General features: G+C 36.1%; 1 protein-coding gene and 1 long non-coding RNA gene across 3 annotated transcripts; one reads left to right on the top strand and one right to left on the bottom strand.

The window, feature by feature from the left end:
• Positions 1 to 24,595: 24,595 nt before the first annotated feature.
• LOC150038472 (uncharacterized) lies at positions 24,596 to 26,678 on the bottom strand. The gene is made up of 5 exons (XR_016527386.1): positions 25,990 to 26,678; positions 25,808 to 25,877; positions 25,653 to 25,715; positions 25,455 to 25,523; positions 24,596 to 24,835 (listed from the first exon to the last, which is right to left on the bottom strand). It is a non-coding gene; the product is annotated as an uncharacterized LOC150038472 (long non-coding RNA).
• Positions 26,679 to 28,057: 1,379 nt separating this feature from the next.
• Positions 28,058 to 61,080, top strand: LOC120081240 (uncharacterized). Of its 2 annotated transcripts, XM_039035957.2 has the most exons (8): positions 28,058 to 29,311; positions 42,266 to 42,556; positions 46,572 to 46,700; positions 47,018 to 47,098; positions 55,390 to 55,444; positions 55,529 to 55,603; positions 55,687 to 55,807; positions 60,598 to 61,080. In XM_039035957.2, exons 1-5 carry the CDS (start codon positions 28,405 to 28,407, stop codon positions 55,416 to 55,418), a joined length of 1,437 nt encoding a protein of 478 aa, XP_038891885.1. In that variant the 5' UTR covers positions 28,058 to 28,404; the 3' UTR covers positions 55,419 to 55,444; positions 55,529 to 55,603; positions 55,687 to 55,807; positions 60,598 to 61,080. The 2 variants fall into 2 exon arrangements, with proteins under 2 accessions (XP_038891885.1, XP_090163802.1); XM_090307676.1 differs by lacking the exon at positions 42,266 to 42,556 and having other exon boundaries at positions 28,252 to 29,311.
• The last annotated feature ends 11,009 nt before the right edge of the window (positions 61,081 to 72,089 follow it).

The raw sequence follows: 72,089 nt of genomic DNA, 5'->3' as shown, positions 1-72,089 counted from the left end.
TACCTAATGCAACGTAAGTCTGAAGCCCCTGATAAGTTCAAGGAGTATAAGACTAAAGTTGAAAACTTGTTAGGTAAGAAGATAAAAACACTACGATCTGATCGTGGAGAGTATATGGACCTCCAATTCCAGAACTATATGATAGAACAAGGGATTGCATCCCAATTCTCAGCCCTAAATACACCACAGCAGAATGGTGTATTAGAAAGGAGAAAAAGAACCCTGTTGGACATGGTTCAGTCTATGATGAGTTATGCTCATCTTTCAGACTCATTTGGGGTTTTGCAGTGGAGACTGCATGCTACATCCTGAACAACGTTCCTTCAAAAAGTGTTTCTGAAATATCTTTGAGTTGTGGAGAGGTCGTAAAGGTAGTTTACGCCACTTTTGGATTTGGGGCGGTCTTGCACATGTGCTAGTGACTAACCAAAAGAAGTTGGAACCACGTTTAAATGTTTGCCTCTTTGTAGATTACCTCAAGGAAACGAGAGGTAGATACTTCTTTGATCCGAGTGAGAACAAAGTGTTTGTTTTTACAAATGCTATCTTCTTAGAAGAAAACCATATTCGGGATCATAAGTCACGAAGTAAGCTCGTTTTACGTAAGATTTCCAGTGAGACTAAGACTACTGAGGGTTCAACAAGAGTTATTGAATAGACTGATAGATAAAAAAGAGTTGTTGTGGTCGGTGCATCTAGTCAACCATCTTAAGAGTTGAGACTACCTCGACGTAGTGAGAGGGTTATGAACCCTGAATCACTACATGGGTTTAACTGAATCCCAGAACATCATTTCTAGTGACGGGGTTGAGGATCCATTGTCTTTTAAGAAAGCCATGGAGGATGTTGACATGGATGAATGGGTTAAAGCCATGAACCAGGAAATGGAGTCTATGTACTTCAATAACGTCTGGGAGCTTGTTGATCTGCCTGATGAGGTAAGATCTATTGGGTATAAGTGGATCTACAAGCAAAAGAGAGGTGTAGATGGAAAGGTGCAAACCTTTAAGGCTCGACTCGTGGCAAAGGGTTATACCCAGGTCGAGGGAGTTGACCATGAGGAAACTTTCTCACCTGTTGTCATGCTCAAGTCTATAAGGATACTCCTGTCTATAGTCACATTTTATGATTATGAAATATGGCAAATGGATGTCAAGACTACCTTTCTTAACAGTAATCTTGAGAAGACCAACTATGTGACTCAACCAGAGGGGTTCATAGTTCCAGATCAAGAGCAAAAAGTTTGCAAGCTTAATAGGTCCATTTATGGGCTGAAACAAGCATCAAGATCGTGGAACATTCGATTTGACACTGCGGTCAAGTCATTCGGCTCTGATCAGAACGTCGATGAGCCTTGTATTTACAAGAAGATCATCAATAACTCAGTAGTTTTTCCTGGTATTGTATGTGGATGATATCCTAATCATTGGGAATGATGTAGGGTATCTGAATGATATTAAGAAATGGCTAGCTGTCTAGTTGCAAATGAAAGATTTGGGTGAGGCACAGTATGTTCTAGGGATTCAGATCATTCGAGATCGTAAGAACAAAAGATTAGCCTTGTCTCAGGCATCGTACATTGATAAAATGTTGGTTAGGTACAAAATGCAGGATTCCAAGAGAGGCTTGTTACTCTTCAGGCATGGAATCGTTTTGTCTAAGGATCAATGTCCTAAGACACCACAAGAATTTTAGAAGATGAGACAGATTCCCTATGCTTCAGCTGTAAGAAGCTTAATGCATGTATTGTTGTGTACCAGACCAAAATTTTCTATGTAGTAGGGATTGTCAGTCTGTATCAGTCCAATCAAGGATTTGATCACGGGATGGCGGTTAAGACGATCTTCAAGTATCTTCGAAGAACGAGAGAATTCATGCTCGTGTATGGATATAAGGATCGGATCCTTACAGGATACACAGACTCTGACTTTCAGATCGATAGAGATTCTCTCAAATCGACATCGGAGTTAGTGTTCACTCTGAATGGAGGGCTGTAGTGTGGCGAAGAATCAAGCAAGGATGCATCGCGGATTCCACTATCGAAGTCGAATATGTAGACGCTTGTAAAGCAGCTAAGAAGGCTGTTTGGTTGAGGAAATTCCTTTCAGATTTGGTAGTTGTTCTAGATAGGGATTTGTCTGTCACTCTTTATTGTGATAACAACGGGGGTGTGGCAAATTCGAAGGAGCCTCGGAGTCATCGTCGGGGTAAGCATATAGAGCGAAAATACCACTTGATCAGGGAGATGGTGCATCACAATGATGTGATAGTCACGAAGATCGCATCGGAGCACAACCTTGTTGATCCCTTTACAAAGGCTCTCACGGCTAAAGTGTTCGAGGGTCACCTGGAGAGTCTGGGTCTGCGAGACATGCGGCATCTTGTCTAAGGCAAGTGGGAGATGATACTGAGGTATTCCCTAGTTTATTGTATATTATATTGTATCTTTTTTTGTATTGTACATTAGTCTCCCGAGGCATTAGGACAAGTGGAAGATTGTTGGGATTGGTGTCCTAATTCTCCCGAAGTCTTGTTATTTGTAATTATACACATTGTTTATGAATAAAATAATTGTTAATTCATTTTGGTATTTACTCATATTCAATAAACAAAGCTCCATGGTTATCTTATGTAAACTTAAGCGTGTATATGTGATATACAAGTGGATCATGCCTTAAGTGATAACCTAAATAAGTCTATAGGATAAGGATTAAGGTGGAATACCTTATCCCGATGCACTATAGCTGCGGCCGGCTTTGTATAGGTTTACAAGTGTTGTAAACTACTACAAATGGTAGATCCTCACCATTCACATGGAGACATGCGAGCGGAGGTGTCCTATACAAAGAGTTTGTGTAAGACTAAACCATGAGATGACTAAACTCTATATGTAACGTCGTTGATACTAGAGACTTACATCTCACCTAAACGATCATAGATCATATGACCTCAATCCTAAGTGTTTTGGGAACTTCCGTCTTTGAGGGCGGTCCTTTGATTAATATGGGTGAAAGTGGCCAGATTTTCGACTCAACATGCCTATCTTTTTTGGGACTTGTCAGATTTGGGAGCTGGGAACTAAATTACACAAGATGAAATTCACTCATTCCCTAAGCAGAGGTAAGTAGGTAGATTGCTCCCTGAAGGACTGATTCTGGGGCTTGAACATAGTAGCCACAACTTCTCTTTGGAAGAGAGGACTCAGTCATAGTAGGCCTATGACTTATATTCATTAGAATGATCAGTGGTACTTAAGAGGTTGGATGTAACTACAGGGGCATAACGGTTATTGGCCGAGTTGTACTTACTAAAGATCTGTGAAGAGTTATCGCACTGTTGATTGGTTAAGACAGACATCTAATATATTTGTAGTAAAGAGAGTTCAGTTGTCGGTCAATAGTGGAGTGTCTGGCAGTTAACAGATGGTGGATCCCGTGGCTAAAGAGTTTAGTAAGTTATTCACGTACCATTGGAGCTTCGAGCTATAGGTCCATAAGTTCCCTTTGGTAGCTCAATGGATTCAAGTTGAGGATCAGTTCTTGGTGTTGTATTGAAATGTTCAAATTGACAAGAGGTAATTCGATTATATATGATATGATCAGTATGGTGTATGAGAAACATCAAGTGGAGGGTTAATGTAAATGAGATTTACATTAAGTGTCATGGAATAGAAAAGGAGCAATGGTTTATATATTTCATGAGATTAAATATTAAAACTATAGGTTATAAATATAGTATGATAAGTTGGTTATCATTTATATTTATAATAATATTAATTATTGGATAATTATCTCTTTTTCTCTAATAATTAATTGAGTGAGAGGTTATTAGTGGTTTCATGGTAACCGTGAGATAAAAGAAAAAATGTTTTCCTAATTTTTTTAAGTTTTGCAAAATTGTGAATTTGAGATTTTCCACTCTAAAAAATTACTCACTGATAGGTTTCAAGTAAATCAGATTTACTAAACAATAGCTTGAAGTTATCTAAAAGATCGTGGAGTGTTCTTACATGATAAGCACTCAGCTAGACGATGAGCTAAACGATCGCTTAACTTTTGCTAGACGATTAGGCATCAGCCTATACGATAGGTTGTTTCATCTCCCACTTATTCAATCATTCACAGGATCATTCTTTCTCCGGTTTTCTGCCTCAATCCAAGTCCACACAAAGCCCACACTCTGGATTCTCACACGAGAATACTGAGGTAACCTTATTGGTGGTGTCACACTCAACTCGACACAGTCAAGGTTCTATGGAGGTCGTTCGTAGTGTTTGGGGTAATCGTGACCTTGGCGATCGCTTAATTTGAGTGCACTGTGATCGTGTAGTGTAACGGTCGTGTTTGAACGAACACTCGTGTGTTGTTGTGTTGTTGTGATCAAGCGTTCATGATCAAGGAACTTGAAGAGAGTCTTCAAAGGTTTATTCATTCCTTCCCTTGATCAAGTAGTAAAGCATGTTGTAATTTCTACTTAATGCATAACCATATGTTTCCGTTTCTTATTGTAATTTAAAGTTCATATATGATTGAAATTTGGAAAGATCCTTCCGCTGTTCATGGAAATCCTCGTGTTCGATTTCCATCATACACAATGTTAAGTTTACTCAGAGAGAACGTACAAATACAATAAACTAGGGCATTTTAATACCCATAATTCTCCCACTTGCCCTAGTGATGAATATCTCGTAGACCTAGTCCTACTAAGTGAGCCTCAATTACTTTAGCCAAGAGGGCCTTTCTAAATGGATCAGGTAAGTTATCTTGTGAAGCTATCTGCGTAACAATTATGTCTCCTCTATGTACAATCTCCCTGATGAGATGGTACTTCCACTCGATATGCTTTCCTCTTTTATAACTTCGAGGTTCCTTTGAATTTGCAACTGCTCCATTCTTGTCACAATAGAGAGTGATAGGCAGGTGCATATTAAGAACTACTTCCAAGTCAGTCAGGAACTTTCTGAGCCATACTGCTTCTTATGCTGCTTCACTTGCAGCTACATACTCAGCTTCCATTTTTGAGTCAACAATAGAACTCTGCTTGATACTTCTCCACACAACTATTCGTCCATTCAGAGTGAATACTGACCATGAAGTTGATTTTTTAGAATCACTATCGGTTTGGAACTCTGAACCAGTGTATCTAGTAAGGATCAGATCATTGTCACCATATACAAGCATATAATCTCTCGTTCTCCGAAGATACTTAAGAATGTTCTGAACACTAGTCCAATGATCATATCCAGGATTGGACTGGAATCTACTGACTATTCCTGCAACATAGCATATATCGGGACGAGTACACGATATTGCATACAATAAACACTCTACTGCTGATGCATATGGAATTCATTTCATGTCTTCTCTTGAGGTGTCTTAAGATTTTGTTCCTTAGACAGGTGAATTCCATGTTTGAAAGGTAACATTTCTTTCTTGGAATTTTTTATTTTATACCTAGACAACATCTTGTCTATATAAGATGCTTGAGATAATGCTCATATTCTATTCTTGCGGTTCTAAACTATTTCGATCCCAAGAACATATTGTGCTTCTCCCAAATCTTTAATTTGGAATTGCAAAGCTAACCATCTCTTAACCTCAACTAGAAATTCTACTTCATTCCCTATGAGTAGAATATCATGAACATACAACACCAGGAAAGCAACAATTTTGTTAACGGATTTCTTATATACACAGGGCTCGTGAAAATTTTGTTCAAAGCCATAAGATTTGATTGTAGTGTCAAATCTCATCTTCTAGGATTTAGATGCTTTTTTCAACGCATAAATGGATCGATTAAGTTTGCAAACCTTTTGCTCTTAATCCTATTCAATAAACCCTTCTAGTTGAGACATATAGATACTCTATTCAAGATAGCCATTCAAAAAAGTTATCTTGACATCCATTTGCCATATTTCAAAATCATAAAATGTAGCTATGAACAAGAGTATCCTAATTGACTTTATCATTGCAAAAGGAGCGAAAGTTTCTTCATAGTCCACCCCCTCTCTTTGGGTAAACCCTTTTGCCACAAGTCTTACTTTGTAGGTCTGTAGCTTATGAGCTTGGTCTCGTTTTCTCTTGTAGATCCATTTGCAACTGATGGGTTTTACCCCTTGAGGTTGATCTACAAGATCCCAGACAGAATTGAAATACATAGATTCCATTTCAAGGTTCATGGCTTTAATCCATTAGTCTTTATCCACATCATTCATTGCTTGTTTGAAAGACAATGGATCCTCTAAGCCATCATCTGGTATGATGACTTGATCTTCAATCAAACCCATGTACCGGTCAGGCTGTTACACAACCCTCGCATTGCGATGAGGCATTCTCAACTCTTGAGACGGACGTGAAGTACCAAATTCATCAACAATTCTTGTTGATGGATCTATTTTATCAATAACTCTTGTTGATGCATTTTTCGTTTCTCTGGACATTTCCTCTATTACTAACTTAGTGCGAGGTTGATGATTCTTCATGTGGTCTTCCTCTAAGAAAGTTGTATTTGGCGATAAAAATTCCTTGTCTTCCTAAGGATCGTAAAATAAACCACCTTTCGTTTTTTTTTTTTTTGGGTAGTCTACAAATAAGCATACTTTTGAACAACGTTCCAACTTTTTAGGATTTTTCACCAACACATGAAGTGGGCAACCCCAAATTCTGAAGTGAAGTAAATTTCCTTTACGTCCTGTCAAAAGCTCATCAGGTGTTTCAGAAACACTTTTTGTGGGAACTATGTTCAAAATATACACCGTAGTTTCAAGTCTATGGCCCTAGAAAGAATTTGGTAACTGAGCATAACTCATCAGGGAACGAACCATGTCCAATAAAGTTTTGTTTCTTCTTTCTGCCACACCGTTTTGCTGAGGTGTGCCAGAGGCTGTGAGTTGAGACTAAATTCCATGTTCTATCAAATAGTTCTAGAATTCTAAGTCTCTATACTCACCACCTCTACCTGATTCAAGTGTTTTAATATTTTTACCTAATTGGTTTTCAACCTCAGCCTTATACTCTTTGAACTTTTCAAAAGATCCAGACTTTTGGCACATTAGGTAAATATGCCCATACCTAGAATAGTCATCAACAAACCTGATGAAATATTCATATCCTCCTCTAGCTTTAACATTTAAAGGACCACAAAGGTCCGAGTGTATGAGTTCGAAGGATTCTTTGGCTCTAAGACCTTTTTCAAAAAAAGATCTTTTTGTCATTTTACTCTCAAGACAGGATTCACAAGGTGGTAATGAACTGTCCTCTAACTTATTTAGATGACATGCTTAACCTGTCTCTCAATCCCGTTGAGATTTATGTGACCCAGTCTCAAGTGCCAAAGATAGACATTTGAAGAAATTTTCCTTTTCTTATGAGTCTCAGTAGTTTTAAACATCTATATATTCAATATGGCTTTAACCTCAATCGGTTTTAACATATACAAGTTCTTTTCTAGTTTTGTAGAACAAAGTTGTTTACTTCTTGTATTGTTGAACACTTCATCATTTTCGAAATAAACTTTAGAAATTTGTATAAGCAAATAAGAGATAGATATTAGATTCCTTTTCATAGAAGGAATGTTATAAACATTTTCCAAATAAATGTACTTATCTCCGATAAAAAACATCATAACTCTCACTGCTTTAGCTGAAATAACCTCCCTGGTCCCTACCTTAAAGATTGTTTTTCTTTCTATCAACTGTCTCCAGGAACTTGTTTCTTGTGAGAAAGTACAAACATGATTAGCAGCACATGAATCAATTATCCAGGTTTTATCGTTTTTCACTAAACATGCTTCAATAACAAGTAAATCATATTTATCTTGTTGTTCGAATTTTGCATTCTCATTTATGTTATTCAAAATTTTAGATGAGTCGAGAGATAGAGGACAATCCTCTGTTAAAACTCTTTTGGTGTTATCAACCGTTAGCAATTTGTTTGTTGATTTGATTTTACCGTTATCTAATTCGGAAGTGAGTATTCTAGAAGAATTCGACATGCTGAAAATTTTAAACAAATTCTAATTAGCAAATTGCAACTAAACCCATAATCAAGTTTTAGCAGAATAAGTAATAATGTACCCATAACCATTATTTTTTTTTGCAACGATACTACAACAAGACATTCTTGTCTAAATACTGTCTTCAGACATATTTCGATAGTAATTTAGCTACCGCTTTTGGTCAGAAATTAATAACACTCTTAATAATTCTGAAAGTGTAACCCTCCGTTTTTAGACGTTAAAGGTTGGCCCCAATTACGCTACCAAAATGGAGAGTTAAGGTTGGGAATGGATCTAAGAAATCTTATCCCTTTCTGGAGTTTGAGTTGTTCTGAATCCTATGTTACAACCCTCCATGGGGATAGCCATCGTTAAACGACTAGCAAGGGCCGCTTAAAGCAAACCAGCAGGCGCAACATAGGAATCTCACGGTCCAAACTAACGATAGAGACCGCAGGATATGTTGGCACATATCCTTCACCCACTTACTATAAAAAACTTCCCCCGTTTACCTTGTTATTGACTCATACAAACACTTTCCGTATGGAGGTCACTCCTAGGGTGACATGAAGCATGATATGAATATCACGGTGTAAGCTATGTGGAGACGTGGCAGTAGAAATCATATCATATGATTGATTTATGTTTAAACAACTTCCACTTATTCACCAAAATCTAGATTTATGCTAAGAATACTTTCCATATGGAGGTCACTCCCAGGGTGACATGAAGTACCACTTAAATCTGGATTGTGAACTCTTAGGGACGTGAGTGCTAAAAATAACATATCGTATATGTTATTAATCTCCCACTGAAGTGTTCAAATAACTTTATGATATAGAAGTTATTATACTCCCATTGAAGTGTTCTATTAATTAGGTAAATTATACTTAGGTTCATTTCGGCTAAACAAACTCCTCTAAGTCTATGTGGTTTATCCAAGTATAACACTTATAAATGGATTTAAACCTATGATGTCTAGGTGATAAACCGTTTTATTACCTCACATCACTCGCGTATGCTCATGAAACCGGTTAACAACGCTTAATAATTCAACCATAGTCCCTAGGTAGAAGGTGTTCCGTAGACCATCAACTTAAGTATCCCCAGCCTTAGACATGATTGTATACTGGTTGAGTTTGTAACTCGATTTTACAAGTTTTAACGATCTATTTTAACTATTAAAACGAGTGGTTAACCTATGTGAGTATGCAACTGTTCTTTGTTATGGATTTTAAACGTCTAAACTAATTTTAGAACAGCTTACAAAACTTTAGACATGCTAAACATCCACAACATACAACAAAGGCATTCAATATTTAATATAACAATTATATTAAATAAAAGAAACTCTAACATGCATACTATACATTATAACATTTTATAACATACTTTCAATGCATGTAACATGCTTCCTACGGTGGAGTTTTAAATCTACATGGCATATTGTATGTATATACAAGATTTATTTAATTATTACATACATCACATGCATAAACAATTAAACACAAACTGATATGATTTTAGTTTTGGCATAAACAAGCAAACAAAAGCCTAATTATTACAAAACAGCTTCTGAATCACTCGGACTACTCCAAACCGAACCCAAACAACTTGAAATGGACCAGAAAAGTCTGAACCGGACCAGTCAAAAACCTTTTGAGGCTGAATCAGACAGGACCTCAAGAAAACCGGTCCAATCGACTACTCTCGCTCCATGCTCGAAATGTCGCTAAGACTCATTGTGTAGCACTGATGTCTATCGTCTAGCATTTGCCTGATCGTGCAGCACCATCACATTTCGTCTTCCAACTATTGTACATCGCCATCATCCAGCGCTGGTCAAAGCTACATGATCGCCTAGCATCTTGGAACTATCGTGTATTGCCATCGTTTAGCGCCGGACAAAGCTACACGATCGCCTAGCGTCTTTGAACTATCGTGTATCGCCATCGTCCAGTACCAGACAAAGATACATGATTGCCTAGCATCTTAGAACTATCGTTTATCGCCATCGTCTATCACTGGACAAGGCTACACGATCATGTAGTGCTATCGTATAGCGCTGCTTCACATCATTGAGCACCCACACGAAGCTATACGATCATTGCTATCGTATAGCTCTTCTACACATCGTTCAGTGCACGCACAAAGTTACATGATCGCGTAATGCTATCGTATAGTGCCTGTAGCTACATGATCGTCTAGCGTTTATAACTCGACGACGATATTTGAGTAGAGGCTAAAAAACTGGAATTTGCAGCTTGACCTTCTTCACTTGTCTCTTCAATTACATCTTAATTTCAACTCTAATGACTCCAAAGAAATTACAGACTCTTGAGAACACATATAAGCTCATTAAACAAGATCCAATTACAAATTTAATCAAGAAATAAAAGAGAATCAGTGCATCATGTTCATATAACTCATGAAAAACACACACCATACCAAAATTAAACCGAATTGAATACTTAAATGATGCTCTGATACCAATTGTTGGAATATATCAGTAAGTAGCAGAAGCAACAAGGATCAATAAGCACTCTAATTCATTAATTTTAGTAGTAACCAAAGAATGCTTAACCTATAGCAAGAGGTAGGGGTGTACATAGTCCGAGTTGGGCCGGGTTGGAAGATTTTTATGGACCAACCCAAAAATTCGGATTTGCTAATAATGAACCCTAATAGTTCTTTTTTAAAGGGTCAACCCAACCCAAAATTTCTGGGTTGGTTCTGGTTGGTTTACCGGTTCTATTTTTTTTTTTTAATTTGACTGTTTTTTTTAAACTTTTATATATATATATATTCGGGTCGGGTTGACCCAACCCTGAAATGGGGTAACCCGAGACCCAAACCAAATTTAATATTTTTTAACATTTTTAACCCAACCCAACCAAAAGTAAAATCTAACCCGACCCAACCCTTTCAGTTTGGGTTGGGTAGTCCGGATTGGTCGGGTTACGGGGATTTTTGAACACCCTTTGCAAGAGAGTTTCAAGCCATACTTTTGTATAACTTCTTGAAATCTTGATTCTTAGCTGCAAACTTCTCCAAATTTTGTTGTAGACCACCTCGATATCTTCTCCATTATTCTCTTAGAGCTTTAGATTGAGTTGTGGGACTGAAAATAAGCTTGAATGAAATATACTTGGAGAAGAACTCACAGTAACAACCCACTTGAAGAACACCCTCTTCGACACGAATTTTTCAGCAAAAAATCTATAGATGCATGCCTCAATTCCACTATAATCTTCTCAATATATTACAGATTATCATGGTAAGAAGATGGTTGCATGAGATGCACCTCATGCTTGGAGTTATTGAAGCCAAAGTTGGTGGGTTTTATGTGAGCAAGTTTGAATATGTAATGGAAAAACCAAAATTCCATTTGTGTTTTTTATCCTTTTAAATTTTTACCAAAATGATTTCAAAAATCAATTTGATTTCGATAACTAAAAATATTATTGATTTTTTTAAATTTATTTCTTAAATTAATTTTCTTAATAAAATTATTAAATAATTATTTAAATAATTTAAATAATTTTTAATTAATTTAATATAAAATATTAAATTAATTTTACACAGATCTACCTTCATATATTTAAATCATATTTAAATATTCTTTCTTCTATTCCATTTAATTCTTAAAATTAAACGTGTAATTTTATCTCATATAATTACTAATTCATTTATTTCTAATTTGAACGTTTTAAATTAACTTATCACGTTACTCTAAAGCTAATCCATTTACGAACTAGTAGGGAGACCTCGTGGTCCTACAGATCATGGGCTCCAACGATCCGAGATTAATTGGCTAAACTCATTACACCGAATTAACCCCCATTCGTTAACTAATGGGTCACTCCACTAAAGCCTATATTTGAACTCCCCTCACTGTAGATATATTATGTCCACACGATTTAAACATAATTAGTAAGTTGATCATTCACAGGTTATTCGTATAAAGGCTGGGTCAAATGTCTATTTTACCACTGAGATTACGGCTTGATCCTTAAGTTCCTATTGATCCTCTAATGAACAACTGGTTTGTGATCCAGTCACTAAACCAAAACTCTCTTAGCCTAGTGAGAGGATAGGGTCCTTTGTTCAAGGCCTGGATTTAGTACTTGAGAGAAGAACCTTTCTCCTATCCCTAAACTGGGTAGGCGTGAATTCCGTCTTCCACCCTATGTCCCCATTTATCTATTCGATCTTACCCCTGAAATGGGAGACTTATTGAGCTGGTGTTGTTAAGCCAACCATCACTTATGCAAATCTAAGAATAATCTGAATAAACAGGAGTTTATAGTTAGCTCAGGATTAACATCGAGTCGCTTAGGTCATCTAAGTGAAATAGCCAGTCTTATACAGTAAACAGCGTTCTAAAGTAAGAGTGACTTATTTCTTGGTCTGATCTTATGCAAACTCATTATATAAGACGCCCCCACTCCTCATGTCATAACATGTACGAATTAGGATAATTTCGTTTGTAGTACTTTACGACTCTTTGTAACAACTACAGAGTAGACCGCATCCAATAATGTTGCCAGAATAAGGTACCCAACCTTAATCATGTACTATAGATCGTTTTTGCTATTTACTCGAACTTGATCCATTTTTATGTCTTTATATAAAGTTCAAATATTCATATAATAGTCATGGATCTTAGTTTATGGGATTTAGACTTTTTTGTATGCAATCAATAATAAGTTTATTGACTATAGAAAATGTTTATCTTTCTACAAACTGCGAGTTTTAGGACATAAAACCCAAAGGACAATGGGTTAGTGAATTCCCTAAACTTTTTGGTGGAGTTCGATTGGAAGTTTGAGAATGGGACTTTCCGGCTGGGATATCTACAACACTTGGAGTGAATAATAGAGGAGAAATTTCCCGGGTGTGGCCTAAACCAGAATACTATTGAATGCAAGATTATAAATATGAAGAAACAATACTCGGTAGTAACGGAGATGTTAAATCAATCAGGATTCGGATGGAACGAGGAGTTCAAGTGCGTTTAGGTGGACGTGGAGATCTTCGACGTCTGGGTTCGAGTAAGTTTTTTAAAATATTAAATAATATATACCGAACCGGCTTTTGTATAATTTCTAATATTACTTCCATATACGAATACAGAGTCATCCAAATACGAAGGGATTGTGAAGCAAGCCATTCCTCCATTACAATGAACTATCAAGTGTGTTTGGGAAGCATAGGGAAACTGGGCACTATTGTGAGCCACCAGTGGTGATGGCATCAAATTTGTTTCGAGAAATGGAAAACGAGATTCGGCTAGGGTCATAAGAATACTTTACCCTGATAATGAATATATTCAACTGCCTGAGGATGCAATGGAAGAAGATCAAGGAGATATGTCCACCGGGAGAGCAGGTGTACCAAATAATTCCACCGGCAAAGCGAGCGTACGAGCGGATCCATCTAGAGGGAGTAAGTGGAAATGACTCACATTCCAGAATGAAATGATCGATATCATGCGATCAACCGTTGATATCCAGTTAGCGTACATGGGTAGACTCTTTATATGGCAAGCTGAGAAATATGAAATGGATTTAGATGTCGGAATGACATATTCAGGTCATGTTTGGTATTGAAGGGCTCATTGAGGATGATAGATGTGACCTAATTGATATAATTGGCATGAACATACAGAAAACTGACATCTTCCTAGCTATACCAGAAGAGAAACAGTTATGGTACTGTACATGCCTACTTGCTCGAACCCACTAGACTGACCACCTAATATTTCAACCCAAAAAAACATATATTTTGTAAATTTTTTTTGAAATGGCCACTGTTCGATCGATTGATATTATTTTTGTGATCTTCAGAACAATGTTACTGTATTACACTATCACATTCTCACTATCATTATCAAATGGAAGGTAATTAACCTATGTACAATTTTAGTTCCAAATATACGATCCATATTATATAAACTTAACCAGTTAAGTTATTCAGTTATTCAACATTCATATGTACGCTATGTGAAATAATAATGTTAAATTAGCAAGATTCAATATATATTCATACAATATACCAATTCATTAGTAATTGAGCAATAATATGAAATGTATTTGGGGGGTATGTTTTATAGATTGAAGAGAATTAGAATTATTACAGTTTTTGAAAAGAATACATGGAAAATAATCTATTATGTTCTACAAATTGAGATAAAAAAAATGAAAATTGTCTAGTTTATGTCATAAAAAAATTGAGAAAATAGGTGTATAGTTGAAATTAATCAACATTAGCAAAACATAAAACTAAAATCTAAAAAATGAAATAAAAAAACAAACAAAGAAAATAGAACCAATCTAATTTACAAAAAACTGCATCAGATACTTCAACTGAACTCAACTCGGCACTCAAACACAGACTTCCAAACTCAACTTAACTCAACTCTGCACAACAAACATAAACAATTTTAACTCCCTAGATAATTTAACTCTCCAGATAATAATCACCAACTCAACTCTTTGCTTTTATCACGCACCAAACTCCCCCTAACATATTATTTTATCTTTTTCTCTTTCTCTCTAGAGCCTTCTAGATATTTCTTACTTTCTTAATTATTTTATTTATTATCTATTTATTTGGTTCTCAAACTTACTAGATTTTTCTACTTGAAAATCTTTCTATGTCATCATTATTTCTTAGATGGTTACTTACTTAAACATTTATTTAATTAGTAATTTTTTTTGCCAAATTTTTAAATGCCAATAAGAACTATAGCCAATTTTAACATTTGTTGTCTTAAATTTAGAAAATTGTCTAGACTTAGAACAATTAATTTTGAACCTTATATTTAACATGTAATTTCCTGAATACATACTTTCGTACAAATTTGGGATATTACAAGTTTGATCCTATTAAACTAATTAAGAGATTAAACATATATCTAATCTTATTAGAAATATTGTGATCATAGGTCTAATGTGAATCAGATTTTAAACTATTTAAAAAATGATTTGAAACCTATGTTAGCAAGCAACTCTTTATTATAAATTTTAATTTCTAATTTCATTTAACTGATAACTATTATGAAGAAAAATGAAACAAATTAAAACCTAAGATTGCATCTAATGACATACTTTGGTAAAATTATAATATTTATAATTTACCTAAGGTGGTGTCATGCATCATGCAATTTCATTTTTCATTATAAATCATACATAACAATTATATACTATAGTAATGAAAAACAATAACATACATTCATACATTCTAACTATATATTATAACATTTATAATATAATTTATGCATGATAGTGTTATTAATGCATGTATATATTATAATTTTTATATTATATGATGCATGGGCATGCTCTTAAAAAATTCTTGCAACTATACTATAACATTTATAATAAACATGATGCATGAATAAATGCAAATCTCACTATGTGGCATACATTATGACATATATTAAATAAAATAAACCATACATCCAATGCATAGTTTAAACAGTAATATTTTGGATCAAGATTGACCTCCTATCCCTTAATTAAATTAATATAAATGTTATATTAATTTAATTAATATAAAATATAATTATTACAACTAATAATTAAAAAAAAAAAAAGGAAAAGTTGTTGCTAAATTGCTGGAGGAGTCGAACTGCTTGGACCGCGAATCGCAAACCACTTGTCGAACCACCCGCGTCAATATGCCTCGGAGCGTTGCGACACTTCCGGAACTTTTCCCGCTCACATTGGGTTAGAGTGTCGCGGTTCTAGGGTACAGTGTAACGACACTGGAATACAGAACGCTTCTGTACCGTGCATTTCTATTCTGATTTCCTCCAATTTTGGCCTTGAAACCTCCAAATCTTCATTGGAAAAAAACCATAAACAACCCGGACTAATAAAATTACAGACTTGATAGCAATTATGCTGAAAACGTAATGGGTCCTTACTTACCAAATTGTAAATTAACAGCCGAAAACTACACGGACCAATCTCGAAACATCCAGAATTTGCGAAACCCACATTCATCAACCATAAATGCAGTACAGAAACAATACCCACCATAAACCTAAATTTAATTTCGAAAATAATATAAATTGGGACTCAAAACAACCGCTCTGAAACCAATTGAAGGATGTATGGACACCTAAGTGGAAGTGGATCATATTCCAATTTTTAATTTTATAGAAGTGATAAATTCAGGGGACAGAAACAATTGATATATATTCTAAATCACAATATGCTTTTTCACTTCAAAATATAAGGTATTAAAAATATTAGAAATTACTAAACCTTGAAGTCACAAATTCTTCTCGTAACTCCTCTTTTAGTCACAAACGCAAGAATCTCCCACGATTTCGAAAAAGCCAATTAGTCAGACACCACTACAGTGTAACCTCGGTATTCTCTTTAGGGTGAGAAATCACGAGAGTGTATGGACTTCGTATAATCTTGGTAGAAGGAGATGGAAAAATTATTTTGAGAGGAAAAGCTTTTCAATGAAAATGATTGAAGATCGATCTCTTCTCTTCTGCGTTTGTAGCAAGGGGGAAGAAGAAAACAGAACTTATCTCAACCAACCCCACTTGCACGTCTTTTGAATGAGAGAATTGGGGGAGGGGGTATTTCCATAATTCTAAAATTAAAATTAAAAAAACAATTTTTAGTTTAAATAATATATAATAGTAATAATAATAATAATAATAATAATAATAATAATAATAATAATAATATATGTTATATCAAATATAACATGTAACCTATACTTTATATCATATCTTATAATATAATCTGTAGTTTGATATTCTTTCATTAAATTTATAGTATTTATTATGCATCAAATTCACATTAAATTTAACCTATAGTATTCATATGAATCATATTCATATAATTATTATTTGAACCAAATTCAAATGTCTATTTATTTCCTGCTAAATAAAACTTTATTTTATAATGTATCAAATATATTATATTAATTATGTCAACCTATAATAAATTTATATTAATTATATCCTATATAATTAATTTTCTCAAGTAATCTGAATAATTCGAATTAACCCAAAATTAATTCGACTCTCAGTAATCCCAGTTGAGCTACGAGGGGACCTTATGAACCTATAGATTAAAGCTCCAATGGTACTTGATTAATTAATTAAACTCTTTAATTAAATTAACCAACTTCCATTAACTGTCGTTTACTTCACTAAAGACTGACAATTGCACCCTTCATACAACAGATAATATTTATTTGTCATATAACTAATCAACGGTGTATTGACCCTTCATAAATTATACGTAAGTATGGTTGGACCAAATTCATCATTTTGTCCCTATAATTACATCTAACTCCTTAAATACCATTGATCCCCCTAATGAACAATAAGTCATAGTCCAACTATGACCAAACCCCTCTTGGACCAGGAGAGGGTGTGGCTCAACATTGTTCAAACCTCGGAATCAACCCTTAAAGAAGCAACTTATCTATTTACCCTAACAATAGGGAATGAGTGAATTCTTCTTGTGAAGTTGTGTTCCTAGCTCCCCAATCAGATGAATCCCCAAAATTGAAGGCATATTGAGTCGTCGATACTGGCCACTCTCACCCATGTAGATCAAAGGGTCGCCTTTATAGGCAAGAGTTCATAACTCACTTAGGATTCAAGTCAGGTTACCTATGGTCATCTTAGTGAAATGTAAGTCTGTTCTATCAACGGTGTTATATAGTGAGATTATTTATTTTGTGATCCGGTCTTATACAAATTCTTTGGATAAACACCTCCGCTCACATATCTCTAAATGAATGATTAGGATCAGATCATTTTAGTACTTTACAACAGTTGTAACAACTACAAAACAAGTCGTGTTTGTAGTGTCACTAGAATAAGGTACCATACCTTATCCATCTACTACAGACCGTTTAGGTTATCTCTTAAATATGATCCACCTATATGTCTCCACATATATGTTTAAGTTACAGAAGATAACCTTTGATCTTAGTTTATTGATTTTGTGGATTAATGCTACTAAATACCAAATAAAATACCTCTTTATTTTATTAGATAAATAAATTGTTTGTACAATCCAATTTCAAACTACCGGACCCACAAGATTTAGGACATCAACCCCAACAGTATCAGAGAGGAGAAATAGAACCCTTTTAGACATGGTTCGATCGATGATGAGTATGCTTTTTTACCTAACTCATTATGGGGTAATGCAATGAAGACTGCAACTTATCTTTTGAACCAAGTTCCATAAAAAATGGTGTTTCTAAAACACCTTTTGAATTATGGAGAGATCGTAAAGGTAGTTTACGACATGTCAGGATTTGGAGGTGTCCAACTCACGTGTTAGTAGCAAACCCAGAGAAATTGGAATCATGTTCGAAGTTATAGTTATTTGTAGGCTACTCCAAAGAAACGAGAGGTGGTCTTTTTTATGATCCAGAAGACGATAAAGTATTTGTATCAACATATATGCTACTTTTTTGAAAGATGACCACATTAGGGAGCATAAACCAAGAAGTAAAACCATATTGAATGAGCTTTCCAACGAAACTACTGAAACTTCAACAAGAGTTGTTGAAGTGAGTCATTGAAGAAGCTAGCACTTAACAAAAGTTGTTGATATTGTTTCATCTAGTTAAGCCCATCCTTCTCAGGAATTGAGGAAGTCTCAATGTAATGGAAAAGTTATAACCCAACCTACTCAGTATTTGGGTTTAATAAAAAACTCAAGTCATCATACCAGATGATGAGGTTGAGGATCCATTGACCTACAAGCAAACAATGTTTGATGCAGATAAAGATGAATGGGTTAAAGCCATGAATCTGGAAATGGAGTCTATGTACTGCAATTCTATCTGGGATCTTGTAGATCAACCTAATGGGATAAAACCTATAGGTTGCAAATGGATCCACAAGAGAAAAAGAGGTGTAAATATTAAGGTGTAAACCTTTAAGGCTAGATTAGTGGTAAAGGGTAATACCCAGGTTGAGAGAATGGATTATGAAGAAACTTTCTCACCTATTGTTATGCTTACGTCTATCCAGATTCTCTTGCCTATTGCCACATATTATGACCATGAAATATGATAAATGGATGTCAAGACTATCTTTTTGAATGGTAATCTTAATAAGACTATCTAAATGAATCAGCTAGAGGAATTCATTGAACAAGGTCAAGAGTTAAAAGTTTGCAAGCTTAATAGGTCTATTTATGGATTGAAACAGGATTCTCGATCTTGAAATATAAGATTTGATACTGCGATCAAGTCCTATAGATTTGACCAAAATGCTGATGAATCTTGTGTCTATAAGAAGATCATGTTTTCTTAGTATTATATGTGGATGATATCCTACTCATTTGTGATGATATGGGTTTACTAACTGATATAAAAAAATAGCTAGTTACTCAATTCCAAATGAAATATTTGGATGAAGCATAGTTTGTTCTACATATCCAAATTATTAGAGATCGTAATAACAAAATACTAGTCTTGTCTCAAGCACGTATATCGACAAAATACTTGCTAAGTATTTGATGTAGAATTCTAAGAAATGATTTACCTTTCAGGCATGGAATTATCTTGTCTAAGGAACAATGTTCTAAGACACCTTAAGAGATTGAGAAAATGAAATGGATTTCCTATGCATTTGCAGTGGGGAGCCTAATGTTTGCCATGTTGTGACATTTTCTATGCAGTAGGAATAGTCAATAGATATCAATCTCATCAAGGAATGATCATTGAACTACGATTAAGGTCATTCTCAAGTATCTTAGGAGAACGAGAAACTATATGCTCGTATATGGTGCTAAGGATTTGATCCTTACAGGATATACTGACTCTGATTTTCAAATTGATAAGAATTTTAGGAAATCCATAATAAGATTAGTATTCACTCTTAACGTATGACGTAGCATTAAGCAAGACTGTATTGTTGACTCTACCATAGAGCCAAAGTATGTTGCTGCTTGTGAATCTACTTGTGAAGCTGCTAAAGAAGCTGTCTGGCTCAGGAAGTTTTTGACAGACTTGGAAGTAATTCCAAATATGTCAGTGCTCATCACCCTTTATTGTGATAATGATGGTGTTCTGGAAAACTCTAAGAAGCCTTGATGTCACAAATAAGGAAAGCACATCGAGTGCAAATATTATCTCATTCGAGAAACTTTGCAATGGGAAGATGTGATCGTTAAGAAGATTGTTTCAGTGCACAATGTTGTTGATCTATTTACGAAGGCTCTCACAGCTAAAGTATTTAAGGGTCACCTAGAGAGTCTAGGTCTACGGATATGCATCATCTTGTCTAGGGTAAATGAGAGTATTATGGGGTATATAGTATGCTCTAGTTTATTGTATTGTGTATTTTACTGCATATTGTATCTTGTACTGTACACCCCACTCGCTTTAGAACAAGTGAAAGATCGTTGGATTTAGTGTCCTAAATCTCGTGGATCTCATAGTTTGTAATTTGTAAATAAAAATTATTTATTTAATAAAATAAGAAGTATTTTATTCGACATATAGATTGCATTAACTCAATCAAATAAACTAAGATCCAAGGTTATTTAATGTAGCTTGAATAGTATGTGGTGGACATACGAGTGGATTGGATTGTGTTCAAGTAATAGCCTAAAAGGTCTGCAATATATAGATAAGATTGGACGCCTTATCCTGGTGACACTGCAAATGCTTCAAGAACATAGTTCGTCTGATCGTGTTGTTTTAATTCAAGATCAGGAGAAGTTTTAAAGAAGAGTTTCTTTGTTACTCTTCTCCCTTAACAATCCTATAAAAGCATGCTTAACTTCATAATGATTATCTATTCTATAAAATTTTCCTATAACAAAATCGGACGAAAAGTGATTAAACGCTTTTGCTACGGGATTTAGTTCCTTTACCTACAAGATGGATCATGTTCAAGAAATAACCTAAAAGGTTTATAGTATATGAATAAGGTTGGATGCCTTATTCTTGTGATACTACAAATAACGACGGTCCAGGTCGTTCATGTGGAGACATGTGAGTGGAGTATCTCTATAAATTCTTCATGCATTTTAATTAATAAAGAATATGACATATGTATGCAAATTGAGTGTTGTAAGTGTTGTATCAGGGTAAAACTTATCTTGTGTTTTGTAATTTTGTAACATCAAAATCCCTCTTTCAATTGCAATTATTCAACCTTTTGTAGTTCCCTTTACTTGGATTCTTGAAAATATTTCCCTGTCATCAAATAACGCTCTGATTCCATAGCCAATTTGGTGCATTCTTCAAGGTTAAGGCTTTAAGATTTAACCCTGACTATAATTGTCTCGGGTTGATCATGATCTGGAATTCTACCTAAATTACCATCCCTATGTTTGAGTCTATCAAATTCATCACTAATAAACTGTTGAAGCTTCTATAGTTTGATATATGAGCCATTAGATGCATGACATCTAGCATCATTTTTCTTAAAAACTCCAATTGTTTGGACAAAGTCTCGAGTGTACGATGGAATTGTTCTCTTGCTATTCTTGTCACGTTTCTTTTAACTATCAATTGATAGGTGCACTTCTTTCTTGTTCGAGTTTCTTCATGTCCGTGATGAGAAATTAAAGAATCGAGACTGGTTGCCAAATGGAGGCCGATCAAATTGTCGTTAGAAGTACACGATGGCCCATAGGTCATCGCTAGAAGCTGCTCGTCGCTTACCAAAAACGTTGTCGTTGTTCGAACCTACTTGTTATCGCCATTTAGAGTCACTACTTGTTGTTGCTGCTCACTATCACTGTTGTTGTTGCTCAGTGGGTGCTGCTCGTTGCTGCTACTCATGCGGGTTAGTGTTGTTGTTTAGAATTATCTGCAATCATCGTTCAGATGCACCTCGTCGTCATCATTCGAAGTTGTTTATTGTCGTTTGTTGCTACCTCTCAAAATCATTTGTTGTCGCCTTCTCTGTTATCTGCCGTAGCTGGAGGAAGGCTCGCGCTGCTGCTCACCGTCAATACTCAAAACTGTTACTCGATGCCCCATTGTTTAGAATCGCTGCTCTCCATTCTTCACTTGCAACTGTCTTCGTTCATAATCTTCCCCATTTAAATCGTTGTTTGTCGTTGATCAAAGTAGTTGCCGTTCAAAATCGCTCACAGTTGCCCTCGGAGTCGTTACTGAAAATCATTCGTGGCAGTCTACCCTTGTCAATACCCGTGAAGGGGGAGAGAACAAGTGAAATAAAGAGATCGAATCTTTAGGGTTTTCTCTTTTTTGTCCTTTTCCATCTTTTGCCTTTTTCTTAATTTTCGATTCTTTTCTTATTCTTCTTCTTCTTCCTTTTTTTTTTCTTTTTTTTTTAATAATAATAAAACTAAGCCCCCAATATCTTCACAAAATCTTTTTCCTTTGCTATGGTTTTAATTTTATTTTTCTTGAATGAGATACATGAGGATCTAATTCATCCATATTCTCCTTTTATTTTAATCAAGGAGATATAATTTGTCCATGGTCTCAGCTGATTTTGGTCATGAGTATCTAACTCGCCTATGGTCTCCTTTGATCTTGGTCATGGAGATCTAATTTGCCCATGGTTTTTACTATTAGAACTTCTTCCTTAATAGGATTAGAAGAACTAAGTCGTTATGGTCTTGATTTTCTTAATTTTACAAAGATTTCAAATTTTGTAAAAGTAGATCACTCTTATCTCCACAGATGGTGTCAAATTGTTGATGCAAAATTTAGGACATAGGAAATGCACCTAACCTTCACGTGACACCAACAGTTCAATTTGTAATTCGAGGAAGAAAGAACCTGCAAAAGAAAGAAAAAAAAAGCTCTAATGCCTAAATCGGTAAGAGAATCATAAAATGGAGAAGAAAGTTAGAAGTTTTAGTTATCTCATATGGAGCCATGATGATCTATTTATAGAGGATTTGGTCTAGGATTTTATCTTAACCCTACTAGGGTTAAGATATGATTTTCCTAATCCCTAGCAAACTAGGATCAAATCTCATATTATCTTATATATTATCTTCTATTATCTTATACTATCTTGACTTTAGCTTTATTCTGCTAGGCCAAAATTCACTCCTCAACACATATACTTAGGGGAGTTTAGGGCTCTGAGTTGGTTATTATAATCAATTACTTATAATAGTATGTAAGTTATAATAATATTGTGTTTGGAATGCAAATTATTTTAGTGTTGGTAGAAAATAATAAGCACTATAACAAAGATAGAAGGAGAGGACAAGTAAGAAATAGTAGATAGTGTAACGAATAGTATGCATGACAATAAAGAGGAATTTCAAATAATAATATTGTAGTTAATTGTACGTTATAACAATTAGAAACACTAACTATTATAATTAGATCCACAAACATGGAGGTCCAAATCAACATGGTTTAACAATTTCACCAACTCCAATGAGTCTCAGATTCGGTAATCAAGGGCAGGTTGACACCACCTCAAAGCTTTTTGATCTCTTTCAACACATCTAAAAATGCTTTAGCTTCAAGAATGATAATAGAGTGTAAATTCTTCACGGATTTTCCCTTACCAACTAAAGGGGAGCCTAAAGGGTCACACATAATCCAACCTACGCTCCCCTTGGATCTACTCGAAATATAAGAAGCATTAGGGTTCAGCTTTTGGCGGCTTCCATGCTCTTGACGAACATGACATTGAGGAAGAAATAGGGGCAACATCATCAGCAACATCCCGAACCGTAAATAAAATTCACAACTTCCAAAAATTTCTCGATAGTGCATTTGATTGAGATGAAATCAATGCATTTTTTGTTGAAATGAATATTGTTGAAGCTCTATAAGCTCCACAACACTATGATTGCCCTTTCCAACTTTTCTCTCGAACAAGAGTATCTAAGAAAGCTCCTATTAGGGGTGTATATGGGTTGGGTTGGGTGAGGGTATTTTTTAGACCAACCCGAAAATTCGGTTTGGTTGGATTAGCAACCCAAAGAACCCAACCCAACCTAACAAAACTCTTAAATTTCAGATTGGTTTGGGTTGGGTTATAACTTCTTTTTTATTTTTAATTAAAAATATGTAAATTTATATACAACACATGACCAATAACTAAAATCTTATAAAATTCAAATGCTAAATACTAAATGTCTAAGATATTTATTGCAAATTTCAAATAAAGATAAATATCATAACAATTTTAAAAGAAAAATATTTAAAATTCATAAATTAATCAATACAAAGTAATCAAATTTTAAACAAAGAGAAATATATATAGTATATTTTATTTATATATTAAAATTTGGGTTGGATTGGATCAACCCAATTTTTTGTAACCAACTCACGACCCAATCCAACCCAACAAAAATAGAAAAGGTTTAATCTAACCTAACCCAAAAAATAAACTAACCCAACCCAACCCTTATATTTTGGGTTGGGTAGTCCAGATTGTTCGGGTTGTCGGTTTATTTGAACACCCCTAGCTCCTATAATCCATGAAATTCCAATGACATTGTCCAGGAAGTACGTTAGGATGTAAGAAAATGTAACGACCCGACCCCCTAGGACTCAAGCTAGGCCGTTACTAAATACCTGCATGCATGGAACGTAAACATCTTTGTATGGTGAAATAAATGCTAAATAAATAAGGTGAGTTCAAAAGCCCTTCATTAAATTCAAATATTAAAAACAATAATAGGGTACCCATAAATCATAAATGTTAATAAATAAGTCTGAAAACAATTCTTAATAGTAAGTTTTAAACATTAAAACTGAAAGTTAAGCAAAACATGAAAATAAATCTAAATCTCATGGGCGGATGCATAACACTAGTCCTAGTGGCTCGATCATGAATTCTGCTTGTCAATCGCCGGTGCATCTCTACCTTTACCTGAAACAACATGAGAAAGAATGAGTATAAAATACTCAGTAAGTAACCTCACTACTGGGGTCGAGCTAGGCATCGATGTCCTCTAGGTGCCTACCCCTGTCCGAACATAACAACTGCTCTAGTCTTCATAGGACACATACATACATGCAAAACTGGTTTCTATCCAACTGTAAATAAGTATACCCACTACCTCTGGTAAATCCCAAAGGAAACCCAACCCCTGGTGAATCTCGAAGGAAACACAATCTGGTGAATCCCGAAGGAAACACAATACCTAGTGGGCATCTAACTAATCAGTAAAGACACTATCACAGTCTCAACATCACAATTATCACAATATGGTTTTATAAAATGCATATACCTCTCAACATCATGGCTACACAACATGCATATACGCCTCAATATCCTCATATCAAATACAACCTCAGCGAATCAAGTATCATCTCTTACTAGTATGCAAGTATCTACGTGCACAAATAAATTTTACAGATACTCATACAAGAACATATATCGGTCATTATATACTATCCGTTTATCATGCTATCGTTTTGTTCTGATATTCGTCTATTATGCTAGTATATATCTAGTGCCTAGCCCATGAGTAGTTTTAGTAGCTTACCTCAAATTTGGTCACAAATTAATCAAGTAATTAACCCTCTTACAACTCTTGAAAGGCTTTGAATCCACCCTATAACATACATTACAAATATTAATTTAGCAACCCTGGTTCAAAAATAATAAATCCAAAGTTTTAACTCATTTTTGGGGTCTAAATCCAATTAACCAGAATATTTAAAGATCTTTAATTTAACTTTACCTAAATTGAAAATTCATAGATAATATCAGACAACCAACTAAACCAGCAACTCCAAGTAAGACCCTGACATAAGAACGCAATCAAGTTTTAAAATTAAAACCAAGACCTAATCACACATACTCCAAGTATTGTCAAATAAATCTGGGTAAACTCACCCAAGGTGTAATATATGGTGCACCAAATCTGCTAAAGCAATTCCAACTTCACCTAACAGCACCTTAATACCTTCAAGAATATGAATCCAGAGTTGAAACATAAAGGCCTCAGTCGATTGGTGCCAAAAGTAAATGGACAGTCAAGTATAACTGAAAACAACCCCAAACAGTAGAAATCTTACCCAAATTGATAGATCTGACGACGACACAAGCAACGACAACGATAACAGGAGGAATCCGACCAGATCTGGTCGATTGAAGGAGAGGAGCAGCGCTGGTCGGCTCGTGGATGACGCGTAGAGGAGCGGCGCTGGGCAGGGGAAGTTGGCTGGCGAGATCGGCCGAAGGGGACGGCGAGGCAAACGCGGCTGGCCGGTTCACCGAGCTTCAGATCTGGCGGCGAGCGGCGGTCTGGACGAAGAAGGACGGGCGGCTGGCAAGGGAAAGAAAAAAAATCGGGGGGGGGGGGGTTCCGGTCGCGTGAGGGAGAAGAGGGAATTTGGTTTTTTTTTTTTTTTTAAATAAAAAAATTAATAATAATAATAATAAAACTAAAAAAGAAAGAAAATAAACTATAAGTTATTATTTTCCTTATTCCACCTTATATTATTAAATTCCTTTTCTTCCCAACATGAAATTAATTCATGTCATTAATTTCCAAATTGAATAATTTCAACATCAAAAATTAAATTTCCGCAATTACACTTGAAGTCCAAAATTATAAAAATGCTCTCAAATAATAAAAAATACTGAAATTATATTATTACTAAAAAAAATGCGGGGTGTTACAGAAAATGTCCTAAATTCTCTTAGAAACCTCACTCCCAAATTAAGTGACAAGTTGATTCCTTACATTTCATGCAAAAAGAATAAAGGAAGTTAGAATTAATTCCTTTAAAATTTAAGTTCCCGTTGTATGGATAATATTATTTATGCTCCAACAAGATAATTTGATCTTTGGTCTTGTCTTAAGGTCCCACAAGGTCCTCCAAATTTTTTTTAGAGCTGATACAATGTAAGGAGGAGGAAACATCCCCCAACGAGAGACTCATTCCCAAATGGTAGGCGCTTTTCACCGAGAATTTGTCCTTTTCATTAGTGGGCCAAATGACCTCATTCCCCCCACTTCTCCTACTACGAGAGATATTCAGAATGTCTGAGACATCATAGGAAAGAAAAAAACTTTCTAATTAGAGAAACATTTCAACCCCTTCCCCATTAAAGAGATGTGTCACTTGTTTATCTTTGAGATTATAATGAGTAAAGCTCAATTTTAAATTTTGAATTGGACAGCTAAAGATTGTTGATCTTTCTACTGTCCTTCACTTTCCATCTCATGCCCTTCACAAAAAAGTTCCCTACCTAGAGAAGACTTCTCCAAGTATAAAAAGGATTACTACTCGACAGAAGCATTTAAAAAATCCACATTTGTGAAGTAACGACCTCTTGAGCAACCTGACAATGAGGCTATTTGGATTCCTCAAAAGAGGCAACCGTGCTTTGCAAGCATGGCTTCTTTAAAAGTTTTGAAGTTCTTAAATCCTCGCCCTCTTTTTTTTTTTTTTTTTTTTTTTTTTTTTTTTTTTTTGTTTAAGCAAGGCTTGCTCTTACTTCTCCAATAGATTTTTTTTTTTTTTTTTTAATCAGAAGAGCTCTACCAAAATCTAGCGTAGATAGACTCTAGCTCTTTATAAAGTTTCAATTCTGTATCTAACATGTCCATAGTTTATCAAACTTTTTTTTAAGAAAAATAATCAATGAATCATCCATTAGATATAAAATCACATTTTATGTCCAATGAAACCCTAAAATTATAATTTTATGTTTAGTAGATATGTGATTCTTTTAAAATATGAATCGAATAGGTCAACCTAATAGATACAAAAATTGAAAATTTTAGGATCTATTAGAGTAAAATCAAAAGTTTAATGATCAATTTAGATATTTTTAAAGTTTAAGATCTTAATGGATATAAAATTTAAAGTATATGAATCTATTAAACATTTTTTAAAGTTCATAAATTTATTTAACACAAAAGTGAAAGTTTTTATATATATATATATATTTTTTGAAGATAACAAAAGTGAAAGTTCAAAAGACTTATACTTCTAAATTCAGGACCAAATGTATTTAAACATGAAAATTCAGGTGTTTTGAGGGAGGACTTAAGTAGGGTGGTGACATCAATTCTATGACTTGATTAACTTCTTGCACTAAATATATAAACAAACCAACTAAATAATTTCGCTCGTGGTTCCAAAGACCCAAACCCACAAGTCTCAATTAGCCTTCCCAAACAAGTTTGACCACCCAATTGAAACTTTCGACCAATGGGTCTTTCATCTGTCCATCACCACTCTAAAAAATAAGTAATTACAAAATGAAACAACCAAATCTCAAACTCAAAAGCCTGAGTTGAGGTTTCACCAACTCAAGAGAGAGAGAGGGAAAAAAAAAAAATGCTTCCTTTGTATCTTGATCTCCTTCTACAACCCGATGGATTCCTCTCTTTGTCTCTGCAATTACTGCAACAACATCCTTAACGATTCTCTCACAGGTCTTTGGTTTTCTTGTTGTTAAGAACTTGAGATCCTCTAATGGTTGTTGTACAGGCCACCAAGCTCAGCCTTCCCAACCTTTCTCTTTCTTCTCCACAAATTTCTTCCCTTCTCTTCGAACCCCATTCCCTTTCTCTTGCTCTAATGCACTCAGATTCTTCTTTCTCTCTCTACCCCTCTTTTTCCCCCCTCTCTCTTTCCTCTCTTCCTTCCCCTCAAGTGGTTGTGCCTTCTCCATGTTCTTCTGCGGCTTTTGTTGCCCTTCAGAATTCTAATTCCAACTCCGATACTAAGGTTATGTTTGTGGTCTCTGGCCCCCACAAGGGTGGCTCTCAGATTCTCCTTCGGTTTTATGTTTTGGAGAGTTCTAAATTGTTCAGGAGAGCTCCAGTTGTTTGCACACAGAAGGATCTTCGATCTGATGATAAATTGGGTGTTTTGGTCAATTTTAGACATGGGATTTCAGTTCGTTTAGCTGGGTCGGTCAATTTCTTCGCGATGTACTCTGTTTCGAGCTTGAAGATTTGGGTTTTTGCGGTGAAGATGGTGGGCGTCGGCGATGATGGGTTAGGTTTGAAATTGATGAGATGTGCTGTGATTGACTGCTGCAAACCCATTTGGTCGATTAACATTTCGTTTGGGTTTTTGCTTTTGGGGGAAGATAATGGGATTAGGGTTGTTAATTTGAGGCCTTTTGTGAGAGGGCGTAGTCGAAAAGTTAGAAATCTGAATGCTAATACGGCTTCTACTGCCAAGCGTGAAGTTCAAAAGTCATTTTTGCCTTATGGAGAAGTTTGTGGGACTTCTGGAGGCACTGACTTGAATGGTGGTTCTCTTGTTGTTTGCAGCAATGGTTTCAATCCACAAGCCAGTAGAAGTGAAGATGCTGGAAGTTCAGCTTGCAATGGATGCTTGGACGGAAAATTGGACAAAAATTCTATTTCTGGTAAGTTGAGAGAGTTTTATAACTTTCTTTTATTTGATTATCTTTGTAGTTTTTACAGTAAGAGGGATACACAGAAATGTATCTTATACGTACATTTTAGTTATATTGGTTGTGTTTCCTGTAATTTGCAACTTTTAATCATAGATTCATAATTTTAGTCCTGGGAGCCTTCTTCTAATCGCCCAAGATAGGTGTAAGCATAAATGTAATACCATGCGTTCACTGAAGTTTGAGGCTGCACGTTAAAAGTTTCAAGAGTTTGGAGCAATCTTTATTCAAAGTGTATTTGTTGTAGCTTATGTAGCTTTTTGGCCAATATTGGGGTCTGTTATGAATTTGTTAACTTATTTTCTTTAATTCTTTTTGTATAGAGCATTTTATTTTGAGCTGGCTGGTTCTTTGTCTGTTAGGCTTTAAGGCTGGCCGGTTAGTTAGTCATTGCCTTTGGCTGCATTCTTAGGCTTTTAGGGAATTAGTTATTCCCTTTCAGAACCTTTAAATAGCTGCTCTTAGGTTGCCAAAAGGGATCAATGAAGAAGATCTTGGACTACTTAATGATATACAACTGCATGCTATCGAGAATTATAGGAGTATCCAAGAAAGTTTGTTTTACTATAGATAAAGGAGATGAGAGAAATCTATGCTATTGTTTTTTAAGGAACATGATGGACTAGAAAGGTCTCAAAATCCTTTCAGAGGCTAGGTTCATCCAAAAATTATAAGATTTTTAAGGCTAATATCAAAAGCTGGAGTAAGGAAACTTTTGGCGTCATAGATTCACAAAGAAACCAGCTTATCATGGAACTCTCTGTTCCAGACCCTTTTGAGGAACCAGGAAACTTACAATCTACCCATCGTGTACAAGAAACTACATTAAATCTCTGTTGTTTTTCTCGGCTGTTAAGGAGGAATCTATATAGAGACAAAGGTGTAAGTTGAAATGGCCTTGTTAAAGGGGATGTTAATACAAGATTTTTCCTCCACAATGTGGCTACCCTTTAGAAGGAAAAATTCTAATTTGGTGGTTCTTTCTACAAAAGGCAAAAGCTTATTTACTCAAATTGAAATTGTTGGGGCTTTTGTGATGTTCTATAACAAGTTATACACTAAAAGGGAAGGCCCTATATTCATCCCCAACCCACTGATTTGGAACACTATTGATCAGAATCTAGCCAGAGGCATGGAAAAAGAATTTTCAGAGGAAATCTGGCACGTTATAAAGGACTTGGGATCAAACAAAACATTGGGGCTAGATGGAAGGACAATGGAACTTTATAAAAAGGTAGGGAACATTCATAAGGGATACATTTTGAGGGTGTTCTAAGGTTTTTTGAAGAATGATATTGTCAATGCTAGTTTGAGTGAAACTTATATTCCTTTGATCTCAAAAAAATTGGATGGTCGTGATGATGGTGATTATTGGCCTGTTAGCCTCTTTTCTTGCATGGACAAGGTAATTTCTAAGGTCTAATCTGAGCTGACTCAAGAAGATTCTTTCTCACACCATAACAGATGCCACATTTGTGGCCAGACAAATTCTTGATGCATTGCTCATTGTTAAAGAGCTCATTAATGATTGACAAAGGATAAAGAAGGGTGTGATTATAAAATTAGACATCAAGAAAGCATTTGACAAAGTTGTCTGGGACTTCTTTTTTTCTTTTTTGGTGGAATTCTAGCAGCAAAAGGTTTTGGGCTTTAGATGGAGAAAGTGGATCTGAGTTTGCATTGCCTCTCCAAATTTCTTGATTGTTATTAATGGCCTCCGTAGAGGAAAGATTTGGCTTTTAGAGGCCTTCACCAAGGGGACTCTCTCTCACCTTTTCTTTTCATCTTGGTCGTGGATTGCTTTAGTAGGATATTGTCCCATGCTGCTAGTATAGATGTTTTTTTTTATGTTTTTGATTTGGGAAATGATTCCTTGAATATATCTATTGCCAAAAAAAAATAAAAAATAAAAAAATTCTAATAATTCAATCCTCTTATCCATGGCTGACAAGCATGCTCTTGTTAACATTTTCAATTTGGTGAGACTTTTTGAAGAAGCATCTCGACTCAACATTAACCAACCATCATAAATAAGAATTTTTGGGGCTTCCCATGGACTGCCAGGAGATTGAATTTTGGGTTAGAAAACTAGGTTGCAAAGTTGAATGTTGGCCTAGTTCATGTTGTGGCCTTCCTCTCAATTACAGTCTAGGCTTTATCTTCTCTCTTTTTTATTTATTTATTTTTATTTTTTTAGGCGTTATCTTTTTGAGAACCGTTGATTGAAAAAGTGGAAAAATAGCACCTCTCATAGAAGAATTCTCACATTTCAAATGGTGGCAGGCTTAATCTCATTCAAGCTACTTTTTATAACCTTCCCTTATATTATTTGTCCTACTTTTTCTTGCCAATTGTGAAATGGGATACTGTTGTCACACCTTTGGAGTGCGGTGGCCTCAACTTACTCACCTCAAGAGAAGAATTTTGGCCCTATTAGCCAAATGGTTTTGGATATATATCAATGTGCAATATAGCTTTGTGGGGGATGGTTATTGATGCTTTATATGGCTCCTCATGTTTGCTTACCAAACTGGGGCCCTTTTATTATTTTCACTCCAAATAACCCATAAAATTGTAAAGAAAACTACCCTGCCACAAAACTTTGCTTATTTCCCTTTAAATCAAGAGCATCTCCTCCATTTGAGCCCTGTCGTCTCTATGCCATGCCCAACAAACCTGAAACAATCTCATTCAAGAACTTCAAATGTAGTAAGCAAACTAACTACTCCAAAATGGATGATCGAGATCCTTCTCAAGCAATAGAGAATGTGCCATTTCAGGAATAAGACAAAGGAAAAGTGTCTTTGAATGCGATCTAGGGTATGAACTCTCCCATGTAGAATCTGCCATGCAAAAACTTTTTTTTTTTTTTTTTCCACTTAACACACACACACATATAAAGAAACAAAAGAATAAATTCCATCATCGGAAAAAGGGGCAGAAGCCAATGCCATGTGAAAAGCCAAAAACCTTAACCTTCCTGAGAAATTTAACCTTCCAAAGAGAGGCAAAAACTGGGGCAATGGGAGAGGGAGAGGGGAAAGACAAAATATGGGTGGGGGGACCAAAACCTAATATCTTCTCTCTCTGGAGCCACTAACTTATCTCGAAGAAGAGAAGGGGGACCTGCCACATCCACCACCTGTCTATTCGTCAAAGGTCTTTGGAAACCCTAAGAGATCGAGGAAGAAGGATAAGAGGAAGGTAATACTGAGGCCACAAGATGCAACCTTATGTTCATGAGGCAGTATAACTATAGAAACAAAGCACAAAGAGGCCTCTTCCCCACCAACGGTCCTAAAAATAAACCTTCTAGCCTTCTCCAACAAAACAAGTGATAAAAGGAGAGAAAAGAGGGAATCCAAATGATATAGCTTTCCAAAGGCTTCTTGAATTACCATCAACACCCCATTTAAAACTCAAAAGGATGAGTTCCATGCCTACTCACTATCACTCTTGAGTCTTAAACACAACATGTTATGCTCCATGAAAAAGCACCCCAACCATTTTGCTAGGGAGGCCTCATTACATACTCTTAGATTTATGATACCCAAAACCTCCAAATTCCATCGGCTTCAACACCAATCCCACTTTTCTTCTTCTTTTTTTTTTTTTTAAATTTTTTTTTAATAGGAATAGCGGTGTCCATTGAGAAAAAAAAATGAAAGAATACAAGGGGATACAAAAACCAAGTCCATGGAAACCCCACTAAAGAAAGAGCTTCCAACTAGGTAAGATATTGCCTAGGGAATAATTACAAAAGGTGTTCGAAACCGAAGCCCAAAGAGAAACATGAAACCTCGCCAAAGAACAAACCTTGTTGGAGTCCCTCTCCAACTCCCACTTGACCATGTGGGACCTCCCTCCTCATTCGTCTCTTCCCATAAGAAATTCCTCGTCACTCTCAATTTTCTTGCTCACCCCACTAGAATTTTGAGAAGAGATATGAAGTAACTTGGAATCCCATTAAGTAGCGACTGAATAAAAGTAAGTCTTCCCCCTTTAGGGAAAAAGATTTCTTTTTCAAGTAGACAACCATTTTTTAACCTTTACCACCATGGTATCCCAGAACACCTGACCCTTGGGATTACCACCCAAAGGCAGCCCAAGATAATATTGTATCTTTTAACCATATCAATGCAAACTCTCTTGTTTCTAATGAAGAAAAACTCGAGAGGTAGAAGGCGGGCTAAGGCACAAACACTCTTTGGAGCCTAGGCATGCAATGCAAAATTATTTAAAAATTTTGAGAATATAATATTTCATGTAAATGCTACATTTCATAATGTAAGTAGTGTGAGGCATATTTGTTTGAAGATATTGGCCAATCCTAGAAGCCTTATGTTTTAGGATCCAGTTATGAGTAAGATTTGTAAGAGGCTTTGTCTCGGAAGAAGAGTATTTTTTAATTCTCCCTTCCTTCCTTCTCATAAGGTGGCAGATTTACCTTCAGTTCATTTATTTTCAGTGGTATCTTAATTATCAATGAAATCACTGATGAATTAGGAATCAAGAAGGAGAAGAGTCTTGTGTTGAGAATCAATTCAGAGAAGACCTACAACTGTGGGAATTATGTAATTTGCGCAACATATAAAAATTTTAAGAATATGTGAGAGTTTAGGGTTTCTCACAACTTGTAGGTCTTCTCTGAATTGATTCCCCCATGGTTATATCCGTGAGAGTCTGGCCATGATATATGTGAGAGTTTGACCTAGACCCTCCCGGATATGAAAAAAGAAAAAAAAGAAGAGTTTGATTCTAGATGGAAGAATTAGAACTTTGGTTGTTTGCAATTATTTATTTATTTATTATTTTTGTCTTAATTGACGAAAGAACTAAATAGGGAAAAGTTTCCAGAAGTTTGAAGCAAAGAGATTTTGCTCTTACTTCCTTTTCGTTCCATTTTTGTGGTTCTAGTGTTGTAGCACAATATTGGGTTTACAAAGATTTTGAGCCAATTTTGTGGGTGCGTGGTTTAAAAGAAGCAGGTGAAAAAACATACGGGCTTTTCTATGGCCTCTTTGGCTTGGCAGGATTTTGTGCATCTTTTCAGATACCCGGACTACAAATCTTTTACTTCTTTGGTTATTTAGGACTCTCACTTGGTGTAAATTGGTTTCTCCTTTTTGTAATTATGGCTTAAATCATCTTATTTATAACTCATTGAACAAGTGTTTTGTTTTGTTTTTTTTATGTAAATCCTATGCATAGGTTCCCATTTTGTCATTCATTTTATCGTGGAACTGTTTTGTTTCCTAAAACAGAAATAGAATTGATGGGGCCAACATTGTTAAATTGAAACAACAGAAATTATGATGGAGAGGAATTGGGAAGAAATAGTCCAGAAGGTTAGGTTTAATGCTTTGCATAGGGAATTCTAGTTTATGGTGAACTCTAATTAGAGTGTCTTTTATAAGCTTGATGCGGATGTGACCTTAAAAAATTCTCTATATCTATACCAATGAACATTTTGTGAGGCCCCCTATAGTTGATTAGTTAATATATATGCTAAAAGGGGTAGAAATGTGAATTCTCCAGTTGACTAACCCTCCTGTGCTTTTACTGTTTATATTCTGTTTTGGGCAAGTTAAGTAGCTGTGTTAGGTCTGTTTCATGTCATCTTTTGTGACTTATGAATTTTTTTTCCCTTTGAAATAGAAACATTTCATTGATAGATGAAATAGGGGAAACCTCAACACCTAGAGTTGATTACAAGAAAGCTCTCCTATTGGAAAGAATAAAAGATAAACGATAATGAGTAAATGGATGTATAGATGCACACCAAAGAAACACATTAGATAGAACCAAGTCCATAAATCGATCAAAAGGAGAGGATGAATCCTTGAATAGATGGCTATTACATTCAACCCAAAGAGTCCAGAAGAACGCTCACACAATAGCCAACCAAATTGTTCTTTTAGAGCCACCAAAAGGATGCCCCACTAATAAAGAAGGAAGAAGATCGAATATAGAATCAGGACATGCCAGAGACCAACCAAAAGGTTTCACAATAACATTCCAGAAGTGAGTTGCAAATGAGCAATGGCCAATGAGCAAGTAAGTGAGGTGAAGATTCAGCATGTTAGCAACACATGTGGCACCAAGAAGGGGAGAGATACATGTACGGCATCCGCCTTTGTAACCTATCAGCCGTATTGATAGCACCAACGCTAAGCTCCAAAGGAACATTTTGATCTTTTTTGGGTCATGATCCTTCCAAATGATAGAATAAAGATCCTTCTTGGGAGATTCACTCGAACCCATCAAATCTGCCATGAGAGATAAGAGATTTAACTGTAAAAGTTGAAAAGGGTTTGTTAGGCCATATCCAAGTATTAGATTTAGGGCGGATTTTAACCGAAGATAAAAGATGAGATGAAGTAACCCATTTAGAAACTCCAAATCATTAAGATTAGGATGAAGATGCAAATCCCTTGAATTTGAACAATCAATCCACACGTCAGCCACAGTATCATCTAGATGGAGCAAGATGAAAAGGACGGGGGAATGTAGTAGAAATAATACCACAATTGAGCTAGGAGTCTTTCCAAAACGAAGTAGAAGAACCATTACCAATGCAATATTGAACACAACTCGTGACCAAGCCAATAGTCTGACAAATAAATCTCCAGTGGAATCCAAAGAACTACGAAAACTAGATGCATGCCAAATTCTGGTCGTATGATGCTGTAAGGTCTCTAATTATGGAAATAGTAAGATTATTAGTAAACTATTAGGGTGGGTATTAGAAGGGCAAATTAGTAAATAGTTAGTAAGTTGGTTAGGTCTTTTAGTTATAAACAGAAGGAGTGGGGTGGAAGTAAGAGTGAAGAATTTAGTGAGATTTCCTAATTTGGGAATTTGGAAGAGTCAGCCCTCTCGAAAAGTTAGTGGTTATCTTGTTACATTCTTTATGAGATTATAGCATATTTCAATACATTTTTATATATTCCATATTTGATTGTTCTTGAGTCCATTCCTTGTCCTTGAGTATTTTCTTGTTAGGAGGTATCCTAATAGATGCTTAGCCAACAATTAATTGCCGCCATAAAGCAGCTCGCTCAACAAGGAAACACCAAATCCACTTCGCCAAAAGAGGTAAGTTACAATGATTAAAATTACCAATACCAATATCACCCATGAGTTGAGGACTTTCGGTGATCTCCCAATTCAATTATGCATACCACTATCACCACTAGAACCTTCCAAAAAAGACCGCGAACCATCTTTTTAAATTTTTGATGACTGACAAAAGAGCACAAGACAGATAAATAATAAGTAGGCATACTAGAAAGAGTAACATTAATAAGTTTGTATCTACCACCTTTAGAGATAAAGGCATACTTCTGGTTATGAAGGTTGCATTGAATTTTCTCAACAACGGGTGCCAAAAGGTAGCTGTGTCAGAATCCCCACCCAAAGGTAAGCCCGAGTAGGAGATGGTCAACAACTCTGCTTATAGCCCAATGTGTTTAACATCCATTCAAAATCGGAATCATTAACATGAATTTCAAGGCACTCGCTTTTAGAGTGATTATTTTTTTTAAGCCAGATGCGTGCTTAAAGATACAGACAATATCAAAAAGATGAATTGAAGATGATCCAAATAGAAAGATGAAGTACCAATAGAGTGAGTAGCAAGAAGGACCATAGAAGTACTATGATCTAGAAGACGACTCAACCGTTCTGCAACTAAATTGAAGAGGAAAGGTGAGAGAGGGTCCCTTTGACGAATACCATAGGAAGGAATGATCTTCCTATGAGGACGACCATTAATAATGATAGAATGGTTGAAACTAAGATACAACCTCTAATCCAAAGCCGCCAAAGAGAGCCAAAACCTTTTACCTAAAGCACAACATCCAAGAAATCTCGCTCAACATTGCTAAAAGCTGTCTCAAGGTCTAACTTGAGAATCACACCAGCTTTTTTAGAAAACAAAATTAGTCATCAATAAGCTTATTTGTCATAAGGCGAGAAATTCATAATCTGTCGATTAGCCACAAAAGCCAATTGATTGGTAGCAATAATAGATGGAAGAATCTGCTTGAGACGATTGGATAGAACTCGAGCGATAATTTTGTATGCATATGGAATGAGACTAAAAGGATGATAATTAGAGATAGATTTAGAGTCAACCTTTTTCGGGATTAGGCAGATATGAGTCTCATTTAATGCATTAATAACACCAGTGACTTATGAAAACTTGAGTGAGAATTAAGGAGAATCCCACCCTCTTGAATGATTGGGTTATGTATTTTGGCCTTAGGGCTGGATATTTTGTTTACTTAACGAAACTACAATCCAATTGTAAGGAAGATGCCTTGTATATTTACTGGTTTATGTTTTAAAAAAGAAGTTGGAAGCAAGTAGTGTGTTTGGAAAGTTTCTGGCAGACATAACTACAAAAGGATTGAAGGATTAGATGCCCACTGCGTCCACCCTAGCCTTGTCTCTAAATACAACTTCTTTATTCTCCCTCCAAATGTTTTTGCTATACTTTCTTTGTTGGCCAATTTTCACTATTCATGGATGTCCATTTGTTAATTCACAATCTTTTGAAGGGTTATCCTGTAGTTTTTTCATCCTCTCTCGAGTGATCCACACCCCTCTAGACATTCTATGCAACATTAGAAGTCTGCTCTAATCCATAAGGCAAAGCAATAGCTTTGTATGTTGAAAAAAAAATGGAGTTTTTCGGAAGAGCAAAACAATCAAATGCAATCCACGGGCTAAAATGTTGAATCATCGCCTACAGTGAGTGCAAACTTGTGGACTGATTTCTTTAATATATATATTTTTTATTTTAAGGGAAACCAAGCTTTTATGGAGAGTGTTGAAAGTAGGGTTTTTTCCCTAGGGGTATTATTGTAATTGTCTCCTACCCTAGGGCTCTCCACTGCCTATTTATTCACCCTGTTCTCTTGTACTCAGTGTATCAATTAAAATAATAAGAAAAAGGTCTGTATTGTGGTTTTTCTCCCTGGTCTAGGGTTTCCACATAAATTGTGTGTTGGTCTCTCTTTTCTTATTTTCATCATGGTATCAGAGCATGGCGACGAAACCCTAGCCGTCATTGACGAGAACCAACCACAGACATCTTCAGGGGGAGAGCTTGAGTGAAGAGCCTAACTGGTCATCCTATGATATCCCTTTAGGGGAATCCGCCCCGATTCCTCCTCTTAGTTTTGATAAAGCCTGTCCTGTCCTCCCTACCAACCAGATTCCATGGATAACCTACTATAGGAAGAATCTTAGAAAGGAAGGGACGCCACCTGTTGAACAGCCGGCTCTGGTCCATGAATTAGACCCTGCATCTGGTCCGGGTACGTGTATTCCTGAAACTAATGATGTTGATATATGTATGGAGATTGACAAGTGCAGGGAAGATAAGGATGAAGGAGGTGGCAATACTAAAAATGTGATAGATGAGGAGACATCTAAGAATGATAGCAGTAAAGGAAAAATGCCAGTTTTTGATAAGGAAATGGAAGATACTATTGAAATCCTTGATATACAGATGACCGATCATGCTGAGAAACCTAGAGAGTTGGAAAATCATGATGCCTCTCTCGATCTTCCAATAGCACTGAGGAAAGGTACTCGTTCATGCGCGAAGTACTCTATGCACAGCTACATGACATATAGCAATCTGTCTCCCGAATTTAAAGCTCTCACTACCAGCTTGGACACTATCATGGTCCCCAACAGTATTCGTGAAGCAATGGACAGTTCTGAATGGAAAACGACTGTTATGGAAGAAATGAGGGCTCTTGAGAAAAATGGGACGTGGGAACAGTTGCCTTTACCTGAAGGGCACAAGACAATTGGATGCAAATGGGTGTTCACCGTAAAATACAAATCAGATGGGACAATTGACCGATATAAGGCTAGAGTGGTTGCTAAAGGTTTCACCCAGACCTACGGAGTTGATTACTCTGAAATATTCTCTCCCGGGGCCAAACTTAACACTATTCGGGTTTTGTTGTCAATTGCTGTAAACAAAGATTTGTCACTTTACCAGTTAGATGTTAAAAATGCATTCTTGAATGGAGAACTTGAAGAGGAAGTCTATATGAGCCCTCTTCCTGGATTTGAGAGTTAGTTCAAGCACAGGGTTTGTAGACTGAGATACTTCATTATATGGACTGAAACATCTCCAAGGGCTTGGTTTGATAGGTTCACCACATTTGTTAAAGCACAGGGATACAAACAAGGGCACTCAGATCATACACTGTTTACGAAAAGGTCCGACTCCAGGAAGATTGCAGTCCTCATAGTGTATGTTGATGATATTGTTCTGTCTGGCGATGATGAGGGTGAAATTACAAGGCTCAAAACAAGAATGGCCAGAGAATTTGAGATTAAAGACCTTGGTAAGCTGAGATACTTCCTTGGAATGGAAGTGGCTCGATTAAGAGAAGGTATTTCAGTATCGCAACGAAAATATACACTGGACTTACTCAAAGAAACAGGCATGACTGGGTGTAAACCCGCTGACACACCCGTGGAGTATAATGCAAAACTTGGTGTTATAAACAACAAAGTTCTTGTTAATAAGGAAAGGTATCAGAGGTTGGTTGGAAACTTGATCTACCTGTCCCATACAAGACCAGATATTTCATATGCAGTAAGCGTGGTAAGCCAATTTATGCAAGCTCCCTATGAGGAGCATATGACTGCGGTTGAGCGTATTCTTCGGTACTTGAAGGGGACTCCTGGTAAGGGTTTGATGTTCAGGAAGTCTGAAAAAAGGACTGTTGAAGCATATACCGATTCTGATTGGGCAGGCTCTGTCGTTGATAGAAAGTCAACCTCTGGGTATTGCACCTTTGTCTGGGGTAGCCTTGTCACCTAGCGAAGTAAGAAACATGGAGTGGTGGCTAGGAGTAGCGCTGAAGCTGAGTACAGGGCGATGAACTTAGGGATATGTGAAGAAATCTAGTTGAAGAAAGTGCTGTCTGATCTTTACCAAGATAGTGAGCTTCCAATGAAGTTGTTTTGTGATAATAAAGCAGCAATAAGCATCGCAAACAATCCAGTCCAACATGACAGAACCAAACATGTAGAGATCGACAGACACTTCATTAAAGAAAGACTGGATAATGGGAGCATTTGCATCCCCCTATATTCCCTCAAGTCAACAAGTGGCAGATGTTCTCACCAAGGGGATACTTAGACCAAATTTTAACTACTGTATCAGCAAGTTGGGTCTTATTGATATTTATGCACCAACTTGAGGGGGAGTGTTGAAAGTAGGGTTTTTTCCCCTAGGGGTATTATTGTAATTGTCTCCTACCCTAGGGCTCTCTACTGTCTATTTATTCACCCTGTTCTCTTGTATTCAGTGTATCAATTACAATAATAAGAAAAAGGTCTGTATCGTGGTTTTTCTCCCTGTTCTAGGGTTTCCACGTAAACTGTGTATTGGTCTCTCTTTTCTTATATTTCATCAGAGAGAAATGAAAGAATAGGGAAGGATATAAAAAACTGCCGAACAGAAAGGTGCCCAACAGACTAGTGAATGGGCCTCCATGCCAAAAGAATTGAACTTAGTTGAAAATAACAAAATCACGTTGGTCGCAAAAGTCCAAACTGAGACATTAAACCTAATTAACTCCCACAACTCTTAATGAAGAGACTGCTTCCTTTTTCCAAGAAAAAAAAAAAAAAACTCCCACAACTCCTTCAGACCTCTCACCTTCACTAGAAACTCTCTGATTCCTCTCAAGCCAATGAGAGGAATTAGAGAGTTTCTAGTGAAAGGGAAGATTCAACAAAACCTCCTCAACTCAACACACTCCTAAGGTCCTTGCTCCACGCCAATGAGACACTGGAAGTGGAAATGCCCACGAATTTGCACCAAGTCGATTGAGTAAAGTGGCTTTCCATAAGATGTGGTCCAGGTCCTTGGAAGCATCTTTGGGGAGAGAGCACCAATGAACCCCCTAAAAAGAAGAGGTCCCTGCACATGGTCTAAATATTGTCTTTCCCATGTAAGATTTTCCAAGCAAAAGATTTACCTTTTTTGGACATTGTAACCTTTTAGAGTGATGAAAACAAACACCAATGAGCCCCCCCAAAAAGGATGAGGACCACACTTGCTCAGAATGACTCTACGCCACAAAGCTTTAGGCTCTTGAAAGAAGCACCATAACCACTTAGTCAACAAGCTTCCAGCTAACTGGAGCAGTGGAATGAGAGCACATTAGTGGCCTTTATGCATGCTCATATCTTTTTCATAGTTACTATGATTGTGGAACACATCATCATTTATATATTCTTTGATGTTGGGGTGGTTTAAATCGTAACAATATCCAAACTTGTGATTTCTTCTATCCATTTTAAATACAATTAGAATGTGAAGCCCAATGATCAGGTCTATGAGATATGAAATAAAGCCTTCTTTATTAGGTATGGCAGATAGACACTTCTTTCTTTTAGCTAATTGTTTCGGATGGATACATGCAACATTTCTTTAACTGTGTCCAGCTGCCTGATTTGCACTCGAATACTTTTCATGACAACTTATAATTTATTTACTATCTTAGCTAACAACTTGTTTTTTAGGTTTTCCTTATATGGCCAGGAAATGGGTGCTGAAGGTGCCGTCCTTTGGTTTATTTCATAAGGATGCCTCTAGATGGTAAATTACTGATTGTTGAAGAGGTTTAACTTGGAGAGTTCACCTATTTTCTGCTTGAAATAAAATTCTTAGTTGGAGCCATTGCCTTTGTTTTTCTATTTTTATTATATTATGGATCGTCCATAAACTTTGTCAACTCACCTATCAATGTTCTGTGAAACATAGTATTATTGTTATAACTTTTGGATCTCATTGGTGCCAAAACATTTCAGTTGTGAATTAGGTGGCATATGCCTCTGATTGTGTATCTTTAATTGCAGTAAGACCAAGATGCATAAAACTAAGACAAGATTCGAGCGAAGGACTATATTTTGTGGCACTGAATGGCAGAGGAAATGAAGACCTGAAATCTGCAAAAATGACGTCATTAAAGGCAATATCAATTCAAGCACTGTCTCCCAGGAAAATGTTGATCCTGGACTCTGTTGGTGAATTACATCTGTTGCACCTTGCTAACACTGCTAATGGATTTGATTTTTCTTGCAACATTCGGCCATTGCCTCATCTAATGAAAGTTCAAATGCTGACCAGTGTTCCTGATACATCCATAAGTATGCTTGTCCGAATTCTTTGTTCTACACATTATAGATATGCTACCATGCTAGCAAAACTGTGAATAAAACACTGTGATCAAATGCTTGAACTGAGAATAGACCAGGGAAAACTTTACACATTTATGCTCTAGTTTTCTTAGTTGGGGTAGAGGAGGCCAGTCTAAGCTGTGCTGAGTTTGATTATATCATTCATTTAAGAGGGGTGCGGTTTAGTAGGGTTTTGTCAGAATCTCTTTACTGTGTGCTTGGGCTAGGATAGGATTTCTTACGTTGAGGTAGAGTTAGTTTTCTCCATCGGGCAATGGTAAGTACAGAAACTCCCCAGTCAAGAAGTCCTCAGTGTGGATCTGGAGTAAGTTGATGGGATGTGATGGGATACAACAGCGTAGAATTGATGTTCTTTTTAAGACAAAATCCAACTTTCCATGGAAGAAAACAATGATACAATAAGGAGAGAATGATATCCGATAAAGATGCCTTCAAAGCGAAGAATTGTAAGCTTCTAAAAATCTCCCATTTCCACGTAACATCCCCTCCAAATACTTATACTCCTAACACCAAAGGATACTACCCAGTCAGTAGCCACATTTTTTGTGAGCCTTCTTCCCCGACACTAATAGCATTCTTTCTCCCCTTTAACTTGTGTAAGTTTGTTAGAGGTTAACGTCCAGCCTCCACTTGTCTCTTTCTTCTAATGCCTTCCTCACTACTTTTCTTGAATCTATTCCTGTGTTTTGTTAAGACGGCAGGACTACCAGACAATGCTTTTATAAATGCCTGCGTCTACCACAATACTTTCTTCAGCCTTGTTAATAAACTCCTTTCATTATCTAATCTAATCATATTCCAACGGATGAATCTTGGATTTATCACAAAATCTTCATGATGCTTCTTTTGGAAAAGCACCATGGTTTCCTGACACTCTTACTCAACACTCTTGTTGACATTGGCTTCACGATTTGCTCCTTTACTAGCTCCCAACTTATCTGCAAGGTTATAGAGGTTGCGATGGGATGTCGGGACCACAATTGTTTATAGTTATCATCAATTTTTAGCCTTGGTTCCATGCATGAAATCATATTAATGGTCTTTGTAACACATCGAATCTATCCACCTCATCTTTTTGCTATCCTAATAAAGCAGCTTCCACATTGGTTTTAAAAGGAAACAAAAATTTTCGTTGCTAAATGTAAAGAACCTAAATACAAAATCCCCAAAGAGAAACAAGAAGAAAGTAACAGTAAGAAATATATAAGAAATGATCACAACTGAAAGTGAGCACAAAGCTTAAAGCTATAAGCTCTGAAAACTTGGAGAGAGAGCACCATAAAGAAGCCATGAGAGAACTGAACCAAAACAAACAAGCCAAGGGAGTGAAACATAAAACCCAAAAAACTGACAATGGAGAATTCACTACAGTAGGCCAAAAACTCTAAGAATGGGACCAGAAAAAGAATGAAAACCGGAAATGAGTTGGAAAATACCTTCTTTGAAAAGACCACATAGCAGATTAAAGAACCAAAAAATGCGACTCCAAATCGATTGGGACTTTAAGATTTCCTGATAGCCCAAACAAGGCAATTGCCATTAAACTGTATCACTCAGAGACCGACTGGGAATTGCCTACTAGCTTCCACATTGTCAACAACATTTTTTTTAAAAGAAATGTTGCTTCCATTGAGATAAATGAAAGGATATACAAGGACAAAAAAAAAAAAAAAAAAAAAAAAAGAAGCCCAAGAACAAAAATACCTCAAACCCAATTACAAAAAGAGGCCCAATTCTAAAGAATAAAGTTAAGATGGAACTTACGAAGAGTCCTTTTTAAGTTTTAACAGACACCCACATAGAGAGGAATTAAATTTAATTGTTTCCCAAAGCTCCTCCCTAGTCCGATCCTTTCCACGAAAAGCTCCACTATGCAACTCTCTTGATGCCTCATAGAATATAGCAAAAAAGGTAATATTGCCAGCACTAAAGGGAGGGTTCAAAAGCACCTCCAACGAGGTCCAATCATTCATCTTAGGAGACTCACAGTTCACTCAAAATATGGAACTTTTCCCAGAGTTATTTTTAGGCTTGAATAGCTTCAAAGGACGAAAAAAGACCATTGAGTTTTTAAAGGAATTATTTTTCTTTGAGCCAAAGAAGAGTGTTGTGCAAATTAAAGGTGCATCAAATGCACATCCTATCAGAACCTACCTTAACACCCTCCACCACTCCTTCTCCACACTTGTAGATACTAACCGACTAAGGACGTTCACCATCACCAACCGGGTTAAACAAAAAAAGCGAAATAGAGGCACCTTGCGTAAGACCTCTTGTCTGCTAAATCTTACCTCGTGACCCTCCATTGATAAAGATGGGAGAAGTTCGTCGATCTTCCAAACCCAGGCTCCCAGCTTGTACCCAAAACCTTTTTTGCACAACACTTTATCAAGGAAACTCCAATCCTAATAGTCATAAGCTTTCTCAACATCAACCTTGAGTATCCCCCTTCCTTCTTCCTCATCCTATAATCCTTGAGGGCTTCACTCACCATCAGCATTGATCTAAAATCTTTCTACCGGCAATAAAAGCTCCTTGAGAATTTGAAATAGTACTTGGGAGCACTAGGCTTAAAGTCCTTGTTTTCTAATGCTTTAGCAGATTCTTGTTTTCAACCAACCTCCGTTATATGGGATGGCATATTATCTAAATTCCCATCTCTTCTACTTCTCATTTCTTAAACTTCACAGCGAATCTCTGACTGCATTGCAGCTTTTAAAGTTTGTTGCTCTATCAACCCTTCATATATGTGACTTATCAATGCTTTATCAGATTGAAAAAGGATTACCATCATGTTTTCGTTTACAAATTTCTGTAGTGCATTCCCAATTACATAAGTTGTGGAAATTCATTTTTTGTGATGACCAAAGTTTTTTCCCCTATATCCCACCAACATTCTTCGTTATTGCCTTTTGTTTCCAACCCTCTTCTTTCCATCTTCTCACTCCCCGTCTTTCCTTTCTAGCAACATTTGGGATGAAATTAATTACCATTCAAGAGATCGATTATCACCCATGACCCAAGTTTCCATTTTTGAGCAGGAATGAGCTAGCATGTTTTCTTTCCATTGTTTACCAATTGAAAATTTTCCTAACGATCTCTATTGTTTGTTATTTTTGTACACACTTTACTGTCTCTGGTTTTCTTGAAATGACTTTCATGTAATTATGTTAATTAACTTGAATTTTATTGATCAGAATCCATTTATTGTAGTTTAATTCAAATTTTGTTTTGTTAAAGTTCAATTTGTTTTAGAATGATTTAGGCCCCGTTTAGTAACCATTTCATTTTTGGTTTTTTGTTTTTGAAAATTAAGTCTATTTCCTCTCGATTTCTTACAATGATTCATATCTTTCTTAAGTACAATGGTTGACTTCTAGCCAAATTCCAAAAAACAAAAACAAGTTTTTAAAGGCTATTTTTTTTTAGTTTTCAAAATTTGGCTTGGTTTTTAAAACCATTGGTAAAAAGTCGATAATAAAGGAATAAATTTGGAGGTTAAAGTTGTGTTTATAGGTTTAATTTTCAAAAACCAAAAATAAAAAATGAAATGGTTACCAAACGGGGACTTAATAATTAGGATTACTTTGCATATGGTTTCCAACTAAATTTCTTATATAATGATTGAATTTGGTGTAGCCTAATAGGATAAAAGGAAAATTCTCCCCAACACTCTAACTCAAATATCTTTATTAGAATGAATACATGAGAGGTAACTTCCTATTTATTGGGAAATAATATACAAAAGATAGTAGAAAGGGGAGGATTTACCTAGAAATCACCTAAGATTAACCTAATTTTCCTAATTCTCCCTACATCAGAACATCAGGAAGAAGCAACAAACTAGACAAGTTATTTTATACTTTTCGCTGTTAGGCAAACTCATATTGGCTTAATTGTTATTGGAGGCAATTACTGGGTTGTTTTCTATTCTCACAATTACTAGAAATGTATTACTTTTCAGGGAACCAAACTGTCTGGCTATCTGATGGGCATCACTCTGTGCATTTACTGGTGATACCCGATGTTGATTCTGTTGTCACTGAAAATATGGGAAATGAGAGCGAGGAAGTCCTGATGAAAAGAATATCAGGTCTCTTTAGCTGCAGATGTTACTGGTTATAACTTTCTGGACTGTAACTTTTGTACTATTAAGATATTGGAATTGCATATATCCCGTGCCCCTATAATAATATACTGAAATAGTAAATTGCTTTGAGGTATAGCACTAGCATTTAGATCATTTTTGCATTAAAGTCAAATTTGAAACTCGTTTGGGTACCATGCCAAACTGTGTGGCTGTATAACAATTTGGATGTCTCGCTTCTTCCCTTTCAAGTTCATCTTAGTCCCAATCTTTCCATTACATTTTTTTTCTCACTTTACACTTCGGTTGGTTTTTATTTCCAGTTATGCAAGCTATATTTGCTGGTGAAAAGATTCAAGACATAACATCCTTGGCTGCGAATGCTGTTTTAATTCTTGGACAAGGTAGCTTCTTGTTACTAATTTTTTTAATCAAAATTCCTGCAAACATGTTGCTGTGAAAAAATAGACTGCTATTGTCTTCCACGTGAGGATTTACGTTACATACTATCATGCCTTGTGTATTAAAGATTATGTTGCAAATGGACCTACCCATGCCTGTTACATTGAGCAGCAAGTATTCTGGATCATAATTTAACAACTCTAATAGTAATTTGTTAGGATACTTCCTAACAAGAATAAGATCTGAAATATATTGAGATATACAGATGAAAATACAAGATAACCCAAGTATAAAGGAACTTGGAACCTCCTCGTGAGTGTACTCACTCAAGCACTAGATCACTCCAAAGAATAACCTCCCCTTCACTCACTTACCCTCCTTCTATTTATAACAAGTAGTAACTACCCTTATAACCACCCTATACAATAACTATTGGTAACTCCTTATCTATCTAATTACCTTTATACTCCTTAACTAACATTAACTAAATATCTAGTACCTAACATTACCCTGCCCTTCAAAGACAACATGTCTTTAAGTTGTGCTTACAAACATGATCACAAAATTGGGCAACACCCTTTTTTAATCACATAACAATTAAAAAAAAAACACACAATTGTTATCCTAACCACTAAATACTTCTTCCCTTTTCTTCAACATGGGCTTCAATCAATTCCTTTGAACCCAACCCAATCTGCAGCCCACAGACCAAACAATCAATATGCCTTTATTTTTCCCACAGTCGGTCCCATCACCCTTATCTTTCATGTGGGCATCAGTTTCTTTGCCCATCTCTTCACACAATTCTCCCCTTTCCCAAGATTGCTTCTCCGGCCACCAACGTTCAGCCCTGTCTGCTACTTCCAAACGCCTCCAGCCACCGTGCTTCCAGCCTCATCGTCCTCCTACCATCTTCTTCGGCCGTGGCCAAAACCGATTCCATCCACTAGACTCTTCTTGCTTCTATCCATGTGTTCGCTGGCAAAGTTTCTTTCCTTTTTTCCCCTTTTGATTCTTCCTCTTCTTCCTTGTGAAATTTCCTTTATCGGAATTGTCGATTTTTCCTCCTACAATCTCTACGCCTTATTGGAGGCGTCTTGTCTCTCCTTCGTTTTCTCCTTCTCCAAGTTATAGTTTTAATATTAGGGATTTTTGTTATTGTAAATTTCTCTGTTATATTTTCCTTTTATGGCCTTTTCTATGCTTTCCTTCTTTGGTCATTCTTGTACACCTATATATTCATATCTTTAGTGAATGGAATAAAGAATTTTGATTCTCTCAAACCTAAGAGTTTTACACAGTATCAGAGCTTTGGAAAATTAGGCTTTTTTTTTTTTTTTTTTTTTTTTTTAAACTTTAGGGTTTGAGAATTTAGAACCCATTTGTGTTACATCTAGTATTTTGTGGAGGTGGGTTTATACTTTTGCTCACCACCGTCGTCTTCGGTTTGTTCGCTGTCATCAGCCGTCGGTGAAAAAAGGTGTGTTGTTTTTCTTTGCTATTTTTGGACACTGCCCAGTCCATTGAGGAGCCCAACCGCCGATCTACAGAACCCCAAAGTCCAGCGTCCGTTTGACCATCGCGTGAGGTTCACGCGCGGCCACCTCCCTCTATCGTCGATCCACGCGCCGGCGAGTGTAGGCATGTGTGTCGCCTGCTTTTTCTCGTATTCTGTGGGTGTCATCGGAGTTGCTTTCTTTTTTTGGTGGTGTGTTTGTTTGGGCTATATACTCCCTATCTGTGGTTCATTGAAGGGAAAAAAATCTCTTTGGTAAATTAGGGTTTACTTCTCTTCTGTCCGGTGTTTTATTTTTAGGTAATGGTTGACAAGAAACTAGTATTCATATCTGAGATGATTCCTTTTATGTCAAAAGTAATTGAACACAAGTTGAATGGATCAAATTACTATTCATGGAGATCAAATGTTCGTCACTTTATTAGGAGCATTGAGATGGATGATCACATCATGGAAGAACCCCCGACTAATGCTACTAAAAAAATTTGGTGGTGGGACGATTCAAGAATTCTATTGACCGTGAAATCGTTGAGTTAGTAAATCACTTCGAATTAGTCAAGGAACTATTGGAATATTTAAATATTCTTTATTTTGGGAAAGAGAACATTAATAGAATGTTTGATGTTTGTAAGACTCAATATCAACTAGATCAAGGAGAAAAATCCCTTACAAGTTACTTTATGGAGGTAAAAAATACTTGTGCAGAATTCACTGCCTTGATGCCAATTAACATTGATCCAAAAATTCTAATGGCTCAACGTGAAAAGTTGTTTATCATGAGTTTCTTAGTTGGTTTTGCACCTAAATATGAGATGGCCAAAGATTGAGTGTTGTCAAGCTCAAACATCTCATTGTTGGAAGAAGCTTATACTCGAATACTTCGTACAGAGAAGCCACGAGCAGTAATGTCATCTGATTCTAGCAGTGCTTTGATTGGGGTTACAGTGGTTAGATCAAATAGCTCCAAAGGTTATCCCAATAACCAACGATCAAATTTAAGAGATGTTGTTTGCTATTACTATTGTAAACCTGGCCATATGAAACGTGAATGTAGAAGATTGTTGAATAAGGTTTAGAGGGTGCCACTTGCACATGTGCTTCTACTCCTGATAATCTTGACAAGTCACTTACGATTTCTACAGAGGAGTTTGCTAAGTTCCAACAGTATCAAGAGTCATTTACGACATCATCTTCTACTCCCATTACTGCCATTGCAGAGACAGGTAATATCTCTAAATGTCTTCTTTCCTCTACTTTGAAATGGATCATTGACTTTGGCGTTACAGGCCATATGGCAGGTAATCCAAGTTTATTCTCTAAACTTTGTACATTTACCTCTTCACCTAATGTCACTATAGCCAATGGAACCTCCACTCCTGTTTTAGGGTCGGGAACCGTCTATCTTACTGAATCAATTTCTTTGTCATTTGTTTTAAATTTACCACATTTCTCTTTTAATTTGATTTTGGTTTGTAAACTCACTTGTGATCTTCATTGTTGTATCTCCTTTTTTTTTGCTATTGCTTATTTCAAGATCTTATGATGAAATAGACCATCGGTAAAGGGCGTGAATTTGGAGGCCTTTACATCTTTGAACCACGAATACCTACACCTATCGCATGCTCTAGCGTGTCGTCTCCCTTTGAAGAACATTGTCGTTTGGGTCATCCGTCTATCTCTGTGTTGAAGAGTTTTCGTCCCCAGCTTCAACATTTGTCTTCTTTAGATTGTGAGTCATGTCAGTTTGCTAAATTTCATTGTTTGAGTTTGTATCCTCAAGTCAATAAACGAGCTAGTGCTCCGTTTGAATTAGTCAATTTTGATATTTGGGATCCATGTCCTATTGAGTCCAAGGGAGGGTTTTGGTATTTTGGTGATATTTAAAGTTACTTTCTCATTTTCGTAATTTTCATGCTGAAATTCGAACTCAGTTTAGTGGTGCTCTTAAAATCTTACGGAGTGATAATGCTAAAGAATATTTCTCTCACGCACTCAATTTTTATTTAGATGCCTATGACATTCTTCATCAATCTTCTTGCGTCGATACTCCATCTCAAAATGGGGTTGCAGAACGAAAGAATCGTCATCTTCTTGAGATAGCTAGAGCCGTGATGTTTCAGGTGCATGTTCCAAAATCCTTTTGGGTTGATGCTGTTTCCACAATTTGTTTCTTAGTAAATCGCATGCCTTATTCCATTTTTAAGGGTGAGATACCTTTTCGTACTTTATGCCCCAAACAACATTTGTTTCCCATTCCATCCAAAATATTTGGTTGTACCTACTTTGTTCTGGATATTCGACCTCAACATACCAAGCTGGATCCAAAGTCCTTAAAATGGATTTTCCTTGGTTATTCCTGTGTTCAAAAGGGGTATCAGTGTTATTGTCCTAGTCTAAATGAATATCTTGTCTCTCTTGATGTCACATTTTTTGAACATTCCTCGTTCTTTTCCTCACCTTATTTCTCTTCGAATAAGAGTCAGGGGAAGCATAAGGAGTTAAAGGACGATTTCCTTGTTTATACTATTGTTTTCCTTTCTGATCCTCTTCGTGATTCATCTCTACTTGTGACTACCTCTATTCTTCCAACCCATCGTTAAGGTCTATAATTGACGATGGCCTCCTTTAGTTCCATTCCCTGTACCAGAGGCATCTTTGTCTCATTCAGTTTCATGCCTTGAACCAAAGTCTTCTTCGTCATTGGGTTTGGAAACGAGTGATGATCTTCCTAACGTAAGTGCGCTCATCCTATTTCCTCTTTTGTATACCATTTATCGTCTTCTACACCATTCATTGCATCCTTAGAGTTTGTATTCGTCTCTAAAATTGCTCATGAAGCTTGTCTCATCTTGGTTGGTGTGCCGCAATGATGAAGGAGATGACTGCCTTAAATGACAATTGTACTTGGGATTTAGTTTCTCTCCTTGCAAGAAAGAAGGCTATTAGTTGCAAATGGGTGTTTCTAGTTAAAGTCAACCCTGAAGGTTTTGTCGCTCGGTTAAAAGCACACCTTGTAGCGAAAGGCCACGCACAAACTTATGGTATTGACTATGTTGATACTTTTTCTCCAGTAGCACAAATGGCATCTGTGAAGTTGTTTATTTCATTAGCTTCAATCAATCATTGGCCTTTACATCAGCTTGATATTAAAAATGCATTTCTTCATGGTGATTTTCAAGAAAAGGTGTATATGGAGCAACCACTAGGGTTTGTTGCTCAGGTGGAGAATGGAGAGGTGTGTCGTCTTCGTAAATCCTTGTATGGATTAAAGTAGAGTCCATAGGCTTCTCGTTTGGTAAATTTAGTCAGGTGATTGAAAGCTTTGGAATGCGGAAGAGCATGTTAGATCATTCGGTCTTTTTTAAGAGATCTGAGCATAGTGTCATCTTGTTAATCGTATATGTCGATGATATTGTGATTGTTGGTGATGATGTTTTAGGTATGGTCCTTAAAGATATTTCTTCAGAGTCAATTCCATACAAAAGATTTGGACATGTTGAAATATTTCTTAGGAATTGAGGTAATAAGAAGTAAGAAAAGAATACTATTATCAACAGAGAAAATATGCACTTGATTTGTTGACTGAAACAGGAAAGCTAGGGGTTAAGCCATGTAGTATCCAAATGATACCCAACTTACGACTCACAAAAGATGGAGAATTGCTAAAAGATTCTAAAAGACATAGAAGGTTAATGGAAAAACTTAATTATCTTACAGTGACTCGACCCGACAGTGAGTATTGAGAGTCAGTATATGTCATGCCTTACAGTTGATCATTGGGCTGCATTGGAACAGATTTTGTGTTATCTGAAGACTGCTCTCAGGTGTGGTTTATTATACAAGGATTATGGTCATACTAATATTGAATGTTTCTTAGACGTCGATTAGACAGGATCTAGAGAAGACAGAGGATCAACTTCAGGATATTGTATTTTTTGTTGGTGGTAATTTGATTTCTTGGAAGAGTAAAAAACAAAATGTGGTATCACGTTCAAGTGGGAATCAGAATATAGAACAATGACACAGTTTGTGTGTGCATTGATTTCGATATATCAACTTCTGGTTGAGTTGGGATTTGAAATCACCACACCGACAAAATCATGGTATGATAATCAAGCAACACTTCATATCGTGTCTAATCCAATATTCCATGAAAGGACTAAACATATTGAAGTTGATTACCATTTTGTACGTGAAAAAATTCAACAAGGTTTGGTATCTACAGGATATGTGAAGATTGGAGAACAATTAGGAGATATCTTCACGAAAGCATTGAATGGAACATGTAAAGATTATCTATATAACAAGTTGAGCATGATTAACATATATGCTGGGGGAGTATTATAGTTCTAATATTAGAAATTTTTATTATTGTAAATATCTTTGTTATATTTTCCTTCTATGGCCTTTTCTATGCTTTCCTTCTTTGGTCATTCTTGTACACTTGTACATAATCATATCTTTAGTGAATGGAATAAAGAATTATAATTCTCTCAAACCTAAGAGTTCTACACTCCACTCCCAGACTTTTGCCTTTTTCATCGTTCGCACAATTTTCTTCTGATGAATTTGTTGCTTCTTCAACCTTGTGACTGTTGTTGCTTTCTCTCTCCTGCCGTGTTCTCTTTTCTACCAGTATGTTTCTTCCTCGTCTCCCCCCTGTTTTCTTCTTCCTCATTCGGCTTCCCTCTCCATTTGAAGCACTATCACCTCCAGGCCCCCTGTACAAAAGACTTTTTTCGGGTTCGAGACAACAGCAACCTTAGAACAACTCTCGGTTATGGTTTCACTTACAAACTCGACGGTTGTCATCCCATTTTTGCCCTTCTCTCAGATTTTTTTTGCTACATCACTCCTCGGGCTTCTTCTTCTGCCATTTTGCAATTGCAATCTGCAACCCACTTTTGTAGTTGTTCGCATGACCATGGAATTTCTCCTTGTTCTACCATCACGCGTTTGCGATCAGCATTCCATTTTAGTAGTCGTTCCCATGACCAACGTGCTTCGCTTCGTCTTCCATAGCCACAAGAAACCCTTTTCCCATAATAAAATGGCTCTGATACCAATTTGTTAGGTACTTAAGCACCTTGGAGAACCACACCCTAAAAACCAACTATTGAGGTGGGAGAGCCAAGCCATTTAAATACCACATTGGTCGTCCTATTCTAACCAATGTGGGACAAAGGTAGCTCATACTACCTTGATTCCTAACATAACTCCAGCCAGCTACCCTGTTATGACTTTCACAACTGAAGTGTTTGATAGGTTGCCAAATGCCATTTTATTTAAAAGGTGATTTCATTGTTAAAATACTTTCTCGATATTGAAAAAAGATCCCAAACACACTATTAATTTGGATTTAGTCGAATCAGTATCGAGAGACTTTTATTCAATTTAACGATTGGTTGTAGTTTCAAAATCTAGAGGCACAGGGACATTAAAAATCCCACGTGTATCCTAGTTATATGTTTGTAGGGTCAGCTGGAAGTTCCCTGCTCAAATCCAATGATCAATCGGGTATGAGAGCTCTATTTCAGGGCTCATATTGTATTACTCTGATTGTTACTCCAGCTACGTGATCTATAAATAGGACCGGTTACTCTAATTGTAACTCCTGTCATCTAATCTGTAAATAGGACCGATAGGACCACTGGAGAGCAAAGATCAATTAGTTTAATGTCCTCTTTGTATAAGATTATTTCCAAAGTGTTGGCAGAAAGATGGAAGAAAGTGCTTCCCCGATCATCGACAATTCCTAGGCTGCCTTTGTTGAATGAAGGCAGATCTTGGATGTGGTGCTAGTGGCCTCAGGAACAGTGGGAGATTGTTCCTCCTGTGGAAATAAAGGCGTCCTCCTTAAATTATATTATGAAGAGGTTTATGATAAGGTTGATTGGTCCTACTTGACCTAAATCCTTGAGAAGAATGGCTTGGAAGCAAGTGGAGAAAGTGGATGAAGGGCTGTCTTTCCTCGGTGAATTTCTCCATTATCCCAAATGCGAGACCATGAGGGAAAATTGTATTTGCTACTAAGGGGGTGGGACAGGGGAATCTCCCGTCCGCTTTTCTCTTCACGCTAATGGACGATTCTTTTAATAAACTGGTTTATTATTTTCGTGACATAAGAGTTTTGAAGGGGATTATGGTGGGAAGGTAGGGGTGATCGTGGAAAATTTTTAAAGGGGATTATGGTGGGAAAGATAGGGGTGATGGTTATGACACGCCTCTACAATTTGCTGACAGCACTATTATTTTCTACTGAGCAAAGAAGAAGATGGACATTTGATGACTCATCATCACTCTCTTTCTCCAAAGTTCAGTTAATATTTGCCAAAACCTCCTTAGGCATAAATGTATAGAATCAACGGTTAGCAGGTTTTGGTTTTTTATGTCAACTTGTAATAAACTTCTATTCAATTCTGTTTCTTGTTGGGAAATTTTGTGCATATGATTGTCTTTTTAAATAGCTTGCATAGATAAGTTACAAAATTTACAATAAATGAAAGCCCAAAAAGTCGAGAGAATGCTTGGATAATTTATTCTGGTGTGGATGGCATTGTGGAATAAGAAGCCTTCGTATTTTAATGCATGTATTTAATCTATTCGAAGAGAGAGAAAGAAATTTAATAAGAACTGAGGAAAGTCAAACATAAATTATAAAAAGGAAGTTAGGAAGAATACTGCGCCGAAGACACATTATGTATTTTTAAAATTGTTTTTTATACATTTCCACTGTGTTTTCTTCCCTTTATAACAATGTTCTTTTCTGTTAATCAGGAAGCTTATATGCGTATACAATTTCCTGAAGTTTCCTCGGTGGGCTTTTTTTCCGGTAAGCAGCTTCTAATATACTTGCAAGTGCCACCCTGCCTCGTGCATACACACGAATGTTCATTTTATTCTTGGTTATTTGTAGGACATTTTCATTCAAGGCTCTGTGTTGGATGATCTTGTCCAGAGTGGTGGCTTATGGGCTTCATGTTCTGCTCAAGTAAGAAACCAAGCAGTACTACAAATTAATTATATGGACATGTCTATGCTGGGAACCTAACCCTCGTTTATTTTTCTTATTAGATCCTAGCAATGTGGTCTCTAATTATTGTGTTACAGTAAGTCAATACCAAGAGAGTCAAGAACTGCAGTTTTCTCATACATCCATGGTGCTTACGATTCAAGAAAACTCAGCTCTGGATAGGTATATTGTTTTTACTTTTAACCTTTTTTCTTATTATTGAGAAATTGATTTTGCAGGGTTGAACTTCCAAAACCACTTTGTGTATCCTTCCTTTCCTGCAGAAGGCCTGTAGCTTCAGTTTTGGCTAGTTGCCTACAAGGAAGAACTAGAACTCTCTCTAGGAAAAACTCCAAGTGTCCTATGTTTGCCACGAACTACCAAACTTCCGCATTTTTTTTGGTAGAGCTTAAAGGGGACGGGGCTACTTTTACTAATTTATTAGAAGTATTGTACAGTCGGAAATTCAAAACTATGAAGCCTTTAAATGTATAGGCTTTAGTTTTGGGGATTGGGAACGGTTTTCATTGTCCATCTAATTACATTTTACTTCTACTAACCCTTACAAAACTTACTTTTCTATCACGAAAGGATAGGTCTACCAATCACTTGATCAAAGTGGAATCTTTGTCTCTTAGGATTTCTTTTGATGAAAGATTTAGGGGAAGAGTCAAAATTGAGAAAAGAGGGAGAATTGTGGTTCTATTTCTGTTCCACACAACTGGTTTCAGTTTTCTAGAGTGAGGACTGTCTATAGTGTCTGTTAGATAACTTTAAACGTAACCTGTTCTTTAGACGAACAAGGTATAACAATTATATATTTTTAGTGGGTTACATATTATTGTTGGAGAAATCCTTGTCACATAGTTGTTGAAATTTGCTTAATAGATTTTGACTGGAGCGAACATTTAGTATTTTCTAAGGTGGCCAAATGAAGATATGAAGAGATTTTATGATCCTTGTTAGAAAATTTCCAAGAAAATGAAACGAGTAATGATCAAAGATACAAACTCCACGAGGGAATGCGAAAAGAACCGAACAGAATACAAAAAACCATTACAAAGACCCACTAGAGAACATATTACAAAGTTGAGTCGAGACCCTTTAATCAAATCAGACGTTGCTAGGAAGGAAGGATCAAAATTATCCTGTGATTGAACCTTGTGGCCCCAAATTTGCACATGAAGATTAAGAAAATTTTGTTCCTTCTTTTTTTTTGGATAATGATACTGAGGATTGAGAAGAGGTTAATAAGATTATTGATGATAAGAGTAAGGCTTGGAAAGACGATCAGATTAAACAAGGGGAATATGGCTAAAAGTCTGAAGACTTGGTGGTCAGTATAATTATGAAGAAATCTGTGAGATACGGAGAATAGAAAAGTAATGGAGCAGAAAAATTGGAAGGTTTATTAAAGGAAATCTGAAAAGTCTTTCCATTTAATGATTTCAAGTGGGAAAAGACTAATGTTCTCACTAAGACTCTGTTTCGCACTGGTTGGAACAAAATTCGGGAACCTCTGAAGAACATGACTGATGAGGACAGAATGCTGAATCCAGTTCATGTTGATATGGTATTTCATAAATCCGAGAGGGTAAAAATTAATAAGAATAGGTGCAATATAGGCCTTCTTACAAATACGGGTAGAGAATAACAATAAAAAAAAAAAAGAAAAACATTAACGAGGACCATTTATACAAATCTTTCTAAATAACAGAGATTCAACAAAATTAATGACATGTCCAAGTGCTTTTTTTTTTTTTTGGTTAAGAAGTTTTGTAAGTATCGAGGATGGGTTAGAAGTAAGGAGTTACAGTTCATAATTGGGAATTATCGGAAAAATGGTTATGGCACTTTCCCCATGAATCCCCTATCCAGTGTTCTAAGATTATCATGAGCAAGTACTTTGATTGGAAGTTGGGTAGGGTTCAAGGCAGAATAAGAAATCTGTTAAAGAAAATTTCTATTTAGCTCCCGTCTTTTTCTTATTTGATTAAGTAGATTATCTCACCTTTATCACTTCTCTTTTATGAAAGTCTGTCACATTGCAGATATGCTTTTGCATCCTGGGAGCTTTCCCTTTCTTTCGTTTGGGTTCTGCTGTCTAATCCGATAGAGAGACGATAGAGGTTTTGACACTCCTTTCTTTACTAGGAGAGGTCGAGCTTAGATGGGGAAAAAGGATGTTTGTATTTGAAGTCTCAGCTTCTTTGAAAGCTTTTATTGTAGATCGCTGTTTCATTATTTGCTGGATTCCTCTCCTCTTAGGGAGTTGGTTTTCTCGCTCCTTTGGAAGGTGTAGTCCAGCCAGTTTCTTATCCAACAAAATAAATAATGGCAAATATCTCAAAACTTTGGAGGTTGTATCAATTTAAACTCTATACTAACGATTGTATCAATTTAAACCTTGAACTTTAGGGGTTGTATCAATTTAAACCCTGAATTTTCATAAGTCTATCAATTATTAGTTTAAGTAAGGGAAAATACTCCAGAACTTTGGAGGTTGTATCAATTTAAATCCTAAACTAACGATGGTATCAATTTGAAATTTGAACATTAGGAGTTGTATCAATTTAAACTCTGAACTTTCGTAAGTCTATCAATCTAAACCTTGAACTTTCATAAATGTATCAATTTATACCTTCCTTCAGATTTAGTTTGAAAAATATCATGCTAAACATTTATTTTTTTCTCAATTAAACTTATAAATTGTTATAAGTGAATCAATTTAGAATATTTATTAGGAATATATTTGAAAATCGATGCATAAATTTTTATACTTGTGTTGATTTCTACAAATGTCGATTCACCAAAACTGACGACTATAATTTGAATGGACAATTTTCAAATAAATCTTAATTTAGAGTCTAAATTTATTCACTTATGTAAATTTAGAGATTTAATTGATAAAGTTACAAGCCTCACACAATGTTTATCCAAATAAAACATAATAGAGGGTTTGAATTGATGCACTTCTGAAAGTTCAAGGTTTAAATTGATACAATTATTAGTTTAGGGTATAAATTGATACAACCTGAAAAGTTCTAGGTTTAAATTGATACAACTCCCAGATCTTGGATATTAGTTGTGAGCAAGACAAATCTCGAGTAAATGCCAAATCTTGGGTATTAATTGCGAGCAGGAAAGGCTTGATAGGTGGGTGAGAGAGGTTGGCTGTGAGGTCGGGACATTTCCCTCTTGTTATCTTGGTCTCCGAGAACTTGTATAGAGAAGGATTTCTTGTGGCGCAGCGGTTCTTCCATACCACCTTAGTTGCCTGGCGTTGCTATTGGCATAACAACCAATACACCATAGGTTGGCCCAACCCAGTCCTCTTGTACTAGGGTTGGCTCCTCGCAGTTCTCCCCCTTTGGGGGGTAATCCGAGGGCTTTGTCTTTTTGGGATCCCATCTCTGAGAAGATTTGTAAAAGGCTAGCCTCTTGGAAGAAAGGTTATTTCTCCAAGGTTGGTAGACTTACTCTGATAATATTTGTGCTGAGTGGTATCCCTATTTATTATCTTTCCCAGTTCGGTCTGTAAAAATATTGAGAAAGACATGAGAGACTTTCTGTGGGAAGGAGCGGGTGAAGGTAAGGGTTTTCATCTGGTTAGCTAGGAGGGTGTGGGGTACTCTATGAACCAAGGTGGGCTGGAGATTGGTAATTTAAGACTTCAGAACTTTCTGTTGGCTAAGTGACTTGGGGGTTTTGCCCTTGAGCCTAAACTTGTGCCATAGAATCATTGGTAGTGAGCACAGTACTCATCCTTTTGTTTCGGTGGAAAATGGGGTTAGAGGCACACATCGAAATCCTTGGAAAGATATCGTGATTGAGCTCCCCTCGTTTTCCCTTTTGGTTCATTACATCGTGGGGGATGGCTAGGTGCGTATTTTTGGGAAGACCAATAGGTTAGGAATAGCCCCCTTTGTCGTGGGTTCCCTCATCTTTATCATTTGTCTTCCTTTAAGAATTGTTTGGTCTTTGACTTTCTGGAATGTTTGGGGAGGCGCTGTCTCATTTTCTTTCGGTTTCTATTGTCATTTATCCAATAAGGAGACCACAGAGGTTGCTTCTTTTCTTTTGTTGTTGGGTGAGTGCAACTTCAAGGAGGGGAGAAGGGATGTTCAGATTTGGAAGCATAATCCTCTGTCGGAAAGTTGAGGAAAACCTAGATCACCTTCTTTGGGACTGTCAATTTGCAAGGTTCGTGTGGATTTGCTTTTTATAGGAGTTTGACGTTCAGATGGCTGGTTAGAGGGATATTTGTACGATGATCGGAGAGTTCATCCTTCAACCGCCTTTCGAAGAGAGGCCGTTGTGGTTTGCTGGGGTGTGTGCTATGTTGTGGGACGTTTGGGGGAAGAGGAACAACAGGGTGTTTAGAGGTTTGAAAAAGGACCTTAGTGAGATTTGGTCCTCAGTGAGGTTTCCTATGTCACTTTGGACTTCGATTTCGAAGCTTTTTTTTTGTTATTATTCAATATGTAACATCATGCTTAGTTGGAAACTCTTTCTTTAGGGGTTGCTTTTGAGGGCTTTTTTTTGTATGCCCTTGTATTCTTTCATTTTTTCTCAATGAAAGTTCTTATTGAAAAAAAAAAAAAAAGAAAAAAATGATACAACTCCATATTATAAATTGATATTTACGCAATAAATAAATATCTCTATTGTAATACTTTTCTCTCTCTTTTCCTCTTTGTTTTTCTCATTGTGGTTTACTTGTAAAGCTTATAGGGACTTTTATCTGTTTATTTCCATATTATTTTCGTTATTTTGCTGCTACTGGTGGTTTAGAGCATGTTTTGTACAGCTGTCTATCAGAATGAATGTTCTTGTTGCTCAGCTTCCTTGGAAGGGGTGGATCTAATTTGCAATTTTTGCTCCAATATAAGTTCCCCATCTCACTGACTTTATTTGCAACAGGATTATCTAATATTGTTGTTTGTCATTGAGATTTGTGGTTTATGGCATAGGACCATACTTGGGAATATGCTTTTATGGAGTTTCTGAAGATGGAAGTCTTTCAACAGTATAAAGCCGCCCCTTTTCTGTGTTTGCCTTGCCCTTGCATCCATGCGCTGCAAGACAAGTTTGGGGCCAAGGAACGAGCATGCTAGCTGTTGGTTCATCTGTTTTGTCGCATCATTGATTCAACTAGCAAAAGGAATATCATATATTTCCGACCTGCTATCATGAAAGATACAACACAACAGAGGCCTTCACTGTTGCAAGATGAATGTCATAATTGCATGGAACCTTCATACTCAACATTCTAGTTTGAAACTATATATATATATATATATCATTTAAAACTCAATTCCCATTCAGGAATGTAGCTTGCATTCCCTTTGATTCTAGTTGCAACTTTGGCCTAATATTAGCCTCTCTTCTCCTCTTTTCTTTTTCTTTTTCATTTTTTTTCTCCAAATACAGTTGGCCTTACCTTTTGATGAGCACATTTCTTTCTCCTTCAGTGATATAACTTTCAGATTTTTTTACTGTCAGTCTGTATAGTAAATTTCCTTTTAAAAAAAAATAATCACCTTTCTGTGTTCAAATTTGGAGGGCTCAGGGTTGAAATGTGTAGACCGTTTAGACATGTAACTTTAAGGTTGAATTCTAAAAGTTGATCTGTTTTTTTTTAACGGTCATATTTTTTTCCCCATTTCTTTGAAGGTGAAGAAACAATCAAACCATATGATAAACTAATAACATAAATGAATGCTATCAGAAGAAAAACAACACAAGCAATGGACAACAATGTTGCTTCAAATTTCTCTCAAATTCTAAACTCGAACAATTAAAATAGATTTATACCCTTATTGGTTAAGTGGGTAGAATAGTACTGCTTTCCCCGTTGTGCTTAGCCAATCTTTTTTTAGTTTGATAATGATGAAGTTAATTTTATAGCACATTTAGATCTCAACCTCGAATAACTATCATAGGTGTGTATAGAGCAATCCTAAGAGTTACTTGACGAGTAAAACAATATTGTAAGGTTAGATGATTGACAAGTCGAAAATTGATGAATTGAGCTTAAGACAAAAAGGTTAAGTAATGGCAATGGAAGTGGGGTTATTTAGATAAGAAAGTGACAATGCTGATGAAAGAGAATCTAGGATATGTAATGAGACAAAAAGAGGCATTTAATAGTGAATTTTTAGAGCGAAAGTTTTTGATTTAATGATAAGAGAAGTAGCAAAAAGAATGATATAAATAGTAAGCAAAAGAAAAAGAAATGAAGAAAGTAGTAGTTAGTGGGAGGAAAGGCAATGGACCAAAAAAAAACTCCTCTTTTTCATCACAAAAATTGATGGTTGTGATGAGTCCCACAAAATTGGGACCCTCCCACTCCTATAATTGGAACCCCCCAAAGTCTACCTTCACTTTCATTACAATGTTGATAACTTCCAATCACATGTGCACATGCCTTTGATCTCTCTCTCATCCACTCCTTCTTACTCATACAACTCAAAGAAAACTACTTGACACTTCCATCATATCTTTTGCCCTTCCTCATCTTCTTTCACCCCATATCTTTTCAAGGACAATGATTAGACATAAGGAGAATATTATTTGTATTACTCTTTTTTTTTTTTTTTTTTCTTCTAACGGTCGAGAATGTATTCTTCTCGTCTGCTAGAGAATGTGGTTGCGTTGAAATCCTGTCATAGATGATTCGCTAAAGATAACGTTTACTTAAAGTGGTAGTATTATATTGTCGAGTAAATGTTCTTTTGTGATAGGTAATGTTGGTTTGTCTGTTTACTTTAAATAATTTTTTCATAGAAGCTTATGTATGTGTGAAGATGTTGTTTCGAGACGTTCTTCAATTTGTGATGTTTATATAGCTAATGTGGTGCTTTTACCACATTCCTAATAGTAGGGTAGATTAGGTTTTTTTTATTTTTAAGTAGACATCCTAGAAATTTTGTGGACAAATTGATATCTGTTTTATCATTTTCATTTCAAAATCATTTTGCCAATAAAATACTATCATTTCATTTCTCATTTAATTAATTTTAGTTATTTTTTGTGAAACTACTTGTATTACCATGCTGTATAAGTAGTTACCATTATTTAGTTGCATCAATATTTTTTCATTATTTTATTTACTTGATCCCACTTTAATATCAAATTATAGTACTTCAAAAAATATTGACAATACTGTAAAGTTCATATTTCAATACTACTAGAAATATTTCTATATACTAACTTGCATATAATAGGAAACATAAAAAGTACCTTCATGAGCTTATCTTGCCTATCAAATCATTTATGAGTAAATCAATGACAGGTATAACATTATCTAATGACGACAACAAGATATTATAATTTCATCATTGTCAATAGGGGCAAATCTATTAAGTGGTCAGAGCACTCAAATAATTATGTATATATATATACACACATATATATATGTATATGATTTTTTATTGAATATAAAAAAATATAGTCTGCATTCCAAACCTAAATTTTGACTTCGCTTAAGTGGTTGAGTGTGTTGGGGTTGATGCCCTAAATCTCGTAGGGTCTTATAATTTGTAAATGTTTTGAATAAACTCATAGTTTATTTAATGAAATATATGATATTTTATTCCATATTTTAGTTGCATTAACCACAAACTAATAAACTAACATCCAAGGTTATCTTGTAGCTTAAACATGTATGTAGAGACATACGGGTGAATCATATTTAAATGATAACCTAAATGGTTTGTTAGATGGATAAAGTTGGGTATCCTGTTGACACTACGAATATGACCTACTTTGTAGGTGTTATAATTGTTGTAAATGCTACAAATGATCTAATCCTGATCATTCATGTATAGACTCGTGAGCGGGGATATTCTATACAAAGTAATTTGTATAAGACCAGACCATGAAATGTTTAGTCCCATTATATAATGTTGTTCATAATAGAGACTTACATTTCACTAGGATGACCATAGGTAACATGACCTGAATCCTGAGTGAGTTGTGAACTCCTGTCTATAAGGGCGATCTTTTGATTTGTATGGTTGAGAGTTCGCCAACTCAATAAGCCTACCATTTTGGGGATTTTTCTAATTGGGGAGCTAGGAACACAGCTACACAAGAAGAAATTCACTCCTTCCCCGAGGTCAGGGTAAGTAGATAAATTGCTCCCTTAAGGGCTGATTCCGGGGCTTGAACAATGTGGCCCCACACCCTCTCCTGCCCAGAGAGGGATTTGGTCATAGTTAGACTATGATCTATTGTTCATTAGAGGGATCGGTAGTACTTAAGAAGTTAGATGTAACTACAGGGGGAAAATAGTATTTTTGGCTCAACTGTACTTACGAGCAATTTGTGAAGGGTCATCGTACTGTTATTGGTTATATCCAATGGACACAGAAATAGATCTGTAGTGCGAACAGTCGGTCTTTAGTGGAGTGTCCGACAGTTAATGGATGGTGAATAATTTAATTAAATAGTTTGATAATTATTCATGCACCATTGGAGCTTCAAGCTATAGGTCCATATGGTCCCTTGATAGCTCAATAGGACTAAATGAGAATAAATTTCTAGATTAATTTGAATTGTTTAAATTAATTGAGGGATTTAATTATATATGATATAATTAAGTTATTGTAATTATATGTGATATAATTATTATAATGTATTTGATATATTATAGCATTTGTGAGAGGAAATAAATATTTGAATAAGATTCAAATATTAATTATATGAATTGAATTCATAATTATTAAATTTAATATAAATGTGATTTATATTAAATGTCAAGTAAGAGAGAAAAGAAACTATAGGTTATATTGTATATGATACAATATTTAAACTATAGGATATAAGTTATATTTGATATAACTTGTAGTTTTATATATATATTTTGATAAGTTAGTTATCATATTTATATATATTAAATATTTATTTTATAAATTATTTTATTTGGATTAGGGAGGGAGTTACAACTCTCTCTCCTCTTTTTTCTCTCCACCCACGTAAATAGGTGGTTCTTGATATATTTAACATTTTTTGAGAGGATTTTTCATCTTCTGCTTCACGAGAGAAAAAGTAAGATAGAAACGTTCTGTGAGGTGATTGTTCTTAGAAATCAATCACAATTTCTTATTCTCCTTTCGACTCACAATTTTTCCCTCGTTCCGAAATAGTCAGAATCCATTACTCTTGGATTTTCTATCTGAGAGTACCAAGGTCACCTTCGTGGTAGTGTCTGTTTCTTGATCGAGGGATTTTTGAAGAAAGTCTTCAAAGGTAAGTGTTTCTGAAACCCTAAGTTTCCTTTTAATTAAGCATGTTGTAATTTATGTAAATCCATAATTTGTTCTTTCTTTTTTTGTAATAATTACATTCTATTGGAAATGGAAATTGGGATGATCTTGATTCCGCTCAAGGTTCTCTTCATTGAGATACTTCAATTGGTATCAGAGCCAAGTTTGTTGGTTTACTGATCCCAAATTCCACTTCTTATTGAATCAGTTTTTTACAGTAATGGTGGGTTTTAATATTCTGCATTCTGTTCATGATTCATGCGATGAATGCGGTTTTGTTGATGGATGTTTCAGGATAGGATACTTAGTTTTGAAGCTTTATGCTTTTATAATTTTGGTTTGTAAAGGCTCCTGTTTTGGGCATAATTATGTTATAGAGTCCGTATTCAATGTTTTGAGTCGCTCGTGCTGTTCTCGAGGAGCTTTAAAGAGGAAATTCAAAGAATTGCTTCGATGAGGAAGAAAGCAGTTCTACAAGATTGTGTAGCTTTTGCTATATGATCGTGTAGTTTTTACTAAACGCTCGTGTAGCTACTACTACAAGATCGTGTAGCTTTTGCTACAAGATCGTGCAATAGGCTTCTGCAGTATTTTCAACATATTTGCTACATGATCACTGCAGAGAGTTCGTTGAAGGACGGTTTGGTTCGAGCAGTTCAAGGCCTGGTTCACTTGTTTCGAACCAGTTGGCTTTTATTTTTGTATTTTTTTTAGCTTTGTAAGTTCCTTTCAGGTGTCCTATCCCGATCCATTAATTGCTAGTTATAAATATACATTTGATGTATGTTTTTAGTATATGTCATATTGTATGTCATATAGTTTTAAAATCGACCATAAGTTATGCATTTATATTTATGCATCATTTTATATTATAAGTGTTATAATATATGTACATGCATGATTTAAATTATATAGCATGCACATGCATCATATAGTATAATTATTATAATATATGTATGCATGCATTTATAGCATCTCCATGCATCACTTATATTATAATTGTTATAATATATGATTGAATGAATGTATGCAAGCATGTTATAAAATTATTCATTACCAAGTTATATAATTGTTATATATATTAGTAATGAATTGAGATTGCATGAAACATGACACTAACTTAAGTTAATTTATTAATGTCATAATTAACTGAAATATGTCAAGCATGCAATGAATATTTTAATTAATTATTTATTTATAATCATTATAATTCAATGAAATTAGAATTAAAATCGATAATTAAGATTTGCATGCAAACCTTAGGCTATAATCATTTTTAAAATTGTTTTAAAACGTGATTGAGATAGCCTAAGATCACATTTCTAATGAGATTAGAAATCTTAGTTGAATCTTTTAATCAGTCTAATAGGATTAAATTTATTCTTAATAAAATATTAAATATGTAACAAATGTATCTATAAGGGACCTTTTGTCTAAGGTGGGTTTTGTCTAGGCTAGGGTACTTAAGTTGATGGAAACGTCGCACCTTTACCTGGGAACCTGCCTAGAAAGGTGAATTAGATAGATTTGTTATGTGCATGCAAGTTTGATCAAAATCTGTTAAAGAGTTAAATGAGACTTCAATCAAATTGTTTAATCATCAAAGACAAGTGTTGTTTTTGAACAAATTAAATGTTCACTTAGTTAAAATCAGTAGCTAGGTTTTTTTCTAAGTTAATTAACCCTAGGTAAAACACTCAGTGAGAGGAAGATGAGGTATATGATACTTCATTTTATTCTATACACGTTTCTCCCTATAAATTCACACCATGAGATCTACACTCCGGCTCGAGGCATCATGAGTGTCCCCTTACAGATGGCATTTGGGTAGGTCAATAACAAGGTGAATAGAGAGAGTGTTTATAGTAAGTGGGACTGGGACATGTGAAGCACATCCCCTGATGTCTCTCATTAGATTAAATAAAGTTTCATGCATCGCCTCATGGAATCGTGGGTGTCCCCCTAAAGGATGGCAGTATTGCATGACGCTTTATTCAATCTCCATAAATGGATAAGGTTTTTCCCTACATGCATCGCCTCATGTCCCAATCGGTTTTTCCCTACAATTAGCTCATTGGGGTAGAACTTTAGGACCTAAAATGAGGGGTTACACTTACAAGAATTATTAAGTGAGTTAACATATTATGGATCAAACAATGGTGACTATTAGTCACAGTAACAAGGTGTTTTTTTCTATCTAATGGTTGAGAATGTCTCATTTTAGTGAAGGGATACTTGATCACCCTACGGTGACTTTTGTCCTGCCTCATTGAAACATCATTACAAAATTAGATGTTACTTAGCGTATACTAAAATTTTGTTTAAGTTGATCGGTTGTTTGAGTGGTTTAATGCAAAGTAAACTAATAGTAAATAGTTGTTCTTTTTCAGCAATTATTTTATTATATCAACTGCTACATTAAATTTGCTCGTTGTGGATAAATTAACAGAAGAAAATTATACTAGTTGGAAAAACAGTATCAACAAAATACTGATCATCGATAATCTTCGTTTGGTCCTCATGGAGAATTGTCCTCCCATTCCAACTCCCAATGCTCCTCAAATGTTCGGGAAGCTTAAGAGTGTTGGACACGGGCAAATGATAAGGCCCGAGCATATATCTTGGCAAGTCTTAATAAAGTCTTGGCCAAGAAGCATGAGCCCATGCTCACAACCCGTGAGATCATGGAGTCCCTGAGGGAAATATTTGGACAACCATTCGCACAACTCAGGCATGACGCTCTAAAACACATCTTCAATGCCCGTATGCAAGAAGGGGCATCTGTTCGAGAACATGTTTTCAACATGATGGTCCACTTCAACGTGGCGGATATGAATGGGTTAAGCATTGATGAAGCCAATTATGTTGGACAACAAAATCTCGCTCTCGTCCAGATCGTCTACCCAATCATTTGGTAGTCACGAACAATCTTCTCCACGAACAAGTAACCTCTTGGACACCACTGATAACTTGTAGGAATACAAGTTATTTATGCTGTTTTATTTAGATTATGCGGCAAAAAGAAAGAAAAGTTGCGTCGATAGTATAAGAATTGGCTGAGAAATATGAAAATTATAAAATGTCGTGAACATACGCACTAACCCCATTGCGATGGAGAAATGGAATGTCTAAGTCTCTGTTTTACAGGAAATAGGTCACCACATGCGTTAATTACTCGAGGACAAAATGTACAACGCATCTACATCGCATGCGCCAATCGATCAAGAATGAAGAAAGATCAATGCAATGGCAGCGCATGCGACGATCGATCATGGATTCTAGCGATCAACGCATATCCAACACATGCGGTAATAAAAAAAACTACACCGCATGCAGTGATTGATCGAAGATGTGAAGAGCAACACATTCGCAGGCTATTATGACTAGTGTACAACTTTCTATTGTATGATTCTGACAGATTGATCGTGGAGCAGAGCGGACATTTCCATTACGTCATAGCAGGAATGATCACAATTACACAGTGAGACCACCAATAAAAAGACCCAAGGTCTTGTCTATAAATAGCTTCCTTGAATTCATTGCAAAGGAGGCTGGTCTGAAGAGACTTTACAGAGAAAATCTGGGAGAACGACGAGATAAGGCTGAAAAGTGAGTCTCCGAGCAAGAAATTCTTCCTATTCCTACAGCTGAAGCTCTGTGCAAGAGGTCCTCTCTTACCAGAAAAGCAAGTCTGAGAGGGAAACTTTCCACTCCACTTCATCCACACGCCGGCAAGCACAGGATCTGTGTCAAGACATTGACACTCTTTCCATATTTGTTTCTATTCTTTCATTCATCTACTGTGCTCATCTTCTTTAATCTTTCATTCACAAATCATGTATCAAACGTTGATCTTTAGATTTAAACTCTCATCATTATCCTCTCTCTGTTCCTTTCCATATATTTATCATCCATTTTCTCCATCATGTGTTCTTAATCCCCTAGGTAAAGAGGAAGAATTAAGCTAGTGAGTTAATCTTTGTTAAGGTAATCGGCTAAATTTAGCTAAAGCATGCTCGACGACATCTTCACTTGTGAGAGCAGAAGTGAAGATGTTATACCGCCTATCGAGAGAAAGTTGGAATAATGCGTTAACTAAAGCGAGAAGTATTTCCAGAGATGGAAATAATCTTGCTTTCATTACGTCCATCTCTATTTCACCATAGATGTATGGGAACGCGGCCGATCACTGAAAGGTGTACGCCAAGAGAAAGCGGAACCTTAGTTGCATCCTTAACGAGATTGACAAACTTGCGATGTCCTTTCCCTCTACTCATTCTTTTTCTGAGTCATTCACAAGACTTGCCATCGCATTCATTAGATTATTTTGTACAGCTTCACAGCCAGTCCTCATCCTGTATCATAGTAGTTTAGACATTTATTTACAACACAATTTACATTTTCTGCACAAACCAACAATTTCTTATTCTTTATGAAGCCGGTTGTATATACCACATTAGTATCACATCTAAACGATAACAATCCCTGTGTTCAACCTTAGGTCATTCTGAGAAACTTGCGTTGGAATTATACTTGGTTCCAGCGCAAGGAAACTTGTGACATGTATTACATCATCGCATACTACGAGCATATTATCATCAACGCACACACTTAGAACGTACTATCGTGAAATATCTTTATCGCAAAGCACATCATCAATTCCATTCATTTGTCAATGGATTAATCATTCATCTATCATCATAGTGCATACTTATAAATAAATATTTTAAATTTTATCGTTACAACCACCACCCAGTAACTTTGGTATTCTCAGAGTGAGAATTTAGGAGTGTGGGCTCTATTGGATTTGGTAGAGGTTTGGAGGAAACAACGATCGAACTCAATGACCAAGTAAGTGGGAGAGTATAGTGTCTATCGTATAGACTTTGTGCTTGATCGTTGAGAAAAATTTCAGCAGGTACACGATTGTTTAGGAAATCAGGCATGATCATTTACACGATCGTTTAGTGAAACTCACTAGCCAGCGATCGTTTAGTAAAATGCTACACGATCATTTAGATAATGGTGCGTGTACACAATCGGTTAGTCAAAAGCTAGAAGGCTGTTGCACAGTCTCTCATGAGGTAAACGATTGGTTGTGTGCTCAAATGAAGCGATCCTTACAAAATGAAGACATTTTCATTTTATCCTTTAGTTATAAAAACTGAATATAACCTCCCACTTTCACGCATGGTTAAAGAGAAACCACCAATAATTATCTCATAATTTTCTTAATTATAAATAAATATAATAACTAACTTATCATATTATATTTACAACCTATAATTTTAATATCACATTATATGTAACATTTAAACCATAGTCATTTTTCCCTTTACTTGATATAAATCATATTTATATCATTTTCCTTCATTTAATGTATCTCATACATCATGTAAAGTATATTATATATAATTGAACCAGTTTAATCATATCATATATAATCAAACTACCTCTTGAAAATTCAAACACTTCAAACTCACCCAAAAACTAATTCTCAACTTGAATCCATTGAGCTACCAAGGGGACCTTATGGACCTGTAACTTGAAGCTCCAACGGTATGTGAATAGGGGACCTTCCGTGTCCATCGGATATAACCAGTCAACAGTACGATAACCTTTCACAGATGCTCGTAAGTACAATTGGACCAATTTACCATTTTGTTTCTATAGTTACATCTAACTCCTTAAATACTACTGATCCCTCTAATGAACAATACAACATAGTCCTACTATGAGTGGACACCTCTCGGGCCATGAGAAGGTGTGTGGCATCACATCGTTCAAGCCTCAAAATCAACCCTTAAGGGAGCAATCTATCTACTTACCCCTACTTCAGGGAAGGAGTGAATTCTATCTTATGTAGCTATGTTCTCAGCTCTCCAATCAGATGAATCCCCAAAGTGGTAGGTTTGAGTCAGAAATCTGGCCACTCGCACCTATGCAAATCAAAGGACCGCCCTCAAAGGCAAGAGTTCCCAACTCACTTAGGATTAAGGTCATGTTACCTATGGTTATCCTAGTGAAGTGAAGTCTCTGTCATGAACGACATTATATAACGAGACTATACACTTCGTGGTCCGATCTTATACATACTCTTTTGTATAGGACACCTCCGCTCGCATGTCTCCACATGAATGATCAAGATCGGACCATCTGTAGCACGTCACAACACTTGTAACTATCTACAAAACGAGCTACATCCATAGTGTCACTAGGATAAAGTTTCCCTCCTATATCCATATACTACAAGCCATTTTGCTTATCACTTAAAGCATGATCCACTTGTATGTCTCCACATACATGCTTAATTTACCACGATAACCAGGGATCTTAATTTATTGGTTTGTGGTAAATTCAAATAAAACATCTCATGTTTCATAGACAACAGTGAAGAAAATTTTTAATATTATTACATCATATGCGTTTTTTCAATATAGGTGTTTACAAACTACAGAACCCAATGAGAGTTTAGGCCATCAACCCCAACAATCTCTCACTTGTCCTAAAGTGAGTGAGTGTACATAAAAACAAGTACAAAACAATAAACTAGGGCACTAAGGTCTAGTACAAAAATCTCCCACTTGCCCTAGTCTAGCCGCGGGTGGTCCCGTAGACCCATACTCTGAAGGTTACCCTAAAAAACTGTAGCCATGAGAGCTTTCACAAATGAGTCAGCAACGTTGTTCTGCAAAGAGATCTTCGTGACAAACACGTCCCCTCGATGCACTATCTCCGGATGAGATGATACTTTCACTCTATATGTTTGCTGTGTTTGTGACTCCTAGGCTCCCTGGAGTTCGCCTCAGCACCACTATTATCACAATAGAGGGTGATGGGCCTAGACATGTCTAGAACAACTTCCAGATCAGTTAGGAACTTCCTGAGCCAAACAACCTCTTTAGCAGCTTTACAAGCCGTTACATACTCGATCTCCATCGTGGAGTCGGCGATGCACCCCTGCTTAGTGCTTCGCCATAGGACAACTCATCCGTTAAAAGTGAACACTGAGCCTGAAATGGATTTTCGAGAATCCTTATCAGTATGAAAGTCAAAGTCCGTGTATCCAGTAAGGATTAAATCCTTAGATCCATACATGAGCATGTAGTCCCTCGTTCTCTGAAGATACTTGAGGATATTCTTGATGGCGGTCCAGTGACCCTGTCTTAGATTAGATTGATATCTACTGACTA

The sequence above is a fragment of the Benincasa hispida genome, chromosome 1 (genome assembly GCF_027475165.1).
Source record: "Benincasa hispida cultivar pf3 chromosome 1, pf3_genome.v1.1, whole genome shotgun sequence".
Taxonomy (NCBI): domain Eukaryota; kingdom Viridiplantae; phylum Streptophyta; class Magnoliopsida; order Cucurbitales; family Cucurbitaceae; genus Benincasa; species Benincasa hispida.
This window is presented reverse-complemented; position numbering and strand designations above follow the sequence as displayed.

Coding starts and splice junctions, on each gene's coding strand:
- LOC120081240 (XM_039035957.2), top strand. CDS start 28,405: ATGGTTGTTGTACAGGCCACCAAGCTCAGCCTTCCCAACCTTTCTCTT. Junction 42,557..46,571: donor TGTTCCTGATACATCCATAA/GTATGCTTGTCC, acceptor ATTACTTTTCAG/GGAACCAAACTGTCTGGCTA. Junction 47,099..55,389: donor TGTTTTAATTCTTGGACAAG/GTAGCTTCTTGT, acceptor TCTGTTAATCAG/GAAGCTTATATGCGTATACA.